Below are 72,089 nucleotides of genomic sequence, written 5' to 3'. Positions count from 1 at the left end.
ACATCTGTGGTACTGCTTTAGTTGGAGTACAGTTTATTTATAGAATTCTCAAAGATATTTTGAGGTGTTTTTCATAGGAAGTTGTTATCTTTTGATTTATAAAAGACAAGAGTTTCTGTTATAGAATTTAAACCACATGATCATGTTTTTCTAGCTAACTAGTAGATGCCAAATTTTTGTAAACTATCAGAATATGTTGTAAGGTTTTCACTATTTCATTTTAATCCCCCTTGACCAGTGAGTCTGGGCTCCCTAAGGATAATCTTTTTTAATTTCTAGTGGCAACAACTTGATTCTGAATCTCTGAGAAACCATTTCATGTCTGTAACCAGAATCTATATGATGTATCCATTTATTTGTTGCTTCTTTCTTGATGTATTCTAGGTTGAGTTCATATGAATATTACCCATAGGAGGCCTTTTGATTCCATTTCTGGATTCATTATTTCATAGGCTGCTATCAGACATAAAACCCTTTCCATTAGATATGACAAATTCAGTGACATATGCCTTTTGTCTCCTTTCATGTTGCTTTGTGAAGTGAGGTTTGTTTGTTCCAAAAGTACTTATAGTACATTTTAACCTGTTTATTGCCTGCTTTAAGACCATCTATCTCTCTTCTTATTGATGGGGAAGTGTTATTTTCTTCTTCTATAGCTGCTTTAAGATATGTTACTTATCTTTCATTAATATTGTATAGATTTTTGTATTGTAATAATACTTTATATTAATTATTAATTAATGAACAATCCTGTAATTAATATTATATAGATTTTTCAAATATTTTTTGGATCAGGCATTCTTAAGCTGGGGTCCATGGATAGATTGCAAGGGGTTCCTGATCTTAAGTGTGAAAAACTTCATTTTTACTTTTATTAACCTCTACTTAAAATTTAACATTTCCTTAAATTATGAATTAAAGAAAAACATTATTCTGAGAAAAGTTCCATAGGCCTTATCAGACTGCCACAAGAATGCATGACCCAAAAAAGAGTTAAGAATCCTTTGTTGTACATTTCATGATGATTAAAGGATATGTTAAGAATGGTATTAGTTAAGAGTTAGTTGTTCTAAGTGTGTTCTCCCATTACATTTTGACTTCAGGGTGTAAGTCAGTCTCTTAACAAACACATTTAATATTCTTCAGAACCATTTTAGAATTAGGTTTTAAAAAAATGAATAAAAGTATTAGGATATTTTCATTTTGGAAATCAGCTTATGGAAAGCATCCACAGAATGGCCTCAATATCATCAAGATGACAGAAATAATAAGTCTATTCTATTCCTACATGATTTCAATTTCTCCCATTATGTGCCTGTGATCATCATTGTCATTTTCTTCTTCTTCTTCTTCATCATCATCATCATCATCTTGTTATCTGGTATCTTGGTGCCATTGCTAGCTTGATAGTCTTATGTACCTTGCTTGAAAAATAAAACAAAAAACAAAACCAAGATTCTTGTGTATTTCTTTTTTTTTTCATCCATTAGTCCAATTTGACCTTAAAAAGCGCACCACCTTCAATTTTTATTTTTTTTGGGTTGCATGTTACAAATTTTGCAATTATTGAGTAAAATTGGTATTTCAATGTCATTGGGGGAAATTTCTATGTGATGAAATAACTATTTAAGATGTTTTTCAGTGGAGCAATATAACTTGTCATCTCAGTTCAGCAAATGATTAATACAATGTTTTTAATATGACTCATTTGATTTAAAAGTTGTGTTCAGTTCTATTCTGGAGTGATGATGATAGTTTTAAGGTTAGGGAGAGCTGTAATGGACTTATACTATCTCCCTTGGAAATGCCACATTCTATATAAATCATTCCAAATATTATTTTGTTGCTGGTGTTTTAAATATAGAAAAATGTTCCATGTGGACATCAAATTCTCTAGTGTTCTAACCCAGGGCATCTTAAACTTTTTCCATTCATGATCCCTTTTTCTCCTGTGAAATTTTTATGTGACCTTGGGTATATAGATATATAGAACAGATATATATGTCAAACATTTACTGATAACAAATCATAATTGTGTAACTTCCACATTCATGAAAGGAAACGTGAAATATGTCAAATTAGAGAAGCTGCCCCAAATGTTCATATGGACTATTTGTGTCCAACTGTGGCAGAGCATCCTGAGCTCCTATCGGTCTTATCAGCCACAGTCGGATATACTGTAACTCAATTCTAACATAGTGATATCATTTTGGTCCACTTCAGAAATGAAGAACAACTCTAATACCCCATAAAGGAGTTGTGAACCATAGCTTAAGAAACTGGGTTCTAACCTTTTGGTTTTGTTTAATTCTGTTTTATGTATTTTCGAGTATATGACAAAGATGTATATAGAATTGAGTCAAAGACTTTGCTGTAATCAAAAAAAGTGGAATAAGTGTTAGAGCATTTTGGGGGAAGTGTGTTCAATAGCTACCAAATTGTTAGTGACTTAATAGGGCTTTCCCCCCATCTTTCTCTATGTATGTGTGCCTACACACATAATTTTATTTTTTCTTGTCATTTTAATCATCTACAAACACAAACATTTTAACATACAAAGAAAACCAGAAAAGAGGATTGTATAGGAAGCTAAATTTGTTACAAACAAAGCAACACATTTATTGATCATATTTGAGAATGTATGGATCCTATGATCCAAGGGTATTTAACCTGTGGTGTTGAAACTTTTAATTTTTTTATTTTTATAATTGTATTTCATTTAATTTGACATCCTTTGTAGTCCTATGAATTTTATTTTATGCATTTAAAAATGTTGTTCTGTTAGAAGAAATTCATAGATGTCACTAGACTGCCAAAGAAGTCCATGACACAAAAACAGTTAAAACTCTTGTGTTAGCCTATTATCTCCGATGTAAACAAGGGAAAGGTATGTTTTTATCAGTGGTCCTTTGAAATCATGATTAGTTGTTCCTTTAGTCAGAACTCCTGACACTTTTTGGCACATCCCTTTTGCTTTTCAGCCAATATATTGGAGTGGGCTTTTTTTTTTTTTTTTTGGTTGTTGTTCAAATGTTTGTAGCTGTTTTAAGCATTGCAAGCTGTGAATGTTTTGTAAAAAAGAATATAAACATATAACTTGTCTATATTTGGAGAGGTCACTGGTATTCTTATCTTTTGGTGATAAATATGTGATGCCTTCTGTTAAAAAATATGGGACTAGAGAGCAAGCTGGTGAAGTACTTTGCTAGTAATTTATGCACTAGTGTGAAGCTTTTAAGCCAATAATTATGGATCTTATTCAGATCTGCCACTTTCTAAGCATGCAGAGGAACTTGAGTTTTAGTCAACTTTCTTGATATAACCATTGTCATTTATTATGTTAACAGTGAATAAGCTTTCTGTTTCATATTAGATCCAAAGTGTATGTGTATGTCTGTGTGTGTGTGTGTGTGTGTGTGTGTGTGTGTGTGTGTATGTGTGTGTTTTCTGGTTTTCTTGTGACTATGTAGACGACAACAAATTTTCCAAATCATTCATTCAGGATTTTCCTTTTTCTCTAATTTATTTGCTACTCAGATTTCTTTTTTATTGATGTTGAATTACTTATTTTATTCTTTGTGCTCCTTTTATTCCCTGTATCACCCTAGTTTTTTGTCATTTAATTTCAGGTATTTATTAGCGATATCAAATACTTCTGATATAGTTTCATTTTTTGGACTCCAATTCATGTTTCCCTTTTACTTGGGTGATATGCTGTTCAAGTTTTCTCTTGTACGTGCTAGCCAAATGTTGATGTATTTCTCTAATATTTTCTATAAATCATTCATTTTTTTTTCTGTTGCTTTTGCCATGGTGATATTTGATGCCTGTCTTTGGGAATATTCCCAGTTAGCATTACCTTTTCTTCTACCTTCCTCACTATGGCAGTGGTCTCAGAACAACTAGGCACAGTTCTTCAAATGTTTTTATACTTGTCCTATAATGTGAGAGAATATGTTCATGATGACTAAAGCATATATCAACTTTTTAAAAAATTACTGTTTTGGTTTATAGTTGGATTGCTGAATGTATTTGTGTTAATTAAAATTCCATCCTAAATATGCCACTTTCTCTTTAAAATCTTTCTAGATATTGCCATTATTTTATTTTTATTTTGTTTTTACATGAACTTTACAAATGCTCACAGTTATATTTCCTTATATAAAGAAGACAAAAGAGCATGTGACATTGGGAATTTCTTTGACATATGACTTTTTTCTTAAAGTGTTTTTTACATTTATCTAGTTATTTCCAACACTGCCATATTGTCTGTGTCCTTTATGAATTTCCTACTGCTTCTTCTGTCATTCCTTTTTTGTTTTGTTTCAGTGTCACTGTATTCTCTTTCTTCTTTTCCTCAACCCTCTCTCTAAAATTAAAACTCTCTTTTTAAACAGATAGTATAATCAAGCTAACTTGTTCTGTATATTGATTGGTCTCTGTAAAGCTAGTCTGTTACTTTTTAGCCAGAAGCTGAAAACATGATTCATCATCAGACCTCTGGTATCTTTTTTGGTTATTACATTGATTATAGTTTTCAAGCTATTTATAGTTATTTTCCTTGGAAATATTGAAGTAAATATGTGAAATCATTCTCTTTGCTTCCTATTAATTAAATCAGATCCTCCCAAGTTGAATCTGTCATTTTTATTATTTCTTAGAGCAATGATATTTCATTATATTATTATACCACAATTTGCTCAGTCATTCCCAATTGATAGGGATTCATTTTGCTTCCAGTTCTTTGCTATCATAAAAGTCCTAATATAAGTATTTTTTCTACATACATGGGTCCTTTCCTTCTACTTTTAGGGTTTTAAAAATTTTTTTACCTGGGTTAACAGATATGTATAGTTTAGTGATTTCCAGAATGATTGGATTAATTTGCAAAAGAGGCACCTATTTTTAGCATGATAGATGCTAACTCTTGGTTTTAGATAGATACTTCTTGTCATATTGAAAGATACCTTATTTATCCCTATGTTTTAAAATGTGGTGTTTTTTTACATGAAAAGATGTTTTATATAGAGATTAGAGTATTTGGTATGGTTGCATCTATTAAAATATTGAAATACTGAAATAAGTACCATTTACCTGGATATGCATTTAGACTGATCTTATGGATTTTTCATTGTTGATTATCTGGGACAGTTTTTCCTTTTTGCCCCCATGGCTAGCCAATGTATGCTCAAGGAATGCAGAATCATTTTGATATTAGTGTAATCCTTGTATCAGAGACTTTTTCTCTGGAATGAAGTGTTTGAGTACACTTTGGGGAATTCTTAATTCTTTGCTTCATTGACCCCATCTAGAAAATCTGGAAAAGTAACTATATTATGGACACCATCTAGAATGTTGTCAAAACTTCCCTTGTAAGAATATTGTTCATAAGGCTCAAAGAATGAATAAGTTTATTTTCATATAAAAAATAAAAAAAACAAATAAGACTCATTTAGAACTTTTGAGAAAGAGCAACCCTTCTCTGATGCCTGCATATTCTCAGTCACTTATTTATATTTATGCCTTTGGTTTACTTCAGAGTGGATATAACTTCTGTTGGGGAATTTCTACCCAGGAGGATTTATAGATAATAATTGAAGTTTGAGCTACTCATTTTAAATTACATATGTTCTGGCTAATGTAGAACTATATTTTGCATGACTTTACATGTATAATGGGTATAATAATACTTGCCTTTTCAATGGGTTGAGGAGAAGCTGGAGAGAGGAAGAGAATTTGGAATTCAAAATTTAAAAAATGAAAATTAAAAATTATATTCAAAAAGTACTTAACTACATTACTTTCCTTAATATTTCCAGATTCCAGGCTGAAAGCTGGAATGGATGAATTCATCCAATTCCCTTATAATCACTTGGATTTCAGTTTTCCCTCTTTTCAGCATAGTTCTAGTGAACAGATAACATATTGTTTAAATGCATTCATTATAGTTAAAAAATGCAAATCATAAAGAGACGCAAGCAGTCTGAAGAGCAATTGGGCATAACTGCTCCTGGTCAAGTTGAATTTTCAGTTTCTCACATCTTATCTTTTGCAGTTTGTCCCTCATGTTATCCTAGGAACAGATGTACCCAAAAGTCATTTGGTGAGGAGTGCTAGTAAACATTCTTAATTTCAGAGGTCATAATGGAGGGTGAAGGGGAAATCACCTCACCATGCTCTAGTTTACCCTATCATCTTTCACTGGTAATGATTATTGATTCCAGTTCTTTGATAACAGCCCAGACAAAACCTGCTGTCTGATATCTAAGCTAGCTGGCCCTAGGAAGTCCTTGAGGATAGTCATATGGTTAGCTTCTTAAAAAAAAAACAACAAACCCACAAATCAAGTTTTTAAAAAATGCCTTTTGTTTTAGCATCATAGGCATTTCAACACACATCCAGACTGAATTCTATTTTCTGACAATTAATTAAGCAGAAACATTTAATATAGTAGCTACATCTTGACAATATATTCAAATTTTGACCTACTATTCTCCCTCCCTGTCACTGTGTTTTATGAGTTATTATTTGCCTTTTGAAGCTTTTAGTGTTTTTTAAATTAGAGTTAGTTATTTTTAAGAGATTTTTTCATTTATGTTGTCAGTCACATGATATGTGTGTGTGTGTGTGTGTGTGTGTGTGTGTGTGTGTGTGTGTGTGTGTATTGCTTGTTTTGCTCTGCATTTGTTGATAAAACTCTCCTAGGTTTCTCTGAATGGGTTTTTAGTTTTTACTACACAATAAAATTTTTTATATTCATACACTATGGATTTTCCAGTCATATCACAATGAATGGGAACCATTTTTTGTGTTTTGTTCTTTGCTATGACCAGGTGTTCCATCATATGACTGTGTGCTCCTTGTGAGGAGGTTAATTTTTGTCTTTTTTGTATCTTCTGTGCTTAACACAGTGCTCAGTGTGTAATAGGCACTTAACAAATGCCAGTGGACTGGCTGTTGCCATAACTATTTTGGTATATATTTGATTTTTGTTTCTGACTTTGACTTCGTATATATGCAGTAGTGAGATTGTTTGGTCAAAGGATGTGGACAGTCTAGTCATTTTTTTTCTTGCACAATGCCAAAGTGAAATGGAAGAATAGTTAGCTTCTTTACCTGCATCCCCTGCCACTGTCACACCTGGTCCTCAAAGTTTGAGACAATCAGCCAATAATTTTGCCCTTTTAAAAGACATACCAGAGAGCTCCTTAGGGCAGTCCCAAGGGGATTAGGCAGCTGGCTCTATACTTCTCTTTCTCTTTGTCCAAAGATCTTGAAAATTCAGGGCAAAACCAGAGACAGGCAGAAGCAGAAATCTGCACTTCACAAAGGGTTGCGTGTCTCCTACTCAATACCACTCCTACTCAGGTTATGTTTGCAGTCCCAGTTGGATTCTTATGTCGATTCCTTTTTTTGGATGGTCTTCACAATTTCTTTGACCATCTGTCTTTGCAAATCTCCTCTCAGCCTGCATTTGGCTGTGGCTTCCTAGCACAGGCGGCAGATGATCCCTGTTTTCCTGAGATTTTGTGCAAAGCAGTTGTCCCTGAGGCTCTCCAGCAGGTGGCATCAGTATTTTGCCAAATATTCAGTGTATGAGCGCCTTTGCATCATTCCTCTTGAAGGTCTTAATTTTTAGCAGATGACACTAGTGTTTGCTTCCTGTTGTTGATTTGCTGACCTTCATTGTCCTATGGAGTTCATTGGTCTTTCTGCAGCTCTAGGTATAGCTCATTAAATGGGACATCAATTATCCCCATTCCTGAAAAATCAGCTTTATATCATGGTCCTTATGAATTCCTTGAGAGACTGCATTATAGCTAAAACTACAGCACTAGATCAAGATGCCTCCAATATGAAGCCATTCAGAGAGTCACTCTTCTTGGTCTTGTAGCAGGAAACTACAATCTTCCTTATCAACAGTTTCTGTGATTACACTACTGCTACCTTTCATCTTTCTTTCTTTCATATGTCTCACATATCCCACCATAGTCTTAAAAAAGTCTGTCTATTCATTTCCATTCCTTCCACCTTCACTCCAAGGGCTGATCTTTTAGTTTCTCCTCTTCCCAAATGGAAAGAATCCAAATTCCAAAGCTATTCCTTTTCTTTCCTTCTCATTTCCTGCTTCCTTTTGCATGTTGTTTCCTCCCACTGGATTATAAACTCTTTGAGGGCAGGGACTGTTATTCTTTTTATTAATTGTATCTCCAGTGCTTAGCAACAGTACCTGATATATAGTAGGTGTTAATAAACATTTATTGGATTGGATTGGTTTTTGCGGCTAACCAACCCCTTGCCAGGAATGGTTGTATTTTTCTTCAATACCACTTCCTTGACCCATCAAATTTCTACCAGGCACTGGACATTTTCCTTCTGGCTAGATGTTGATTTCCCCCAAGCCCACTATAGTTTGGAGAATAGAACCATGCTCTATTCTAAGTCCCAGGACCACTGTCCCCTTCTCAATAATCATTAGTTGGGGATATGACTGTTCCCCATGGCTTGGATTAGTAGTAAACCACTAACTGCAATGTTTGTGGTAAATGGTAGACCACTGGATCTTACCATTTTTTCCTAAGACTGCTTCCCAAGATCTGAGCTTTACTGTCTGTTATGATATAATGTTCTATAGATATAGTGTCATTGGTATATGATCTGTTTTTGCTCCTGAAAGACATTTGTCAACTACCCTTCAGATAAACCATTCTATATCTGTTTTCTCCCTTAATTAAAATGTGAACCCTTTGAGAATAGGGACTGCTTTTTATTATGACCAATTAGCACAGTGCTTAGCACATAGCAAGTGGTTTCATTCCACTCCTGACATCTGCATTTCTTTAGACCCTTACCAAGGTTTTGAAGGTTTAGCAAAGCTGCTTTATTTCCATTCCTCCTTATTATCCTTTCAGGTCATGGGAATACTTATGGAACCATTTTCGTGGGGTTAATCGATCAATGAGCATATATCTACTATGTGCCAATATTATGCTACATAGTAAGAATACAAATGCAAAAAATGAAACAATTTCTATTCTCAATGAAGAGTATAAATGTAACACAATGCTGTGTCAGGGTGTTCTTCAACCCAGAGGTCATAAGATCCTTCTGGAGAGTAATTCTTGCTATCTTGGTCCATTTGGTTGAAGTTCAAGAAATCAGAAGACAAAGTTACATGATTTAAAAATTTAATTAGCAGCAACTGAATGACAGTTGTCAGGGCATTGACAAGGGACAAAACATAAACTGAGTGTCTCTTTATAACCCCATAATTCTATTTCGTTACTTTTTCTGGGAAGAAATTGCTTTCCCCAAACACAGTCTACTTTTGAAGCTGTATCTTGAAGGGAAAAAAAGATTTCATGAGGCAGGGCTATGGAGGAGTGCCTTCCAGGCATAGATATGATGATGGGAGATGCGAGATGGAAAATAACATAATGAGGAAGAAAAAGAAAGCCAGTTTGGCTGAATTGCAGAGTGCAGAAGGGGAAATAACATTCAATGAAGTTGAAAGGATAGATTAAGACCAGGATGGGAAGGACTTTAGAAGTTTAACAGAGGAGCTTTTATTTTGTGGTAGAAGTGATAAGGAGCTCTTGGAGTTGATTGAGTAGAAGAGAGACAAAGTTAGACCTATGCTTAGGGGAGATCACTTTGGCAATGATAGAATGGATTTGAGGGGAGAGACTTAAGGAAAATGTTGCAGTAATTTAGGCAAGAAATTACAAAAGCCTAACTTAGTGACTGAGTGAATAGAAAAAATAGATTGGATGGGAGATATTTTTTTGAAGTAGAAATTGAATTGTTTGGTAATTGACTGGGGCAACAGAAAGTGAAGAGTCAACCAGCAAGCATTTATTAAGTGCTCATTATGTTTGAGACCCTGTTCTAAACACTGGGTATACAAAGTAAGGCAAAAATCCTGTCCCTGCTCACATTCTAATGGGAGAGATCACATGGAAATAATTAAATACAAAAGATATACACTATATAAGTGGAAGATAATTTCAGAGGGAAAATATTAGCATTGATTGATTGATAGTATATAAAGATTGAGTCTAGGTTGACTCTGAGATTGATTATATGCTTGGATATGGAAGATACAGAAGATATGGAAGACCTCAAAAATAGATAAGTTTTGTAAAAGGTTGGATTTGAATGTGGGGAGGTGAGCCTTCAGTTCAGAAATATAATGAGTTTCATTTAGGTCATTTTGAATTTGAGATGTCTAACAGGAAGCTGATAATGTGGAATTGAAGTTAGATATAGAGATTTGGGATTCATTTCATAGAGATGATAATTGAATGTTTGGAAATTGATGAGATAGATCATTGAGAAAAAGTATATCTATGGAGAAGATATGAACAGGATTTTGGGATATAATCATACTTAGTGGATAGGAAAAAGATGATAAGTCAAGAGGAGACTAATAAATAAATTCTGAGCAGATAGGTCAGAGGAAAACCAAAAGAGAACAGATTTATACAGGAGTGAGAAGTTAGGAGTGGCCATGAATGTCAAAAACTGTAGAAGTCTAATAGAGAGAAAAAGTCATTAGATTTAGCTACTTTTTGGGTAACTCTGGAAAGCACAGTTTCATGTACGTGAACTGGTGCAAGTACAAGGCTAAAGCAGATTAACTTTTCAGAGTCTGAGAGGTGGTGAGGACAGGAGATTGGGAGTGAGGGAATGGAAGAATCCATTTATTAAGCACTTTATGTTAGGATTGTGCTAAATGTAGATCATACTTTTTAGTTTAGTCATGAAAAGAAAGGATAATAGAATGATTACTTTAGGAGAAGTGCAGGGTCGTATGAAGGTTAGGAAATCAATGGATAAGGAGACACTAAAGAATAAGAAGGAGGAAAAGAGAAAAAAAGAAAAAGAGAGAAATTGTTGACAGGGCAAGTCCCCTCACTTCATTTGAAGTAAAGATAAAATCTTTTAGAGAGTTGGCAAATTTTCAGAGTTTACATGCCAAGTTTTTGTCTATTGATTCCCTTCATAGGGTGATAGATTTTTAAAGTATAGCGGGACCTCAGAGATCATCTAGTCCAGGGGTCCTCAAACTTTTTAAATAGGGGGCCAGTTCACTGTCCCTCAGACTGCTGGAGGGCCGGACTATAGTAAAAACAAAAACTTTGTTTTGTGGGCCTTTAAATAAAGAAACTTCATAGCCCTGGATGAGGGGGATAAACGTCCTCAGCTGCTACATCTGGCCCGCGGGCCATAGTTTGAGGACTCCTGGTCTAGTCTAACCTCTATCTAAATCATAAATTCCTATCATAATCTCATACAATTAGTTATGTAGTCATTGCTTGAACACCAGCTCATTCACTTGTGTGTTTGTGTAAATCTGTATCTATATTTATATTTATATCTATCTATCCTGAATCACACTGTGAAGGGGAAGGAGTTAGACTTAGAAGTTTGTATATGCCCCAGAAATGCTGGTGTGACATACTATGGTCAGTAGAAGTCAGAAACAAAGGAAGGCTTGTCTTTAAAAATGTTAGTTTACCTAGAATTCAAGGACTAATGGTGGTAATATTATGCTGAAAGTTTCCTAGTAGAAATTTATTGTCTACCAGCTGAGCATAAGAATGGAATGGGAGAAAGGTTCCAGGATAGAGGGAAAAGAAGGTATAATGTTGGCAAAACCATAATTAATTCTTTTCACAATTTTGTTTAGGGCTATCTCAGATAATAACATTCCCACCTATGTAACCCTCCACTGTAGGCACCTGTACCATAGGTTTCTCTCATTTAGAATATTCCTTCAAAAACCTGTCATTTACACCTTTTGCAGCACTCAAGTTTTTAGTAAAAGGATGATCTAAGATTGAGAGAACTGGTGATAAATTCTATTAGCTACATTCTCTCCCTGCAGGAGTTGACACATCTGATGGAGACTGGAATTAGGCCAAACCTGCTCTCAGCTAAGTGACAACTCTGGTGCAACCTGGGACTGGAGACAGGAATAATTAATGGGGCCTATGTTCCTCTTTGTTATGCACACTGGAGATATTAGTCCATGCTAATAACATGGTTTTTGAAGCATTAGATAGTGGTGGGCCTGGGGTCAGGAAAAGTCATTTTCCTGAATTTAAATCCTCTCACTAGTTGTGTGACCCTGGGCAAATCACTTAACTTGGCTGCAACTTCTTCATCTTTAAAATAAGCAGGAGAAAGAAATGGCAAACTACTCCAATAGCTTTGCCAAGAAAACTCCAATGGGGCCACAAAGAGTTGGACATAAATAAAATGATAAATAAATCTGTAGTTATAACTGTCTGCCAGTAAGTGGTGGTCTATTCTCTGCTTGAAGACCTCTAAGTAGAGAGAACTCACCATCTCCTATGATAGTCCATTCTATTTGTAAATAGCTCCAGCAATTAGGAAAATTTTCTTAATATCAAGCCCAAATTTTCTCCTTGATGACTTCTATTCAGTGTTTTTGGTTCTGCCTTCTGGGAACAAATAATAAAAGTGTTCCTTTCTGCACATGACAGCCCTTCAATTTTTTGAACACCAATGGACATCAGTGTCCATTGAGTCTTCTCTTTTCCAAGGCTAAATGTGCCCATTTCCTTCAATTGATTCTTATGTGGCTTTTCACTGTCCCAGCTGTCCTTTAGATTCTCTACAACTTATTAACATCCTTCTTAAGTGATGATGCCTAGAACTGAAGACAGTTTTCCAATGAGGTTTGAAAAATGCAAAGTACAGTGTGACTATCACTTCCCTATTCTTGGAAGCTCCATCTCTGCTAATGCAGACCACAATCACATTAACTTTTTATTTTTTGCTGCCCAAACACATTTTTGATTAACTGAGTCCATATTTCAAGCCACTGACTCCATCTCTCATGCCCATATCTTTTTGAAACCAAGTGATTGTATATGTGATGTTGATTTTTTTGTACCCAAGTATAAAATTTATTCCTGTTGATTTTCATTTTGTTTGATTCAGCTTAATGCTCTAGCCTGTAAAGATCCTTTTGGAACCTTACTCATTTTGTATGTGGGCTCTCTCTCCTTAGTTTTGAGTTATCAGCAAATGTGACGAGCCTGCCAACTATGCTTTTATCAAAGAATATTTTAAGAGCCCTGATAGGGTTAAAGCCAGTTCTCTGGGATACTCTGCTGGAGACTTCATGCTGTAGTGACATTGAAAAATTAAGCAGATTTGTTTTTGTTTGGCCATCCAACCAATTCTTAATTTGATTTTTTTTAACAATCTAAATAGGACTCTGTTATGCCTGATCTTTTTTTCCCTGTCAAGTATAGTATCCGGAAGCTGTTCATAATCTTCCTAGATCCTTTTTAAAAAGGTTGCTGACAATAAACACCATTTGCTTCCTGAGGGTGTGTCACGAATTAAAATTTTGTAATACTCTATATAATGTATAAAAGTAGGATAACAATAACATCTTATGTTCAGAGAAGTAATATTTTAGTTTTTATAGGATCATTGCTCTGGAAAGGATCTCACTAAGATCACAGATTTAAAATCAGAAAGGACCTTAGGAAATCATTCAATCCAAAAACCTTTTCTCACAAAAAGGGAAACTGAGACCCTAGTGCCTTGTCTAAGTACACACAGTAACAGCTGGGATTCACACCTGGGTTTTTTAAATTCCAAATCTAGTTCTGAGTTTTTCTACAAGTGTTGATTTAACTAATTTAAGTGCATAGTTCTTTTATGTGTATATATGTGTGTGTGTGTGTGTGTGGTTATATAAGTGTGTGCATGTGTGCTCCTTTCCTTCATAACCTTCCTTGGTTTCCCAAGACTGAGCATTTTTGTCTGTTAACTTTCACAATGAGGTCTTCCATTTGTTACTTTTTTTTAGGGGAATGATCTCTTTTGTTTCATCAATGATGTGTCTGGAATCAGCAGTCTTTGAAAAATGCTGTGCCAAAGTTATGTCCCCCTTCCTTCTGATGTACTGGCAGTGTGGGTGGTGAACATGTGCAATATACATTGACTTATAGTGGAACAAGAGTGGTGATGGGGACAAGGATGGCAGTCACAACCAACTCCCATAATGATGGAGATCTGTCTCCATATCATTTTTGGCATATCTGCTGTATATTGCCAATGTCTAATTTATGTGAAAATGACTTCTCTAATCTGGTGTAAACCTGATTAGTAACAAATCAGGGCTGAATTTATTTGTTTATTTTTTCAGGAATTTTTTAAAATTAAAGCTTTTTATTTACAAAATATATGCATGGGTAATTTTTTTCAATATTGACCCTTGTAAAACCTTTTGTTCCAAATTTCCCTTCCTTCTCCCCATCCCCTCCTCTAGCTAGCAGGTAGCTGAATTTATTTGTTTGAAAAAATGATTAACTTGGGTTCAAAGTTAGGAATACCATTCCTGCAAAGTAAGGAATACCATTTTTTGTCACCAATATGCCTACTTAAAATTCTACTTCTTTTTTTAATAGAAAAAAGATTTTCCAGACAAAAAGAAGAAAAGAAGTTATGAGTCACATAATAAATGTGATACTAGTATTGTGCCATGTTGCTTTTTAGAGTATTACATTTTAGTGTTTAATTATCTATTTGCTATAAAAGCTGGCAGGGTTGGCTTATTCTATAATGTAAACAAAACAATATCGTGTAATTCCTTTGCTGCTCAGTGCATCTTTAGCAGAAATTTTAAAATGATCTGTTGGCTAGCTCAGTTTCCAATTATATAGATTTTGGAAAGTAATAACTTAGAGTTAGTTCCCTCCCCCCACCCCAGCTGAGTAAGCTTTCCTTTTATTATGAAACTCAGGGAATAAATGACTGTTATTTTTGAATTATAAGTTATTTGAGAGTAGAGACTGTTTAATTTTTGTTTTTTCTTTTTTAATCTGCAGTGCCTGGCACAATACTTGGCATGTAATATGCTTATTGAATTGAATTGAAGCTTTATCTTTGAATTCTTGCTTGCTCTGTCAGTATGGCAGAGACCTTGTAATGCACAAATGGACTTTAATTCAAATGAAAGTTCTTTTTCAATTCTGCAAGTATTTTTTGAGTGTCTTGTGTTCAGAATTTTACTAATTATAAAAACAATAATATTCATAAGATCATAGAGTTAGAGCCGGAACAAACTTTAGAGGTCATCTAGTCCATCATTTCATAAATGAGATAGATGCTTAGAAAAAGTGAAGTGATTTGTAAGGAGCATTCTGGGATTTGAATCCAGGCTTTCTAAATTTAAAGTCAGTGTTATATGAGTCCTTTTCTGGATGAGGATTGAGAAGAGACCTTTTAGATTTGACAACTAATAGATCCTTGTGATTGGTGACCTTGAAGAGATCAATTTTTTATAGCATGGAATAGGAGGAAAATGAGAATTGGAGAGGAAAGGGAAATAGAGAGCTCCAGAGTGATAAAATATGGAGGTAGCAGAAATAGACGATTCTTTAAAAAAGTTAGGCAATTTAAAAAAAGTAAAGAAGCCAATAGGGGCAAGTAGAGGTGTTTTTTTTTTTTAATTTTAAGAATGAGGAGATAATATATTTGTAGGCAGAAATGAAGAAAAAAAGAGAATTAGAGGTATTTATTGATGAAACAAAGGAGATACAGGAACCAAAAAGTAAACAAGAGGAGAAGGGATCAAAAGCAACAATTAGAAGAAATTAATTTGGGTAAGGATGAAGTCCATCTCAGTATTTGAAAGTGGAAGGAAGAAAAAAAATATGTTTAATTCAGGGAAGTTTTGAGGCATAGAGAAATTTGTTACTCAAGATTATCTGATGAAAGAGGAGTGGTATGAAAATGGGGTTATGTGATTAAAGAGAGAGAATACTTAAAACAGCTACTTCAGTGAGTGTGATGGAAATCAATAAAAATGACCACAAACAAGTTGAGAAGAGAGAGAAGGAATTTGTCATAGTGCCAGTCAGCAAGGCTTTTGTGCCTTCTTTCTGCAAATGTTCAAATGGAGAAGGTAAATGGAAATTTATCCAGAATTTTAGGCTTAGCAAAATGATGGTTCCATCTAAATATAACTTTTATTTTCTAGGATAAACAAAGTAATAGATTTAATGCTATTCTGTGGATAATGACAAAGTCATGTTCCATTTAACCTGCAATAATTTTAAATTTTTTGGTAAAAGATTGTGTTTATTTCTTTAAAATTGAGATTCAGTAAGATTATATCAGTTTTCCTCTTTCAACTACTGCTACTAAAATGATTAAAGCTTTAAAAAACATATCAATAGCTCATATTTATATACAATACTTTCAGGCTTATAAAACACTTTGCATTATAAATCTGTGAAGTGGGTAGTATTGTTAACTCTGTTTTCTAGCTGAGCAAATTGATGAGCAGAGGATTAATGAATTTGCTTATAGTATTAATCTCAAACGTGGATGTTATGACTTAAGTCCACTGCTCCATCAATTCACTAAACTCATTATCAGTGAATGTGTTACATAGATTCACAAAGCACTGTCATGTTTGCTATTGAGTATTCCTCATAACATCCCTTTGAAATACTTGAGATGAGATAGTATTCTTCTTAGATTACATATGACAACTCTAAAGATTAGAGATTGTTACATGCTCAAGATCCCAAAGCTAGCTAATGTTGAGTAGACACTATTTTACTGTACCTTACTCTCTCTCTTTCCCCCTCTCCCCCCTCTCCACTCCTATTGGAGTTAAGCAACATTTTGCTTCTTTAGCATTGTTTTCAAATCTGTGAATTTAAATTTTCTTCTCCTTTGAGAGTTCATTTGATAGATTTCTGGAAAAATTCTGCATTCATAAACAGAAATAAGACACCTTTCCTAATGATAGGAATGACCAAACCCTCCTTAAAGATTCTGTAGCACTCAAAAACATCTCTGACTGGGGAAACAATGGGAAGTGTTTGAGTGTGAAATTGTGCTTTGATGTAGGTACATGAACTTTATTCCCCTCAAACTGATCCTTTAAAGAGAAGTAATTGTTTTTGACTATTTCTACATCTTACTTTCCTGCTAACAAAGAGGGTTTGGACTATAGAGTGCACTTCGCAGTCTGCTGACCATTGTGTTACGTGGATCAGATTTGGTCCACTGGTCAGCTGAACAGTGCAGAAATTCGAGCCTGGGCCTGATTTAGGCTTTGAGGTTGCTTACATAAAGGAGTTGTCATTGGGGAGTGCTCTATTTTACAAAAGTCAGCCCTTTGCTGAATCTGCGCAGTGCCTGGACAAATACAACAATGCCGCCGTTTGCTTCCTTTGATACCTCCCCAGTGGCCGTCCTCTCTCCAGAGCCCCTCCCCATATTGGGAAGAAGCGCTGAGCTTCGAATTCTCTGTGCTTTGGGGCTCAGGTCCGTCTCTTCCTAGCTCGCCCACTCTCCGAGGTGCTGGAAGTAGCGGCGGAGCCAGGCTGGGCATGTGTTAATCAAGACATGTATGAGCTCATTGAATGAACTGCCTCTAGGCTCGCTGGTGCTGGGATTGTGGGCGGGAGCAGCAACCCTCTCCTCTCGCTCCCTCCCTCCCTCCCCATCCCCCAGCCCTCTTCCATCCCTCGGCTGTGCTGTCTCTGCACTGCAGATGTCTTCCGGCCTCCGCACGCGAAGCTCCCGCAGCACCTCCCGGTTCTTCGTCATGGCCTCTAGACCGGCTCTCCTACCCTGAATCGCCTCTTTCTCCGAAGGGAACCTCCCGGCAGCGCTGAGCCACAGCCGCTCTCTCTCCCCGGCAAAGGGCTGGCTGCTCGCCTTCCTTGTCGCCAGGGCCTGAGCAACTGCAGGGCGAGCCAGCAGCGGGGAGAGGAGTGCATGGTAGCCTCCTCGGAGCCCAAGGCGGTTCCCGATGAGGCAGGACAAGCTGACCGGCTCTCTGAGACGAGGTGGGAGATGCCTCAAACGGCAGAGCGGGGGAGGCGTAGGCAACATTCTCAGCAATGTGCTCAAGAAACGGAGCTGTATATCCCGGACCGCACCTCGGCTGCTCTGCACCCTGGAGCCGGGTGAGGATCCCGGACTTCTCGTGTCCCTCACGTGCCCGGCTCCCCTTTCCTTTCTCAGCTAGAGCCTCCAACACTCCAATCCCCTTATCCCTCCGCATCCCCTAACACACCAGGAGCCCCAAGCTCTCTCTTTTTGCTTCTCAGATGAAAAGCACTCCTGTATCTGTTTAGTGCCCCCGGCCTCTACATCTCTGGATTTGAAAGTGGCGCTGCGTGGTTGAGGGTAGGGTGATACCTACCGGTCTTTGGCCTTTCCTTTGGCTTCACCTGTAGCCTGGAAGGAAAGGAGGAGAACTGGGTGGGAGAGTTTAGGATGGTGGGGCTCTGGAGCCACTGAATCCCAGTCTTGGGGACGGAAGTCCAGGGCTTGTTCAGGGTGGGTTATGGGTGATGAGTTGGAGGTAAGGGTAGTGGCAGGGTGGGAGGAAGAGGAGAAAGAGAGACAGTGCACAAAGGCCTGGGCAGGAATGCCTAGCTAGGTAATCTGCCAGCTTCATGGGATGGAAAGATGGGTGCTTACCATAGATAGATTCCTGACTGGGCTGCTGTTTCTGGTCGTGCTCTTCCCTGAATGTTGGGCACAGGAATGGGCTGGGTTTCCTCCTTTGCCTCCTCTCTTTCCCCTACCTGATTACCCTGGTGTTGTGCATGTTTAGTCTTTGTAGAAACAAGGAACACTTGATTTGTTGCTAAGCTAAGAAGCCCAAGGCTCTAATTTGCTCCTTCTGCTTAACAGACACTTGGAGTCCCAAGGGAACAGCAACTGAGGGAGAGGGTCCATCCATCTTGGGGAAAGAAAGAGAGAGGGAGATTTAGGCTCTGTTTTGGTGTAAAGAGACAGGTAGGAAGAAAATCTTTGGGAAAATGACAGGAATATTTTCCTAAGACTTGTAGATACATGACTGTCTGATCAGACTGTTTTGTCCTCTTTTCCCATTCAGGCAGCTCCTTTATTTGGGCAAGAAATCCTTTGTATGGGGTCTTGGGAAGTTCAACAGGGATTGCAGAGCTATTCTAATTACATTCTAGCTAAGCCCTTTCCTCAAGCTGGGCGTGTATGTAAACAATGTGCACATAATATGTGCTTCCCGGAGATACACAATTCAGGGTGGTGGAGGCTCCTCCTATAAAACACCCAATCTACCTTGGGCTGAGCTCATGGTAGGCTGTGGGTGGCAGGTGGACACCAGAAGGTGAATTTCAAAGCTCACCTGCCCCTGGAGACCAAACTCATTAAGCTATTGTTCCTTGAAACATACCATTATGTTTCTCCTGAATCCCAGAGAATCCTTGCTTAAGAGCACTTTCCAAGCTACAGACATAGTGTTAAATCCAATAATAAATACAGAGTGATATAAACTATATGTCTGAAATACAGTGATGGGAAAAGGATCTCTTTCTAAATCGTGTGGTTTCTTTGTTTCTCTTTCCAAGCATATGGGTGTGTGAACTTTCCCATATTTATTTAATCTTTAAACTTTCTTCTTAATTAAAAGTAAACATTTTGTTTTTCCCAGGAGGAAACAACAGAGATTACCAAGTGGAATGCAAATATTTTCTTCTTCTATGAGGTGGGAAAAAAGGTGAAAGTGACCTGATTTAGGCACTTGGTGCAGACTGCAAACTATAGCTTTTGAGTTAAACCCTCTCTGACCCATTTTTCCCTTTTTTTTGGCATGGGAGAAAAATGTTTGGGCTTTAGTTGTAGTGACTTTTTATTCCCCCACTGGATTTCAGCAAAAAAGGAAATTAGCTTTTCCACCCCCTGCCAAAAGTACATCTATCTAGCAATGCCACTGTTGCTTCTCCAAAATATTAGGACAACATATGTCAGTGGAACAAAAAGGAATCTGTGTCTCAATGAAGTTAGTTAAAGGAGCAGTTTGAGGTTCTTTTATTTCTTCATCTTCATTATAAGCTTGGAGACTGGTGAAATGAATGACTGAAGCATTTACTTTTCCATTCAGCACTTAGGGTTTGGACAGCACCAATATTGCGCCTTGAAATTCTATTTAGGAAGGATTTTGGGAAGACAGCAGAATCAAATTGTAGCCATTCATAAAAGATTAGAAGCCATCCAACTAGAACAAAAAAATATTCTTTAAAGAAGAAAATTTCATAATCTTCTTTGGTATAGTATCCACTGAATCTTTCAGAGTTGATTTGTAATAATAGAAAAATATACTTTTTTGGACCTGAAAAGTACTCAAGTGAGACCACTTAGTACAGTTCTCTCATTTTATAAATGTGATGTAAGAAAGGTTGAATAAGATTCCCAGGGTTACACAGGGAGTGAGGGGAGGCAATGTTGTATAATAAAAAGAGAACTGGTTATGGAAACAGGTTCAAATCTGTTGTAAAAACCTTTGTGACAGTGGATAAATTAGTGATTCTATGTGGGCTTCAGTTTATTTAATGTAAATTGATGGGATTGGACTGAATGATCACTGACGTCCCTTTTATTTATATATTTATAATCTTATAAGTGAGGTGTGTGTGTGTGTGTGTGTGTGCGCGTGCGCGTGTGTGTGTGTTTTGATCTAATCTAAGTTTCCTGATTCTAAATTCTGTGCCAATTTCTCCTTATATGAGGCAAGAGTCCTTAACTTTTTTTTTTTTGTATCATGGACCTCCTTAGCAATTGGGTGAAGTTTATGGACCCCTTCTCAGAATAATGTTTTTAAATACATAAAATAAAACAAGTAGAGTTACAAAGGGAAATAATTATATTGAAATGAAGTTATCAAATTAAAACAAAAAGACCAGTTTATGGATGCCAGATTGAGAATCTCTACCCTGGCCTATTGCATGATTAGCAAAGGTACCTTGAAAAATTCTGTACAATTCTGCATGAACTACTTGAGAAAAATCTTAGTGAAAAGTTGAAATTTGATCTTGATATAAAACAAAACTTCTCAACAATTAAAATTATCCAAAAGTGGAATAGTTTTCCTCAGAGGGCAGTTCATTGTCCTTTATTAGAAGCCTTTAAATAAAAGCTGGATATTTGTGAGACATATTGAAGACATTTTTGTTCAGATGTGGGTGGGATCAAATGGCCTTTCAGAATGCTTCCAATTTTATGATTCTCTTACCTATAAACACAAATATCCCAAAATTATACATGGAAGTACACTGGATGGTACAAATCTGATGTGTTTTTTTCTTCTTATTTACCTACGTAAATTTTTTTTAAGGCAGGCCACCAAACTTGTTTAACAAATTAAAAATGCCATACTTAGCCACAGATTACTCAATATAATGTGGAAAGTTGTTGAAACGTTCTTCTGAAGTTATACCTGAAAATTCATGACAATCAATAGCTTAGAAATTTAAAATGTCACCAATTAATTGTTTTGCAATTTGTTCAATGAATATTACTGCTATGAATATTACTGATAACATTAAATGATTAGATCAATATACCTTTCTCCATTTTATCTTCACATTCCCAAATGAAGTATCTTTTTAAAAAACTGATTAAAATGAAGCAGAATTGATTTTACATTTAGAAGTAAATGAACTTTAAAACAATTCTGGTTTGATAGTATATTTTAATAAGCTTTTCCTTAGGTTGTGTTTTAGAAATTAATTTCAATCACAATAATATATGCTTTAGTATAGGATTTGCACATTCAAAACCCTAAACAAATATAAATTTAACTTCCACATCTTCCTCCATTGTATTATCTCTTTCCCTGAGTTATAGAAACTTAGCTAGAGAGATGTATTAAAGCTCATCCATAAGCTCAAATTAAAAATCACTTCTTTGAGTTTTTTAATGGGCTACAATTATCTAATTATCTGAAAAGATAGCATCAATGCAGTTATTATTTTTTAGAATGTTAGAATAACATGATATAATGGAACATTTTACAGAGGGAAGGATATTATCATCACTGCAGTTTTTCACAATTCAGGTAGTTTGTTCATTTGTTGTTTTATTCAAGGCTTTAAGAATTATATAGGTTAAGCCTGTGAATCCTGTTTTAACCATCAAAATTGTTCTCTTTCTCTCTCTCTTTTTTTACTTTTAACACTAGGTACTTTCAGTTGACACTGATGAGTATAATTTAGACAAAAATGATATCATTACTTGCTCATTTGGCAATTATTCTCTGGCATGAGTTTAATTTCTATTTGAAATCTTTTCATTGAGCTTTGATGTCTCTTTCCATAAATAATAAAGCATGTATTTTTCTTCTAGGGGTTGACACAAAATTGAAGTTCACTCTTGAGCCATCTTTAGGTCAAAATGGTTTTCAGCAGGTAATATTATAAAATGTTTATAAAGTGTTATAATTTTATTTTCAGGGTATCTGAAATTTATAAACATGGGTCTCTCAAAATTAGACTTTTAGTTGCTACTTACATGTACAGGAATCTTAAAAATCTTGTGGAGTTTCAAGCTGCAATAGTCTTATTGCCTAGAACTTCACTAAAAATTTTGAGACACTCTATATGTGTGTATACATACAAACAGCCTATTTTTTATTTTTTAAAAATATTTTTAATTTTTTGTTTTAATTTGTTTTAAATTTATTTTAAATATTTGCGCTCTCTCTTTGTTGTCTTTTTTCTGTCTCTATCATTCTTTCTGTTTCTCTCTGTTTCTCTCCCTCTCTTTGTGTATGTATGCCAATATTTCATTTTTTAGTAAAGTTGAAATGACCAGATGAATATATACAAAACCAGTTTTTATGTTTATAAATTTTTCTATCTTTATGTCCTTCTTATAATTGATCTGTTGTGAAATTCTTCATATTTCTTATTTCAAATTCTTCATATTTCCTTGCATATAACATAAACACATATATATCTATATACATACATACATACATATGTTTCTATGGTGCATCCATGTTGATCTAATCTTCCCTGTTTCCAGTGGTATGATGCTCTAAAGGCTGTAGCCAGACTTTCAACTGGAATACCAAAGGAATGGAGGAGAAAGGTATGTGGAGGTTTTTAAAAAAATTATCACTGTTTCTATTTTTGAAGAGGATTTTGAAATTCCTATTATGTTCAAAAATAAATTCTAGCTTGGTACCTTAAAACTTGCTCTTTTGTATATTTATGCTAATGTGGGTTCTGATAGTAATAATTGAAAAGATTCTTTTGGAGCCTTTTTAAAAAAAAATACATCCAAAACAAAATCATTTATTGAAATGTCACCATTAAAAAAATAGAAATAAAACATTTCTGCTATAAGCCTGGGACACATGCTATCACAAATACAGTATTAGCAGGAGGAGTGGACTCAAACAATATATACTCACAGTGAGATACACGCATGGCCAACCAAGGCAACTCATGTCCCTAGCATAATGACCTTTATCTTATTTTGGTATCTTGTTTCAACTCCCAATTTCTAGGGCTAACTCTCTTTGGAGTCTGTAGTTGACCTTTTTCTTTGTTGCCAGAAAGCACACTTTAGAGTTGCCAAACTACATTTTTTTAGAACATTTTACATTGATTGATTCATGATTTTACTGATGGTGGATATTTATTATACTTTATGATCCTCAATCTCATGTTTAGCTTTTCTTCTTGTTTGATTCTTTTTCTTATCCTTTTATATATCCTCAAAGGGAATCTATACATCTGCTTAGAAACTTTCCTCTAAGTCTTTTAATATTCTGTAGATACCAGTGTAATATTTGGGCTATCCGTTTATTATCCTTCCTTCTCACTATATGACTGGATTGTCTCCTCTATGAACCTTTTATGTCCTTGATGATGTCATTCATGCTATTTCTGGCATATGTCAATACTGGTAATTTGTTGTTACCAGCTCATACTCACCATGTGGAGCATCAGCTTGTTATAAATTTTAACTTTAATACTTACAATTTGAATATGTAGAAGAGTTTAGAGAAAAATAAAAAATTCAATTGTTCAAGGAGTCTAAGAGGGAAGAAATCTAGTACTGTCTTTTTAGCTGTTGTTGTGAGAGATAGTGGCAAGGATAAGGTGGATAAAAAAGTATGGATTTAGAATATGAGTTCTAGCCCTACTAGAGCTACTTCCAAACTCACTTTGCCTTTTGGACATTGCTTATACATTATCATCCTCAGTTTTTTCATCTGTAAGGAGGGGCTTGCGATCACTAAGGTTCCTTCCAACTCCAATGTTTTATGATTTTAACAGGTGTATATATTGTTATGGTCCAAACATAGAAAACGTTCCATTTAAGTTAGAATGACTTCTCTGGGAATAAATCTTCAACACATAATCTTTGATTCAGTGACATTGGCTTCCTTCCTTTGTTGTTCCCCAAATAAGACATTCCATCTCTGGGCTCTGGGCTTCTCTTTATCTGTCCCTTGGGTCTGGAATACTCCCTCCTTGTCTCTGTCTACTGACTTCCCTGGCTTCCTTGAAGTTCCAGATAAAATTCCATTTTTCTGCAAGAAATCTTTCCCAGTACTTTTGAATTGTAATGCCTTCCTTCTTTTATTTCCATAATCCTACATATAGTTTGTTTGTATATTTATTTGCTTGTTTTCTTCCCCATTATATTGTAATATTTTATTGAGGGTAGAAACCGTTATTTTTATAATAGTTTTTTTATTTTTAAAATACATGCAAAGATAATTTGCAACATGGAACCTTGTGTTCCAAATTTCTCCCTTCCTCCCCTACATAGGAAGTAATCCAATATAGTTAAATATGTATAATTCTTCTAAACATATTTTCACATTTATCATGCTGCACAAGAAAAATCAAATCAAAAAGGAAAAAATATGAGAAAGAAAAAAAATAAGCAAGCAAACAACAACAAAAAACAACAAAGGTAAAAATACTGTTATGATCTACATTCATTTCTCATGTTCTCTGGACGCAGGTGGCTCTTGCCATCACAAGTCAATTAGAACTGCCCTGTCTCACCTCCTTGTTGAAAAAAGACAAGTCCATCACAGTTGATTATCATATAATATTCTTTTTGCTGTCTAGAGTATTCTCTTAGTCCTACTCACTTTATTTACCATCAGTTCATATAGGCCTCTCCAGATCTTTCTGAAATTATCCTGGTGATCATTTCTTTTTTTTTAAATTTTAAATTTTTAAATTTTTAACCCATGCCAGGGTAATTTTTTACAGCATTATCCCATGCACTCACTTCTGTTCCGATTTTCCCCCTCCTTCCCTCTACCCCCTCCCTCAGATGGCAAGCAGTCCTTTACATGTTAAATAGGTTACAGTGTATCCTAGATACAATCTATGGGTGCAGAACCAAACAGTTCTCTTGTTGCACAGGGAGAATTGGATTCAGAAAGTATAAATAACCTGGGAAGAAAAACAAAAATGCAAGCAGTTTATATTCATTTCCCAGTGTTCTTTCTTTGGGTGTAGTTGCTTCTGTCCATCCTTGATCAATTGAAACTGAATTTTAGCTCTCTTTATCGAAGAAATCTACTTCCATCAGAATACATCCTCAAACAGTATCATTGTTGAGGTATATAATGATCTCCTGGTTCTGCTCATTTCACTTAGCATCAGTTCATGTAAGTCTCGCCAGTCCTTTCTGTATTCATCCTGCTGGTTATTTCTTACAGAACAATAATATTCCATAACGTTCATATCTGGTGATCATTTCTTATAGAACAATAATATTCCATTACATTCATATACCATAACTTGTTCAGCCATTCTCCAACTGATGGGCATCTACTCAGTTTCCAGTACCTTGCCATTACAAAAAGGGCTGCTACAAACATTTTTGTATGTTTTTTGTGATCTCTTTGGGATTCAGACTCAACAGACACACTGCCTTATCAAAGGGTATGCACAGTTTGATAGCTCTTTGAACATACCTCTAAATGGTTATATCAGTTCACTACTCCACTAACAATGCATTAATATTAGTGTCAAATCAGTGTTAAAATCAACATACTTTGAAAGAATTATGATAATATTACAGGTTTCAAGTTACATATAACCTCTCTAAGTAGGAGAAACAAAATGATGAAATTAGTAGAAAGTTTTTGTATGATATTCAGTAGTAAAAGTAGAAACTGCTTATTTTATTTGGGTGTATTGCATTTTTTCTAGGTTTGGTTGACTTTAGCAGACCACTATTTGCACAGTATAGCCATCGATTGGGATAAAACCATGCGCTTTACTTTCAATGAAAGAAGTAACCCAGATGATGATTCCATGGGAATTCAGATAGTAAAGGTAACTGGCCTAATATGCTACTAACTGTCATAATGGTGGCTGCAAAAGAAATGACTGAACTTTTGCCTGAACAGATTCAATGACTTTGTGGCAAATGCTCTGTTTTTTGCTCTCTCATTTTATGAGTTACTTCTTCATTTCTACATAGTCCAAAGATTTCTGTTTCCAACATCTCTTATGTAAAACACTGGCTGTTCCTATTCTTTGAAAATGCTACCATTAATAGGAAGTTCTTATGGAATATGACCAACTTATAATGAAATTATTTTTTTTTTTCTGGAGAAGAGGATGGTTTTTTTTTTTTGATGATCCTTTATGCTCACACTATTTTCACCAAGTGGACTTGATAGATGAGCAAGAAGGTTGTTGGTGAGTAGATTAGCACATATCTAACTATGTATTTACTGAGGAAAAAAAATTCAAGTTATTTTCTTCAGGAGCAGTTAGGGAGTTCATATGTAGCTTTAGATACTAGCTGTGTGACCCTGGACAAGTCACTTAACTGCTTATCTCAGTTTCCTCATTTGTAAAATGAGATGGAGAAGGAAATGACAAACCATTCAAATACTTTTGCCAAGAAAAACTCAAACAGTCATGAAGAGTCAGACACAAATGAAACACAACAAATATTCTCTTCTGATAATTGATAGGACAAAAGCAAAACTTCACATATGAAGAGCAGGGTATAAAAATTGTAAGAATTAGGTCATGTGAATTCAAGATTCGGTTGTAATTAATATTTATATTTTTGTTGGGATCTTTTGGCTCTAGAAGTTGAATAGAGCTTTGATATACACACACACATGCACACATGCATACTTATGTGCTTTTTCATAAGTAGGCAGTACCAGTGGAAATAAATCTACTACTCTTTGACTTAACATTTGTCGGCACACTTTTGTCTAGAGGACTATTTGTTCTGTGTCAAACAGAATCCTAAATTAATCATTGATGACATTTACATTGAATTGTGTGATTAAAAAAGAATCCTATACATTATGCATGATTCAACTGTGCTTTGAAGCTTGAAAGCTTGCTGGACAGAGATAAGCTGCTTTCTTTTTGCTTGACTTATAAAGTTAAAGTATTACTCACTTTACAAAAAAATTTTGGTGCTAGAATGTATGCAGACTCAGCACTCTGTCAACTGCACCATTAAAAAACTGTCCCAGTTTAAAATAATTTCATGAAAACACACTCTCTACTTAGAAACAATCATAGATATTACCTTTGTTAAAAATTAAAAGTGAAGCAAATATTTTTTCCATCTATACTTAAGTGGTAATGAAAATAATGCTCTTTTCTCCCCAAGAGGGGACCTTACATGAAAATTCCATTTTCCATCCTATTATGATGACCTTTTAAAAAAAGTACTTATTTGGAGGACTGGTACCTAACTTTAGTATACATTTAGTAGAAAGGAAAAAATGTTAATATCCATCCTATTCAATTTCCCCCCCTATAGCATAGCTGCAAAAATATATGGATCAATATCTATATCAAAGACTACTTACTCTGCTTTCATCCTGACTATCCTCCTTTTATATCCATTCTTCAGAAAGTAGCAATTGCTATAAAATTGGGGCTTAACATTTTGGCCATTACCACCACCACTACCATCACCACCGCCCATCAGCCAACTGCCAGTGACTGGCAGGCAATCCAAAGAGCCTTAATCATAGCAATACTCTTCAGATCTTTGGTCTTTTTTCAACCTAGTCCTCAAATCCATTAATTAAGAGAGGAATTTTTGTAGATACTGACCTGGCAACAGTCTCTGTAGGGCTACTGCTCCCTCTGATCAATCAATCAATCACCAAAGATTTTTAAGTGCCTACTGTATGTTAGGTCTGCCCAAGTAGCAGAAAAGAAAACTCCTGCTCCCAAACTCCTTGACATGCTTCAAGATTAGAAAGAGATAGGATTTTATGTACATTATTCTTCATTTTGCTGCTGTACCATCAGAGCCACTGGGCCTTTCCAGATGACTTACAGCCTAAGCCTTCTATATATTGTTTTCAAGAATATGAACTCTTGGTATCATCTTCATTTTCTATTTGTATGTCTAGTATTTAGAAAAGTGCTTTGCACATAGTTCTTAACAAATACTTTTTCATTCATTTGTTCTTCTAATTCTTATCATAGTAATACTGAAGGAAGGGAACCAGAAACCTGAAAACCCTTTGAATTGGGATATACCCGAGGAGCAGCAAGTAATTTGGGCATGAAATCATAAGAAACTCATCCCTTACCTGCCTGAGCAACAGTCAGGGACAGTGTTAGCCTTCATAGATCAGAATAAAGTAGCACCTGCATCTGAACATTCTGAATAGTTACTGTTGGTTCTAGCCTATTTCTAGTGTTACTGAATTAAGATGAGGGTCTGAAACAGATATGCTTTGATTGACGTTAAAAAAGAAACTCACAGGGTAGCAATCATGATCTCAGGCAAACTAACAGTTACAGTAGATCTTGTTAAAAGAGAAAAGAAGAAAAAAAAGAGAAAATAAGAGAAAATACATTATACTTAAAGGCATCTTGAATAATTAAATAGTATGCATTTTTAATAAATACAAACCAATGGCATACCATTTGTCAGTTTGGAGGAAAACTTAATGAATTAAAGGAAGAAATAAACAGAAAATTATTGCAGATGTCAATGTATATTATTCAGAATGAGAGAAATCCAATAATAACAACTTAACGAGAAACAAGTGAATAGAATTTTAGACAAGTTGTTTAATTAAGGGGAATAGAAAGAGGTATGGATATTTGACAGCTGTTAATAGGATTTTTATAAAAACTGACCTGATTTCTAATAAATGAAATCCCTCTAAACAAATACAGAAATGTTAAATACCTCCTTTACTGACACCACAACAAATTTAAAATTATAAGTAATAAAAAAGCATTTGAAGAGAAGATTCAAGTTTAAGTGAAGACCAAACAATTTGATATGAAAGATGATGTGGGGATCAAGGAATATGTCATAGAAAGAACAGATGATTCTATTAAAAATGATGCATCCAATGTGTAGATTTGATTTGCTTGAATATGCCTATTAGTTCCAAGGAGGACTTTTATTTGTTGGTGATGAAAGAAAAAACATAGGCAAAAAGAAGTACAATGGAGGGATGATGACAGTAGTAGCCAACCCCTCCAAAAAAAAATCCCCAAAATTCAGAAGAAAAGATCATCAATGAATAATATTTTAAAATAAACTGGAGGAAAAGGAGGTTCAGAAGGGGACATGGATAAATAGGCAGTGCAGCTACTATCATATTAAATTTATTGCTCACTTAAAAATAAAATCAAACTATTCCTAAGAATCATGGTTTTACATTCAGTTTTCTAGTTCTGTTCTTTGTAATGGAAATGTTCGTGTTAACATCAATCAAACTCATTTTTTTAATTAAGGGGAAAAGTCACTAATTCTAATGTGTAAAAATTCATGTATAAATACATATGCCAAAAGAAATTAGATAATGCCTGAATGAAATCAGACTATTAAAGTGAAATAGAGCCCATAGCCCACAGTAACCTCACTTTTTTATATGAAGTATCTATCTATCTGTCTGTCTGTCTGTCTGTCTCATTGCTGAAATCCTGCTAAATGTGGAAGTAGTAGATCACAGTTGAATAGTTTGGTAAACATTTTGACAAACAACTTTTGGGAAAACTTTCTATACGATTATATTAAATTGTCTATCCTGTTTTCTCCTTCCTACTTTTCCTTCCCTCTTTTAGGATCTTCACCGAACAGGCTGCAGCTCATACTGTGGCCAAGAGGCAGAGCAAGATAGAGTTGTGTTAAAGAGAGTTCTGCTGGCCTATGCCCGATGGAACAAGTCTGTTGGATATTGCCAAGGTTTTAACATCCTGGCTGCTCTCATCCTAGAAGTAATGGAAGGCAATGAAGGGGATGCATTGAAAGTGAGTCTATCTACCTCTGGGGAAATTCATCCTTGAGAGACTAGAAGAATAATCAATGACAAAATCCAGTTGAATTTTGTAGAACCTTTTATGTGATTTTTTTTCCCCTCTTCCCAGATGGGGCAAAAGGGTTGAGTTTGTCTACAAAATGTCTTGGAAATGAATTCTTGTATTTTATGTAGAGAAGAAAAATCTTGCAACTTTAAAAACTTTTTTTTAATTATCGAAAACCAAATATATTTATTCGAGAGAACACTGGGAAGATTTTGAGAAGTTCTTTGATAACAGCAAAGAAGTTAACTTTTGTATTTAGGTGTGTTGATGTTTAATATTTTGTTTTCAGTGTAGTTTGTTCATGAAAAGTGAAATACTTTAGATGTAGAGATGGCTGTTATCTGATTTATTTATTTATTTATTTGTTCATTTGTTTAGTTATTGATTCATCTATTTGTTTATACTCTGTGGGTTTGCTAATGAATATTCAAATCTTTTAAGAGTCTTCAAATTTTAACATTTGCTTTTTATTAGATGAGGGGTGCTTATTCAAGAAGTATAGTTACTGAGAAATAATAGCCCAATTCTATAGAAGCTAATAGCTTAGTGATCTTTTCAGTTATAATTATTATTCAATCACACATATTCCTGCTAGCATCATGCATGGCATATTAGTGTTAACAACTGACTGTATAATATTTAAGCCTGTATTCAGGTCTTGTGAGTAAAACATTTTGTTTTCTCTACTCAAGGAAAGAACCTAGAAGTAATTTACTTAACTTATTTAAAAAATGGAACAGTGACAAGTCAGATTTTTCAAATTTAAAACATTTTAATTTAGAAGCAGTTTATGCTTATTCCCATCCTCTTTTGTTTATCAACATTAACCAGTTTATGGCTACATTTCTGTGCCTGCAAAATGAGAGTTGCCTTTTTAAAGGATTAAGATAAGAGATCTAGAACAAGGCAAAATGGCATATCTCAGGGTAGGAGAAAGCAGAAAATAAGTTGCAATGGGGAAAAAATATAAGAAACTGTGTTTCAATCAGAAGTGTGCTAGAGCTTACTCAAATTGGAAAGAACTGTTAAATTTTCAGTGTGGCCATTTATACCTTGGAAATCTGCAAAGGCAATAAATTGGAACTAGACTTACTGTTTTGTTGATTGTTTAGGTAAAGGAAAAAATGTTAATGATACTGATTAAACTTAAAAGTGTGTCACAAGTATTTGTGTATTTTTTCAGAGAACCTATTGTTGAACCAACACATTTCTGGTTCCAATAATTTTATGAACTATTGGTGCAGGTGGGAAAATGTCAGAATGGAATCAGAGCACCTGAGTTCATAGACTAGCTATAAGCCTTTGCAAAATTCACTTAATTTTGCTGTGATTTAGCTTCCTTATTTGTAAAAAGAGGAGGTTGAATTAATTGACCACTAAGATTCTTTATAGTTCTAAACTTGTGATTCTGTGATGTGAAGAACAAAATTCACCGATGTAGAGATGAACTTGTTAAGTTTGAGAAACTGAATATATTGTTATTTTTTTCCCCCGAAGGAAATATATGACACACATTAAAAAAAAGTGTTTAAAGTAAGTCCTTAAGTCTATATGAACCTTGTGATTAGAGATTTAATATATAATTTGGAAATTATTCTTGCAATAACACTTCTGAAGGGAAAAAATAGATGACTTTAGATTTTTTACAAATGCTAATTTGCCTTTAAAATGTTTATTATCTTCTTTTAACAGTTTCCAGGTAAAGGTAACTTTATTGGTTGAGTGTCAATTTTTTTTTTCCAGCTGCTGGTGCAAGAATTCAGCTTTGTGATACTGTTTATTTTTGGCATAACTGCTAGGAACAATTGAGATCAATTTCCTTCATAAAAATCTTCATCTAACATTGATATCTCAGTACATATATTAAGACTTTCAGGTTTGGTATGACAGTTAAGTATGCTAACTAAATATGGTACTTCTAAAGTTGTCATCATTTTGTACCTTAAGATATTTAAATAAGAAATTCCATTTTATTATGAGTTAGAAAAGTCAAATTGGTAAACAGAATAATACCTTAAATTTCATATATGTATCTGTACATGCACATATACACTATATGTCTACACACACACATATATATGTTTTGGTTATAAACTAGATCTGTGAGTCATTGGTAAAAGGAATTCTTGATAAGGAAACTCTCTCTCTCTTTACCAGTGCAATTCAGCATCTCCTTTGAGACTTAATGGGCATAGACTCACTAAATTCTGTGACTGAAGTGCCTTGTCCAAGGTAACACAACTGGTTTGTGTTTGAGGAGGTGAAACTTGAACTCAAGTCTTTTTTTTTCCTATAAAGTATAAATCTAAGCCCACACAGACTCAGCACTTAGCATGGAAGGTGCTGTTTAGAATGCAGAAAGACTGAAAGGAAATGTGAAATAATAAATATAAAAAAAATCATATTATAATTGGTCTTGAAACCATCATTTTCAATTGTGTCTGATTTTTTTGTAACCCCATTTCGAGTTTTCTTGGCAAAGATACTGGAGGGGTTTGCTATTTTCTTCTCATTTTACAGCTGAGGAAACTGAGGCAAATAGGATTATGTGACTTGCCTGGGGTCACACAGCTAGTAAGTGTCTGAAGTCCCCTTTTAACTCAGAAAGATGAGTCTTCCTGAAACCAGGGAGATCTCAGTTAAAATCCTACCTCTAAAAGGAAACCTTGATCTCAGGCCAATTATTTAATCTCTCTAATTCTCAGTTTTCTCATCTGTAAAATGAGATGATTGGACTAGATTATCTCTAAGATCCATTCAGCTCTAAACTGATGATTCTGTAAGTTCTATGTATTAAAAAGTTTTTTGTAATGTTCAGGAATGATGCTAGTCAATGTTTATCTGCCTCATCCAATGGCTTCCACGGAGTCCCATCAATTGGGTCTCATTGATAAGGTACTTCCAGAAAGCTACTTTGTTAATAATCTCCGGGTCTTCTTGTCCTCCCATCCTTCTTCCCATTCTAGATTCTAGATTCCCTGCAGGATGACCTCACTTTAGGCTAGTTTTCCTTCAAGTCATTCTAGGTTTAATCCAGCTAGCCACAGCTTTTTACTGCCATCTTTCCTCTGCTGAAATTTACTTTTCCATTATTTCATATCATTAGAGACATGTGTTCTTATCTCTTTCAGGGTGACAGTAACTTTCTATAATGGCTTACTCTGTTCTAATAGAAAATGCTAAATTTCTTTTCCAATGTCTGTTTTTCTATTTCCAAGGATATATGTACATTTTACTATGCCACTTCTCTTTCCCACTTGCTATATTAAAAATAGTCACTCCAAGTAAGAATTTAGTCTCTTGACAGTTAGGTGGTGTGGTAGATAAAGTACCAGTCTTGGAGTCAAATATGATCTCAAAATACTAACTGTATGACCCTGGGCTTAACAATCCTTTTTGCCTTGTATATGAGTTTTTTCCTTTGTCAAATGAATTAATGAAGGAAAAGGTAAATTTAGATGCTATAAGAGAAAACAAAGGTACTTTTGTAAAGAATTTTGATTTCTGTCTTTTGTGATATACTGAAAACTTTGAAACATATTTTATGTTTATTGTTAATTCAAAGTAAAGATAATATCACTTATAAAAAAAAAGAATTTAGTCTCTTGGCAAGTTGGTGTATCCATTTGTTTTTAAGTGAAAACAGAATTGTGTGAAACCTTATGTCTCATAACATAAAATACACAGCATGAAGTTTGTTTCTCTGAACCTGTTTCCTTATCTGCACATACCTGTAGAATTTTCAAAAGGTTATGAGGATCAAATGTGATAATAAATGGAAAGCTCTTTGTGACATCCTTTTTTTTTTAAAAAAAACCCTCATTCTATATTTTTATATTTGATAAATCATAATGTATAGATAAGCATCTACTTTCCCTAATGTAGGAACAGCCTTGGTGATTTTTTTTTCTAACTCTGAAACTGAGGCAGCTTCTTAAAGAGCTGATCTCATGCTTCCGCAATGAAGCAAAGGAAACAATAAGTGACAGAAAAGGCAAAATTATATGGTACTAAGGGTTTCTGCTAGGGCTTGCTGGAAATTGCTTATATCTTGGAAAATATAATGGAGAGTGTTTAAAAAGAAGTTAAGGCTGAAATTATTCATGTGAGAAGTCTGTATCTTGTCTTGATAAAGTTCAGATTTAAAAAAAAAGACATTCAGAAAGTCTGTTCACTTTGACTAAACCCTAGAAATACCAAATTGTTTACCTACAAAGGTAAAGCCCTGTTTCATACTATATCAAGAGGAGAAATAGCTATGCATAATGGCACTAAAATTCAGAGTTTCTTATAAAATGGGTATGTAAATCTTGAAATCCTGTTTTGATAGATAGCATCAGAAAAAACTGAACTTTCTTCAAAGGCTAGTGGAGGAGAAGATGTGATTCTTTCCTTTGGTCAAAGGGGAGCACAAGATTTTTTAATTTGTAGCTAATTTTCATGTGTTCAGATTCAGTGGCCTGTATAAAAAGCTGAGAGAGCAGCACACTAGTTTGATTTTAATTATCTGAATAATTTTGTTCATCTCTAGTTATTGCATATGTAAATCATCCTCAGAAAATGTGGAGCATTTGGAGTTGAAGTATCATCCACAGAGGGATATATAACTTTGGCTAGTGTTACTATTGCCACCTGGAATATTTTCATTTCTTCCTAGCAGGAAAAGAGGCTAGGATATTATATAATCAGATTCTTTTTTTTTATTTGTTCTTCAGATCATGATTTACCTCATTGATAAGGTGCTTCCAGAAAGCTACTTTGTTAATAATCTCCGGGCATTGTCTGTGGATATGGCAGTCTTTAGAGATCTCTTGAGAATGAAACTTCCTGAATTATCTCAGCACCTTGATACTCTACAGAGAGCTTCAAACAGGGAAGGAGGAGGTAAAGGTCAATATCATGATGTGCAAAATGACTTGTCCCTCTGATTAAATTGGCTAGGTTTATTAGAATGACTGCCCTTCCTGAACCTTTGGTGGGAATGCCGGGGGGAGGGAGGGACAAATTTCACTCTAACCTTAAATTATCCTTTATTTGTTATTTATCTATATATTGCATTTCCCAGTAGAATGTAAACTCCTTGAGGGTAAGTACTATTTTTATTTTTTTCTGTGTACCCTAATGCCTGGTGCAATAGTAGGTATTTAATGATATTGTTGAATGAATTTTAAATAACAAACTCACAAATGGAGATGAAATGGTGTAGATGATTCAGTGCAACACATTTTCAGTGTTAGGAAAAAAAACAAAGCAACAAATCTGAGAAATAATGGTTTTCATCAACCTCACCATTTCAATGATATGTCTATTAAATTCATCTTTTATTAATTGTGAAACTTTTTCTTGGTGTACAAATTGACACCAGACTTGGAGTAGTTTTTATTGATTTTCATTCAATATGAACTGCTGTTTTGTATGTGAGGGAGGTAAATAGTTCAGTGGATAGAACTCTGGTCCTGGAGTTGAGAAGACTGAGTTCAAATATGACCTCAGACACTTGCTAGCTGTAGGACTCTGGGCAAATCCATGAGGTCATGAAGAATTAGACACAACTGAAGAAAAAAAAACAATGTGAAAAAAAAAAACAAAAGCTGAAGAGATAACAATTTATTTTTCTATCAAGTTACAGTGGAAATGGCTTGGAATTGAAATACCTCTTTCTCTTAACTGCACAGGTAATCATTCATGCTATATTTATTTTCATTTAATTGTGGATCTTGGAACCAACCTTGATTTGAAAGAGACTTTCTGATTTCTCTTTTAGTCAGAAACAAGACAATTTGTGAAGGAAGTCCATCAAGCAAAGATAGATTATTTTAATTTGAAAAGCAGCACTATCTAGCCTTCACCAACAATTCATGATACAAGTGCCAACAGCAAAATCAGTTATCTGCCAGGAGAGTTGGCAACTAGCATGCATGTCTGCACTCACAAATCCTTCAACACACTGATAGCCCTGCCTTTATGCCACAGGATGCCAAAAGGAAGAGAGTTGGAATTTTAAAACAGCAATAACTACTTAAACTTTGCTCATTTTAGAATGATTAAAAACAGGATATCTGTGCTTTAGATTAAAATCTGGAGGAAAATTTAAGAATTAAAAAATAATTCCAAGTGATATATGCACACATGTATTTATTTATATACACATATATAGACATATACATATACAGAGACATATATATTCACTGAACAATCTTGATGGTTATTTGGTATCACTTAAACTTTTGCTTCTGGGTCATTTGATTCTCCATTTTGATTTGGAGGGAATTTGGTAAAAGAAACTTAGTTTTTTAGGCTGCAATTGAGAAAGGTTTCATACATAAAATAGGAAATATTTTCCATGATGTTATGATTTCATTTTAGAAATTTGGAAGAAGCAAGAAAATTGACAACTTTAGAAGGAGACAGAGATATGGAAAGTACATATGTCTGGATATTCTTTAAATCATCCAACCAAAAGAGACTCAATGTGTATTTGTTTTCTTCCAGGTGGATATGAGCCCCCACTTACAAATGTCTTCACTATGCAATGGTTCTTGACTCTCTTTGCCACATGCCTGCCTAATCATACAGTTTTAAAGATATGGGATTCTGTGTTCTTTGAAGGTTCTGAAATCATACTGAGAGTATCCCTGGCAATTTGGGCAAAATTAGGAGAGTAAGTACTTTTTGTGTTTTGTTTTGCTTTGTAATAGAGATTAAGAGATTTAAATCATACTTATGCTATAATTTGTCAGTGAGAGGTAGACACATGAAATATGAAAGAAGGTCTGTACCTATTCATTGGCCTTAACCCTCAGAAATCCTAGATGCAGTCAATTGATTATTCAGAACTGATTATATTTTAAATAGATTATGAGGGTCTCCAGAATTCTCCTCTCTCAGCTAGCTTTTGATAGATTCTGATTCTCAATAATCTACATTATGGAAAAGTAGAGGAAGGGTAATTTTTGGATAATATGGCATTTTAGGTTCAATGTAAACATATTACTCATTTGGCAAAATTAAGATAAGACACAGTCCCTGATATCATTTGTAAAATGAGTATTTTGGATTAGATTATCTCTAACGTTCCTTCTAGATTTGATATTCTATTCCTATCTCTGATTTCCATTCTTATATGATCAAGAATTGACAAATATTGACATTTAAGACTAAGCAGCACTGAGGAGGAAATAGACTTTTGTAGTCAACAATAATTTCTTATAATGCTATAATACTCCATTACATTCATGTGCTAAGATTTGTTTAGTCATCTACTTTGTTTCTAATTCTTTGCTACCACAAATATTGCTTTGAATATTTGATGAGACTTTTCTTTCTGTCTTTGACACTTCTATAGGTACAATCTTAACAGTGAGATCTCTGAGACAAAGGGCATAGAAATCTTAGACATGTAAACATTTTAATAATAACTAGCATTTAGATATCACTTTAAAGTTTTCAAAGTTCTTTCCACATATTGTTTCATTTGATTCTCTCAACAACTCAATGAGGTAGATGCTATTATTAGCCTATTTTACAAATGAATACAATAACTTCCTAGGTAAAAATGACTTACGACTTGCTAGTAAGTATCTCAGGCAAAAATTGAACTCTTGGTTTACCAATTCCAGTTCACCAACTGCAATTCCAGTATTCTCACCATTTAGTTACTTAGTTGTTCAAAACATCTTTCCACATTATTTTCCAGAATAGTTGGACTATTTCATAATTCTACCTATAATGTATTCATGTGCTTATTTCACTCTAGTGTTGATTAGTGCCTACTTTTATCATCCTTGCTAATTAACTGGGTGTCAAATGAAACCCTATGTTGTCTTGATTTGCCTTTCTCTAATTATTAGTAATTTGAAGCAGTCTTTAATATGGTAATTCAAAGTTTGTTATCTTTATATTCTTCAAGGAATGGTTCTTGGTCTTATTTATTTATGTTAGCTCCCTGCACATTTTGGTTATTAGATCTTTATCAGAAATATCTGATGCAAATATTTTCCTCTTCAATCCACAGCTTTTCTACTTGTTCTAGTTTAGTTGTTTTTGAAAAAGCTTTTCAATTTTGTGTAACCAAAATGTTTGATTTATCTTTTATGATCACCCTTTTCACTTGTATCGTTAAGAATTTTCCCCTTAGATATAGCTATGAAAGAGATCCAATCTGATTATCTTCTCATTTTATGTGCCCACTTATTCTTTGATTAAAAATAAAAAATGATACAAGACTTCCTAATGCATCATGCATCACTTTGTTGTACATCAGTTAAGATTGTGGAAATTCTGTCTGAACACCAATTAGACATACTTGTTAGATGTTAGATGTTAGATATTGTCAATATGTTGGTTGATTTTGCTAAATTGTCTATCTAAGCCTTTTTCCTTACTATATTTGGAACATTATTTGTGGGGAAGGGGCAAGAAAAGACATCAACTATCATTTACCAATTCAGGATTTTATGGTGCAAACAGCATTGTACTAGAAGTCAGCATATCTGTCATCTCATCCTCCTCTCTCCTCTTCCCCATAGCTGCTGAGCTTGCAGAAGCCATTTACTTCTTATTTCATCTATAAAGAAATAATATTTTATGTACCTGAAAGCAGAAGGTGGGTCAAATACTCACCTGATATTTCTTCTATATACTTGAATTTCTTGTTTTACACTTTAAAAAAGCCCGATTTTCCTGTTGCCTTTGTTTCAGAATATACATTTCTTTCAGCTGAGTGTATTGGCTCACCCATATGAGATTTAGCAGTGGTATTAATTTACTTTTTCATTTTCTCCTAATATGTACCCTTTCTCCAATTATATACTTCTCCAGCCAAATGATCCTCAATGAGGCTGAAATAATTGAATATAAGCCTAAACCTCAGAGGTATTTTAAGTTGAAATAAGATAGTTCTGTTAACCTCTTAGTCCAATGTATTTTTTTTTCCATATTTATTTGAATCATGAGAGAGATAGTATACTATTGAGGATAGAAGACAAGTGTTGGAGTCAGAAAGACCTAAGTTCAAATATTATCTTTGATATATCCTGGCTATATGACCTTGGATAAGTCACTTAACCTCGCAGTCCCCATTCCCAGGCAACTTTCTGAATGTATAAATTACAGAACAGCTAAAATTTATTTTGGTAGAGAAAATTTTCCTCTCTGAAAGTTCCCTATACCAATGAAATCTCAAGTCTAAATCCCTTACTTTTTCCTGACATTGCATGGCCAACAATGGAGCCCGACTATCTACCTCTTATCCCCTGTTCTCCTCATGTGCTCATTCATTTTCTCTATTTACCTAGCATACAGTTCCTTGATGATAGCTCTTGGCCCTGTCTTTGGTCTTCTGAATTGGTTGTATGTTGCAAACTGTTCACCAGTACCTCTTGCTTTTCCATTGCCTTTTGTATAGTATTAACTTGATTCTTGGAAGGTAGTTGCATTCTGTGTTAGAATTTTGGGGTTGAAGAGATGAGCCATTGTTTTTATGAAGAACTTGGAGGTCATTAAAGGAGCTTTGCAATTTCCCTAATACATTCTAGCCCATGCACTTGTCCATCTATACTGTCTGGCCCCAATTTAAATGGCATGGGATATTTTTTTTTCCTAGGGATGCTCTCTACTTTGATTTACCTACATCAATTTTACCTATGTTAATAAGACAAGGATTTGCAGAGGAGGTAGCCATAACTCAGGGTTCTAAGTGATAATCTTAATGTGAGGGAATCTACATAAACCATTATACATGGCTGTAGCTCCTGATCCCTGTGTTCTTTTCGTTTAAACAAATGATAGTATCATTTAGTCAAACTGGCACCATTAGTTATGAGATTTTAAAAGGCAAAAATAAAAAATAATCATAAAAAATAGTCCACCCATAAACATAGGTCATATTCTCTCAAGTGCCTATAGTATCTATGGAGAGGAGTGGGCCTACAGAGTGAGCTAGGTAGAAATCTAGCATGAATAGGGAAACTCCTGTATCTAACATAAATAATAGCTCTGTATTATAATACTCAATGGTCCTTGATTTCCTTATATAATAGCCTATGCCAACAACCTAGCAAGTGCTGGGTAGAGTTATTCCTCTTCTGTATCTTTTTGCTCTCTTAGGACTTTGAAACAGTTCTAAGCTCTTTTAGTGAAAGCAAAGATCTTAAATCTAGGGATTTCAAAGCTTTTAAGATCTTTCCCTTGGCAAGGCTCTGAAGTCAATAAGACAAGTCAGTAAGCATTTATCAAGTACCTACTCTGTCCCAGGATGTGAAGCCATGAGGGATATAAAGAAAGACAAAAAACAAAACAATTCTAGTCTTCACTCTTTCAACAAAACCCTTCTCATAAATCTACCATCCTCAGATCTTTTCAAGTCTACTCACTGGGCCCTCAAGGGACTTATGCCATAGGAGGCAATAAAGAGTCAGACAGCTTTGCCTGTAGTTTCTCCAGCCAACATTTAGGACAACAGGATACCTTTTTTCTACAATCAAACCTTTTGAACAGTGAAATTATCTTCCAAACAGATCAGTTTTCAGCACTGTTTTCCTCCCCTTTGCTAGTCTCTATTATTGAAGACTCTTCTCTTTTCTTTTTTCTATTTCTGCCTTCTTCCTATTTTCTTGACTTCTATTTCTTTGATCCCTGATGGACTCTTGCCCTAAAGCAAGATTTACTTGTGTGTGATGACTCAACTTGACCTTAAGGTGAGAAACCAAAATTCACATTTCTGTTGGATTGTCCTTGATAGAATTCTTTAGTTGCCAAAAGGTTCTAGTTATCAAGGATTCCTAATTATCATCCTCAAGATCCATATGACAGTCACATGCAAATAAGTTACTGGGAAGTAAAATATTTCAACCACATTTATCTTTCAGATTAGTACTTTCTAAGTATCAGCTCTCAAGCTCTCAGTATTTTGCACTGAGAGATTGTTTTCTCTCAAGTCTTCCATTATTCACAAATAAGATATTCCACATTCAGAAGGGGGAAATGCTTTATATCTATATTACTGCAATAGCTTGCTGGCTGGCAATCCTGCCTCAAGTTTCTCCTAACTCCAATCTGTCTTTCCTCCTCTTTTTCCTCTTCATTACATGGGGGTACTATGTCTAAAGGAATATACATTTTGATTGGTTTATAGTTCACAAAGATTCTTAGTTTTTTTCTTTTTCTTACCTACTTATTTATTCTATCACCTTTCTCCCTGAACAATTGGAACAATTAACTCTTTCCTTTTATATAGTTTTCATTTATGATATCCTGAAATATTGCTTTGGAAAACCAGACCCATTATGATTTAAATGGAGCCCTTAGGCTATGCCTTTAAATCCCAAACTCTCTAGCTTTCATTGATTGGCCAATAATAGAGCCTAGCCCAAACCTCACTTGCTCATTGTTCTGAGCCATCAGAGCCCAAACAGCTTCTCCAGGAGGCATTGTAATGTTCTGGGGCTTGATGCTATCAGCATAATATAATGTTGCAAAGAGAAGCACCTGGAATGTCTCCTTGTCCACAGAGAAGCTCTCCCTTTTTCTTGGAGAATATACATTTCTGAATATTATGCTTTCCCATGTTTGGCAGAGGATCCTTAAACTGGATTTTTTATCGTTACATCTTCCAAAGAAACTTGAATGACTGATAATTTGTTGTAAAATCTCTTTTAGAGCAGCATTTTGTTCTGTTCAATTAAGTGCTTTTTCACAAGTAACAATAAGCATAACAGGATTCCATATCCTACACATTTTAGTTGATTATGCAATCCATTGTTGAATATTCCTTGTGAAAGCCTATTTTTTCCCTATTAATAACTTAATGAAAGATGTTCTCCATTTATGAAAATATAAGTTTCCTAGAGGTTGTATATAGATGGGAGAGTGCCATAAGTTGGTATTTATTTATGTTCTATCACTTTTTTTTTTTTTTTGCGTTAATAAGGTCTATTTTTGTCCATATGTTTGGTATCTATGCCTCCTTTAAATAACTTGTATATTGGTCGTCCAATGACTTCATAATTATGTTGCCTCTAGCACAGCTCTTTTCTCTTTATAAACTTAATCTAATATAGTTTTTCCTCAGTTTTGGTCCCATTAGTGCCATTTCTGCCTTATCTAATTAAGGAATCTAATACTGTTATGTTAGGGTCTAATTGTGGTGGTTATAGTGTCCTTGATGGAGAAAATAGTTATAATGATTTTTGCAATTTTGAAATTTTTATTCAGTTTTTATTCCTCCTTCCATTTTTACCCTTAAATATTCTTGGGACATCTTTATTTATTTGGATATCTTGCCAAGCTTTCTTTATAGTGTGACTTTACACACCATTGTTTCTCATTTCTTTATGAAACAATATTGCTTATAATTGCTCATCATCCTTCTTTGTCAGATTTCACAAATAAGTTTTTTAACCCAGTGTTCTCTGGCAGTTGTCTTTTTATTTGCACATAATTCAGAGTTTTCTGACAAAGTTGCTTTAGTGTCCTTTTGTGGCAATTCAGTTCCATTGATTAAACTTTTGGATAAAATAATTATAATTAGTGTCGTGTGATTTGCGTAGTTCCTATTTAAAAATTTTTCAGTTAATTTCCAATTGCCTGAATAAATATAAATGCAAAGTAGTATATAATATCTGCACTTAAAAGCATAACTCAAAGTACTTTGTGATGTCCTGCAAAGTGGGTGGAGAATGGCCATTGCTACCTAGTTGGGGGAGGGACTCGGGGAAGGTTTCATGGAGAATGTAGCATTTGATTTGGATTTTCAAAAATGAATAGAAAGGGATTAAATACCTAGAAAATAATGTAAGCAAATACAAGAAAGCAGGGAAACAGCATTTGTTTAGGAGGTACAAAGTAGTCTAGTTTATCTGGTGGGTAAAATTTGTGGGAAGGAATAGATAAAATAAAATTGGAAAGGTAGAGGAGTAGTTTATGAAGGACATTGAATACCAGGTAGAGAATTTTGAAACAATGAAAAGCTAGTAAAATTATTTGATTAGAAGAGCGACAAGAGGGGAGATGGTAAAGAAGGTAGCGTAGAATAGAAAGGGAATAGAAAAGGAAGATATGGATTAGAGAAAAATTATAGAAGATCCATAGTTTGGAGGTAACTCTGAGCGAAAGGAAAAAGAGAGAACTCCAAAGTTTCAAACTTAGTAGGCTAAATGAATGGTAATATCACTAATAAATGAATAAAAAAAGTCACAAAGATAAGATGGACTACTTTGGCCTTGGTGAGTTTGAGGTTGTGGCTGATATGGTGGCAGAAGTATCCTATATAGATAGCTGAAAATGTGAGTCTGAATTTGAGGCTGAGAAGAGAGATCAGGATTGTATATATAGATGTTAGTCTTTAAGATAGAAATTGAAGCTCTAGGAATGAGATTTCTCAGGAAGAAAGTATAGAGAAAAGTGAAAAAAGCTTAATACAGAAGCTAGGAAAACATTCCATATTAAAATATCAGGAGATAAAAAAATACCAAAGGGGACAAAGGAAGGGATTAAGAGAACAAAAAGAATTTTAAATCAAAGGAAGAAAGATTTTCGAATATGAGGAGATTATTGACCATGTGAAAAGTTGCAGAGAGTGGGTGAGGAGAGGAGGCCTGAAAAATTATATTTGACATTTAGAGGGATTTTTTGGTGATCTTTCAGAGAATAGTTTCTATAGCATGGGAGAGATGCAGAGATTTAATAAGAAAAGTTTAAGGAGATTGTAACTGATAAGGAAACAAAAACATTTCTTAAGGACAATTTTATTTTTCCCCCCAAGAAATTCTCCCAAGGAGTAGTAGATAGAAGGGTTGGAAGGATTAAGGGTAGGTTTTTTAAGTATTGGAAACCTGAAGTAGTTTTAAATATATGGAAAGGGAGAAAGTTAGAGGAAAGACTGAAAATATTTAAGGAAGGGGGCATGATTTTTGGAGCAAGTTCTAGAGGAGGAAAGAGAAAAGAAATGGATTAATGGTTTTGAATTAGCCTTAAAAAAGGATAGACTCATCTCTTCCTCTTTGATTAGAAGAAAGAAGGAAAATAACAAATGAGGTTTAAAAATTGGGGCAAGTCATCTAGGGAAGAGGGTGGGGAAAGGGGGGAAATTGGAATACAAGATTTTCCAGGGATCAATGTTGAAAAATTATCTATGCATATGTTTTGAAAATAAAAAAGCTTTAATTTAAAAATAAAAAAAATTGGGGGGAGAGTAGTGAAGGGTAGTTGAAAGAGTACAACTGGATGATCTCAAGATTCTTAGTGGAGTATTAGGCTAAATCATCTATTCTAAATCCCAGTGAGGGCATATTTGATGATTTGAGGAGAATGAAAAGTTTGCAACAGTTGTAAGGCTCCTGGTATGAAGAGCCAGTAAAGTAGGGTATAAGGAATGCTGTATAAACTTAGTTTAATTTTGTGGCTTTCTTAAGTGACATTTAGTGCTGTAGGAGCAGAATTAGAGAAATCAGATGTGGATGGCCACTAAAGCACAATCAGCCAAAATAGAAAGTGAAGGATCCTAGAATAGTAGATAGTGAATCACCAAAATGGATTTAGAATCAATAATGGATATGGAAGTAAGTGAAGCCAGAACAGGAAAGATTGATTTGGACAATAGGAAGGGGACTAAAAGTCTCAATGATAGAAAAAACTGCTTTAGTATGAGTGAGAGAGGTACAGGATATAAGATTATGATTAGACAGTGGCATTCGGAAATGGGGATTTTTCATTGGGGACTATTTCATGATATTGTAAGGTTTCAGTACATGACTAAAACGAGGTGGAGAATAACGTCATTGTAATTGAGGAACTATATATAATTGGGGGGTGGTCATCAACATGAATGATCAGGTCTACTAGGGTATTATCCAGGAATGAGATAGAGAGAAAGCCTATTGGTAAAGTCATTGAGAAAGTTGGAAGAGTGACCTGGAGGAGTGAATAAATAGATTGCAAGAATTTTAAGACAAAAGAGATCTTTCTGAGAAATAGTGGTTTATGACTGCTCTGGAAGCAGCATTGGGGAGAAAAAAATAGGCTAATCCTTCTTCCTGGCCCACCAAGAGAATCAGGCAGTTAAGTGTGTTTGTTAGATGTCTATTATATGCCAGGTACTGTGGTAGGTGCTGTTTGGGGTAGGAAAAGGAATGAACTCCAGTGGAGAGGTTATAGGGAATTAAAATAGCAAACCAGAATAGAATACGTTTAATCATTCATGCTTGCTTATGTATTCAGATGTTAATGATAGAAGAGGAAAAAAAAAGAGGCAAAATATAAATTTTATTCCAACTGTCATTCAAGATAAGATCTCATATAAGTACTTAATTTAGGCATAACTCATTGTTAAATGCTATTAAGCCTGAAATGTCTATAAAGAATATAAATTATTATATATATATTATTGATATAGATATAATAGAAGGGCTGCTTATGAGCATTACTATAAAGTTCAAGAGATGTAACTGCAGCTACAAAGTAATATATATTTTAAATATTTTGTATATTTTTATTAAATTTATATCCCTCTAACTTGCAACTCACTAGAAGGATAAACTTGGCAAATCTACAAAGGGTCTATTTTCTTCATCACACTTTTTTTCCCTGCCTGTCTTGAAAAGATGTGTTGTTGGTCATAAGGAGTTTGAATAAGAATATATATAGATGACTTAAGGGAAACAATAAAATTGCCCCTAAAAATACATGTGCTGATAATGGTACATGAGTAATTCTATCTTCTACTAAAGAGATCTACTAAAATCATTAATCTAGCTTTTAGAAATAGAAATACCTTTGAGATCTTCTTATTTTTGGAATTCTCTTCTTTTTGGAAGAAGGAGAAGATTTTAAACTTCACTAGAATCTAGTGCCTTCTTTGAGGAGAATGAAATTTTTTTACTTTTAATGAGGCCCTACCAAGTTATAGACAACCACAAAAATACAACTGATCCCAAAAGTCTTGTACAGTTTTAAGCTATGAAAGTTTAAGTATCAATTATAACTGCATCAAAGACTTTTGTGATCCCTTATGTATGCCATTGGAACAGTGAGTTTTCATTTTTCTCTTCTATGTTTTAATTCCTACATTCTCATGGATTTGAATACCATCTTTGACTCTTAGTAACCAATCAAGCTCATCAAACTTCAGTTTCCTCACCTGCAAAGTGGGGATAATAATTCTTCTAGATATACTTACTTCACAGGACTGTTGTGAAGATCTAATGAGATCGGGTTTATAATGCATTTTACAAACCTGACATAAAATGTCAGTTCTCATAATTTACAATGCGTCAAAAGGGAACAAGAGAAATTGCAGGCCAGTATTTTTGTTCATTTCATATATTATTGCAGTTTGTTGGCTCTCATGGAGAACAGTGACATGATGTGTATTTCATGGTAATGTTTATTTACCTGCATGACAAGAACTTCAGAAAGAGCTTTTTTTTTTTTCAATACAGACAGATAGAATGCTGTGAAACAGCTGATGAATTCTACAGTACAATGGGAAGACTGACTCAGGAGATGCTGGAGGACAATCTAATTGAAAGCAATGAACTCATGCAGGTGAGTAAGCTGAGAAGGGGAGGAGAGAACAGCAGATTTGTTTCAGTGAATGTTTTTCTTTTGTGCTTTATAGAGAGCTTTTTTTAAAAAGTAGAATCCTAAATAGAAACAAATTCTCAAAAAATACAAATGCATGCTTATATAGAAATTGTTATAGTTGAAATACACAACTGATTGAGATATGGTGACTACATTTTAAACTTTTTCATTTTGCCAGATTAGTATTTCATCTCCCACTTGTGTATCTCTGCAAAGACTGTTTCCATAGCTGGAGCACAGCCCTTCCTTATATTCATCTTCTAGAGTTGTTAGCCTTATTTAACAAGCAGCTCATGTACCATCTCCAAAAGGGACTGTTTCTTGATCTTTCCAGTTGTATTGTATGACTGTAACAGTGGAATTGCCAGTTATGTTGGACTGGAGAGTGGAGGAAGGTAGGTTGGAGCCAAGTAGGTACCAGACAAATGAGTTTATATTTTCTCCTGGAGGCAAACAGTAAGCCACTGGAATCTGTGCATCTATATCTATCTATCTATCTATCTAATTAATATTTACTATTTTATTTTTCCTCAATTGCATGTAAAATAATTTTTAACATTTCTTTAAAAAGTTTTTTAAGCTCCAAATTTCTCCTTCTCTCTCAACCCTTCCTCTTACCTTATTGTTATATATGTGAAGTCAGGAAAAACATTATATATTTCCACATTAATCATGTTGTAAAAAATGCAAACAAAAACTCAAGAAAAATAAAGAAAAATATGTTTTGATCTATACTTAGACTTCAACAGTTCTTTCTCTGAAAATGAATAACATTTTTCATTATAAATTCTTCAGAATTATCATGAATTATTGTATTGCTGAGAAGATCTAAGTCATTCACAGTTGATCATTGTACAATATTGCTGTGACTACATGAATGTTCTCTTGGTTCCACTCATTTCACTTTGTATAAGTTCATGTAAGTTTTTCTAGGTTTTTCTTAGAGCATTCTGCTTGTAATTTTTTTGTAGCACAATAGTTTCCCATTGCATCAAATATATAAAAACTTGTTCAGTCATTCCCCAATTGATGACATTCTATTAATTTCCAGTTCTTTGTCATCACTAAAAGAACTGCTATAAATATTTTTGTACACATAGATCCTTTGCCTTTTTGTTTTAAATTTCTTTGGCATATAGACTTGGTACTTATACCTACTGATGTTAAGGAAGGGTAACATGATCAGACTGTGCTTTAGGAAAATTACTTTGGTGAGTGTAGGGAGAATGGATTAGAGCAGGAGAAATTTGAAGTAGGAAAACCAATTAAGGAGTGATTGCAATAGTCCAAGTGAGAAGGGATGAAAACTTATGCAAATGTGGTGGCTATGTGAGTAAAGAGAAGGAATCCGATGTGAAGGATGTGGAAGTAATGTGAAGGTAATGGACACAACTGGATAACTGGACAGTTGCTTAGATATGTGGCAGGAGGCAGAGGAAGGAGTCCAGAACAACACTGAGATTGTGGAAGGTCATAAGAATGTTTTTGCCTTTAATGGTAATGGGGAAACTTGGAATGGGAGTAATTTTGGTGGGGGAAGAATATTGTGTACTTACTAGGAGGTGTTGAGTCTGAGATATCTTAGGGAGATAATAATGTATTTTTGTGAAACTTGTTAATTGCATTTGATGGAATATACTTGTGTTACTGATTATTTGTGTATATGAATGACATAAGTGAGTGACCATATGGCATGATGATAATAATAATAATAGCTGACATTTTTATAGTGCCTCCTTTGTGCCAGGCACTGTTCTAAATACTTTACAATCATTATCTCACTTGATCCTTACAGCAACCCTGGGAGACAGGTGCTATTATTATTATTATTTTATTTATTTAATTTTTTTGCTGAGTCAATTGGAGTCAAGTGACTTGTCCAGGGTCACACAGCTAGGAAGTGTTAAGTATCTGAGAGCAGATTTGAACTCAGGTCCTCTTGATTTCAGGGCTGGTACTCTGACAGGTGCTATTATTACTGTTTTCACTATACAGATGAGGAAAATGAGGTAAGCAGAGTTTGTCACTTTCCTGTATAATTGCTACAAAATCAGCCTCAGAGTTAAGAAGACTGTGATACATGGTGGATATATTAAAATGGGCAAGTTGCTTAGCCTTTCAGTGTCCCAAACAATTCTTTAATTTTTTTGTGAGGCTATTAGGGTTAAGTGACATGCTCACAGCCATACAGCTAATGTCAAGTGTCTAAGGCAGTGTTTGAACTCGCATTCTTCTGACTTTAGGATTGGCGCTTTATCCACTGTACCACCCAGCTATGCTCCCAAGCAATTCTTTAAATTGCAGAACAGTTGCTGATCTGCTTTGGTAGAGAGAATTTCTTTTATGGGAACACCCTATACAAATGAAATCGAAGAACCAGTCCAAATAGAAATAGAATCTTCTAATTCAGGGAGGGAATTGTCATTCTGTACAAGTGATGTTTGAACCATACCAGGAATATTACATAAAATTCTTTGAGCCATATTTTAGAGAGATATTAACATGCTACAGAACAACTTAAGGAGAGCACTAATGTGAAGGGGTCTCAAATTCATATGAGGAGTTGTCAAGGGAATTGATGATGTTTTGTCTGGAAGAGAGAGAATTTCTAGGCACACAGATTGTGGCTTCAGATATCTGAAAGGCTGGAATGTGAGAAAATAGAATTGGATTTGTCTTTAGTCTCAGAGGGCAGAATTCCAAATAATAGAAGAAAATTTCAGGAGGCAGGTTTTGGTTCAATAAAATGAAACAAGTTGTCTAACAAGAGAACAGGATGCTTTACAACGCAGAGAGTTCTCCTTCATCAAAATATTGAAATAGAGACAGGCTAGGCATTTATCAGTGATGCTTTGTTGGAAATCTCTGCATCAGGAGTTAAATTGGACGAGGCAGCCTCTGAGATAGTCCCATCCTGAGATTCAGTAATGCTTTGGCTCTGAGATCTTTGGTAAAATCTAGAATACATTACATTTACAATCTAGTACCAATCCACAAGAAATAATTGACACAGTCATCAAAATGCCAGGATTTGATCCTTTTTTCTTTTAAAATGAAGATATAAAAGAACTCACTTCCTTTAGGGAGGAGAATGTTTTACAAATTGGGAAGCATTTAGCAGATTTTTATTCTTCTTTTTTTTTCCCCCCAAAGCCATCTGCCTTTTGGCTGTTGGGCTATACCAAAGAATATTTAAATATCATACAGATACTGTTCAGCCTTAAACAAACATGAAAGAAATGAGAGTGTTCAGAGTAAATAATATGACATATCACGGATTGGAGAAGACATATGGTATAATGGAAAAATACTGGGTTAGGAAGCAAGAGATCCAGCCTCTCCTCCTGGATATGCCCATGGGCAAACTATTTAAGATTTTTCTGTATCTCATTTTCTTGGGGATAATAGTTCTAAAGAGAAAATGAGGTAACATATTTGAATTGCTTGAAAAATACAAAATACTATAAATATTCTAGTTACGATTATTTTTGGCTCTATTTCTGTATTATACTTTGTTTTCTCATGTAGCCCATGTAAGTTCTGAGCATCCTTATCCCATTTTCCAGTGTAAGAATTTGAGTCTCAGGTTCCTAAGCAAGGCTTTATTTTTCTCACAGAATTGTGTGGATAACCTTGAGAAATCAGAAGTAATTCTATAAATTTATAATTACATAACATTGCCCCACTGGTATGTTTATCTTCAAGATTATCAGTTGAGAATCTGGATTGTTCTCTCCCCTGGCTTGCCACTTTTTGGAACTCCCCAGTTCTATGCTTTTATGTGTATTTCAGAGACTTGTAGGAAATTCCTTGGTCATTTGGAATGGACTTCCTGTCTGGCATAATTTTCTTTCATTAAATGCCTTGCAAAGACTTTTCATACTTAATCTATGGCCTATGAGTGGTATTTTTTGGCCATCTTGTCATTTAAGTGAAATAAAATGATAAACCAATTAATTCCACCCTGACTTGAAAGTTTAAGAGATCAAGAAGCCAAAAGGTATGACTGATTAAAAAGGAAAGCTACCCAGAGCTGGCTCTTTTCAAGTCTTTTAGATGCCTTTGGTTGAGTTGTCCTGCATGGGAATTGGGAGAATTATCTGGAAAGAATTTGTGTCCTTTGGGTTTAGAAAAGTTATGTCATGTGCCAAGGGACTTGGTAGATGCAGTTTTGTAGCCATGTTTAATTTTTTGGTTAGATTTAAAGCAATAAATTATAGAGCATCACAATTCCCTGATGGCCACATCCCTTGCATTCTCTTCATATTAGCCCTCAGTGTTCTAATTCTTGCCATCTACCCTACAGCTTCTAGTTATTTCCTTCCCCTCTTATTGACAAAGATCAGCATAATATTGACTTACTCTACCCTCCAGGCATAGATGTATCCAGTGAAATCACAAGGACTTTGTAAAAGTCAAATGACATACATGCAGAAATGCTCTTAAACAATAAAACAATATACAATTTAAGGTAAAATTATTATAACACTCTTTTTTTCTCCTTGAAATCCTTTTTGACTTCTAATTAGAAGGTTGCTGACTTTGATACAGATTCAATGGGAGAAAACCAAAATAGGGAAGGAATTTGAGTCCATGTACTATGAGAATTTATTGAAAGTGGTTTGTACAAAGAGTACTTAAAAGTACTTGAAAGGTTTGAAAAGTACTTGAAATGATGTGGAAGCTTTCCCCCATGATTTGTTCCTTTTGGCCTCAAAGGGCAGAAGTAGAAGCAATTGATGAAAATTGTGAAGAGGGAGATTTAAGTTTTGCTACAAAGTTTTCCTTGTAATCTAGGTAGATTTTCTGAAGCCTTAGAGATATTTGATATCGTTAGGCAGAAGCTTCAAAGGCTAGTTTGGGCATTAATATGTTTGAGTCACTTTGCTGAATAAATTCCCGGAGAAGCTGAGGGAAGAAGCATCATCATAGATTTACCAAATATTAGTAGTTGTCTCAGAAAAGAAAAATAAACAAATACAATTAAAAGTTGAGATTGATTAGAACAATGATCTCTAAACTTTGTGCAATATATCAATATAAATAAAAATTTCTGGAGCATGTTCTTCTCTCTCTTTGATTGTGTGTGTGTGTGTGTGTGTGTATGTATATATATATGTATATATATGCATATATGTGTATGTTTTCACATACATTTACTGTATTACTATATTAATGTATGTCATAAAAGATATACAAAATAACTTTTAGAAACTGAAATAGGATGAAATAAATAGTTAAACTTGATTTATTAACAATATAAAAAACCTTTTGGTTGCCACTAAAATAATTATCAACACTTTTTGGCAAAAGCAATGATTGAATATACTTCATTAATTTTGAAAATATTCATTTGACCCTTTTGTGTTAATACAGGGATTTTTGAAAGTTGGATTCTGAATTTGCCTTATTTTATTTGATATTTGTTTTTAATGATCATCATTGCTGAAATAGGTACATAGATCCCAATGGAAAAATATATCATTGACTGTATTTACTAGATATCAACTTTTTTTTTTCATTTTTTCAATCTCATCTAGCTCCCACTTGAACTCTTTCTTTCAGTGATGTTGAATTCAGTACTCTGGGGCGGGGGAAATCACAAATGACTTTTTAAAATATATATTTAGACATTTCACTAACAGCTCATGGTTTCTACCTTTTTTTGTTTCTCACACTTTTTTGTTCTCTGAAATGAGCAATTAACAACTTCCCTCAAAACTCATTCACAACCTTGGGAAAAGGTGATATGTATAGGGAAAAAAATCCCTGCATTTATTCAATCACAAGGTCATCCACCTGATTTAATGTTTACCAAAAACTCTGATCTTGGATGGCTATTTTTAGTCGCTCTCCCCCCACCCCCCACTCTTCTCTTTTGACTAAATTAGAGAAAAGCAGGGAATGCCACCTTTTATGTGGTGGGGATGCCTGGGCACTATTGATGGCTTTGTGTTTTTCATCAGCATAATGTAATGGAAAGAACACTGGGGTCCAGAAGATAGGTTTGAATTCTGATTGAGTCCAGAGCTCCTGGCTCTAAATCTATGAAAATGCCTGTCCTATGAAAAATGACTGAGTACCTAAGAAAAATGACTACTTACCCATGCAAAAAAGAACAATGAAAAGACTGCTTACCTCTGAAAATATAAGATTTCCTCACCACCCTTCACATGAGAAGAACTGTCCCTTTTTGCAAAGCATATTCAACAACTCTGTAGGATCAATGAACAGCCACTTAAAGCTAACATTGCCAAACTAACATTTCTCTTTTTTCAGACTGTTTATTCCATGGCCCAGTTTCCTTTTCCTCAATTGGCAGAGCTAAGGGAGAAATACACCTACAATATTACTCCGTTCCCAGTCAAACCCACTTCAGTTTCTGGGTAAGTGTGTGTTTTTTAAAGGACTGAAGATGCTATTGCCTTCATTTAGAATTTAGAATTCACTTCATTGAAGTGGAGAACTTAGTTTTTTATCTTTGTGTTTATAGTGACTGATATGCATATTATCAGCACTTAGTAAATCTGTGTTGAACTGAATTGAATGTTACTAATGAAACATCGATTTATGACAATATTATAGGAATAACATCCCATAGAGAATCAGAAGCCCCCTTCCTTTTTTGTAGACTTTCCATGTAATTTTAAGAGAGAATCTCAGAGCAAATTGTGATGGTTTGATGTTGTTTCCAAACATGATTTGTAGGGGGAAATTGGCAACCAGTTACAAGCATGTTCTTTAAGAGGCTTCTGGATGGCACTGTGGATAGAATTCCAGTTCTGAAGTCAGGAAGACTTGAGTTCAAGTGCAGCCTCAGACATTTAACACTTACTAGCAGTGTGACCCTGGGCAAGTCACTTAACCCTAATTGCCTTAGCAAAAACAAAACAAAACAACAAAAAACCAAAGAAGGTTAAAATTTGCAAGTTTGAGACATAAATGACAAGCAAAATGGATAGGAATGGGATTCTGATGGACAGGAGGGGAAGACAGATATATATGGAATCCATTCTGAGCCAAGATCTAAGTAGGCATATAGAATTAGTTTGCTATTTGCTTATTTTTTAATTACTTTCCAGAGAGAACATAGGACTTTAAAATCAAAATAAAGCTCATTAATTTTATCATTGTTTGCCACATTATTATATCTATCATGTTTTTATGTCAGTATGTTCTTTAAAAAATCAATCATACTCTTAACATTTTTTAAAAATCTCTCCCAGACGGCTTGGCAGGAACAGAGACAGCGATGAAGAAAATGATTTAGATGAGGAGGATGCTATTGTCAATGCAGTTGGATGTCTTGGACCTTTCAGTGGATTTCTGGCCCCAGAACTACAAAAGTATCAGAAGCAAGTTAAAGGTAGACAGAATCTCATTTTAATGTGTTTTATATTATTATAATGTTCTGAGTCAATTGAATGAGCCAATATTAAAGACAGCTCAAAATAACAACTGAGAGCCAATTATGTTAAATTTTCAGTGTGAACATTTGCATCTTGCTAAATGGTACCAATCACAGCTTAACTTATTATTTTGTTGATTGTCTAGACTTAAGAAAATAATAGAGAAAATGCTAATGTTAGATGTACTTCAAAAGTATGTTCTGTGTACAGTTTTTTCCCGAGAGTTGGTTGTTATGGGTGGGTTTCCTATAATTGGTCCATTTTGCTGGTCTAGTTGCTACCTGAAAAAAGCTTTCTAAAAATATCTTCATTTGGTCCCCAATAATGTAAGAGCCAATGTCCACAAAGAAGATATTATCTATTTTGATGAAATGTAAAATAATAAGATTTGATAAAAATTACATTTTCTTATATTTAGGGGGTATGTGGTAGGAAGTAGCAGACAAAAGGGTTAAAATTTGCAAGCTTGGAACATAAAAAAGTAGAAAAGTGGATAGGGATAGGGTTGATTTGGACAAGAGGGGAAGATAGGTGTAAATGAAATCCCTTCTGAGCTAAGATCTAGATAGGTATACATAATTAATTTCCTATTTGCTTATTATTTAGTTTGTTAGTTTCCAAAGAGAATATAGGAATTTATAATCAAAATAAAATTCATTAATTTATATTCAGTTTGCAACATTATTACATTTACCACATTTTTATATCAATATTAAATATTCTGGGCATAGATTTAAAAAGTGAATGGAAATACTTTGCTTTTAATCATGTAATATTTTATTATCTCTTTGCATTGTAAATAATAGGAATGCCAAATAAAAATTTATTTAATAGTTTCATGGAATCTTATTTATTTATTTTTGCTGAGCTATTTGGGCTAACTGACTTGCTCAGAGTCACACAGCTAGAAAGTATTAAGTGTCTGAGGCCAAATTTGATTTCAGGTACTCCTGACTTCAGTGCTGGTGCTCTATCCACTGAACTATTCCTCATGGAATCTTGAGGCTAGAAGGGAGATTTGAACTTATCTAGTTGAGCCTTTTCTCAATGGAAAAAATATGTTTTTCTACGCCATCTCTGATGGATGATTAACTAGCCCTCATTGAAATCCTTTCAATGACTGGGAGTTCAGCACTTTAAGAATTCTTTCCTCTTCAAGAAACTCAGATTTTTCCTTCTTTATACAGCTTATCTATTTGTTGTTCAGTCATGTCTGACTCTTCATGACTCCATTTGAGGTTTTCTTGGCAAAGATACTGGAGTGGTTTTCCACTTCCTTCTCAAGTTCACTTTACAGATGAGGAAATTGAAGTAAACAGTTAAGTGACTTGCTCAGGGTCACTCACCTCATATGTATCTGAGGCTAGATTTGAACTCATCGAGTTGGGGTTTGACTGATTCCAAGCCCAGTGCTCTATACAATATGGTGCTACTTAACTAGTAATGCTACAAATTGTCTATTAGGTTCTTCCTAAATGTTTGTTACAATATTCCTTATTTACAAACAGCCTGCTACCATGCCCTTCAAGCAGATAAGCTGTACATAGGTTAAAGAAACTTTTTGTCTTTACAAGTCAGCATTTATGATTTTCCTCCCCTTTTTCTTCCCTGTTTTTCTCTACTGCTTTCTGCTGTTACCCCCATACACCTCCATGTTATAAGTGCTTCTTATCTTTCATTAGGTCTGGTAAAAGCAAGATTTCAGTGGCAGGCAGGAGAATGGAGGGACAAATCCTGTTCATCTTCTTTCCCTTCCTCCCACTGCTTCATTTCTCTCAGGCCTGCTATAATGAGTCATCATACTTGTTCTATGTTCTGGTATCTTTAGGTTCTTGTCTCCTCTTCACCTCAGAGATTCATTCTCTCAATTTTCTGTGATGAAATGCCCAGGATAAGCCCAAATTTGGTTTTCCTCTGAAATATGGGTGAATCTTGCTTCAGGCCTTTGTGCACTCAAGAATTTCTCAGTAGCATCTATATTCAATTCAATTCAAGTTTTTATTAAGCCTCCACTATGTGCAAGACATATATCAATAAATACTTATTAATGGAAACACTCTTTTCAAGACACTGTGCTAAGCAAAAGAGATATATAGCAAAGCTTCTTAAATTGTGGATCAATGTGGGGGATCACAAAATTATGACTCACTATCAGTAAATATTAGATTTGTATATATTTTTATATACCTATGTATCTGGAGCCATATAAAAATTTCTCAGGTCAAAAGGGGCCACAAGTGGAAAAATTTTAGAAGTCCTGAAAGATTACAAAGGATCTGGTCCTACTTTCAAGGAGTTTGCTTTCTATAAGGGAATGGTAGTGGTGGGTTAAAAACCTACATGCAAATAAATAAATAAAAAGCACATGAAAATGTAATTCAATACAATTTTAAGAGGCAGGGAGAAGTATTAATAATAGGATTAGTAAAAGTTATAGCTGAGCTATGAAGGAAGGAGAAACTCCTATAAGTAAGGTGAGAGGAGGAGATAACATATTCTGAACTAAGGGGACCACTTGTACGAAGACATTGAGCCAGGAGGAGTGTTATGTGCTAGAAGCAGCTGGCCAGGTCAGTTTGACTGGAACAGAGAGTATCTTGAATTTTTTGTAATTCTGTAAATAAAAAATTATAATTTTGCCTCTTTTTATCAGGCCAGCATAGAACAAAAAAAAAAAGGAAGTATAATAGGAAACTCAGAAAGGAGACTTAGTTTCTTATGACAAGCATGAAAAACCTTGGAAAACTTAGACTGTGTTTCTTTTTTTCAGCGACAGAACAATTGATCAATTTCTGAGATAGTATTCATTTTCAAAGTGGGTCAGAAAGAAGATAAAAAGTAGCTAGGTGGTGTAGTGGATAGAAGGCTGAATTTGGAATCAGAAATCTTGAGTTCAAATCTTATTTCAAGTTCTTCTTATCTGTGTGGAACTGGGAAAGTCATTTAATGCCCCCTTTTCAGTTTCTTCATTTGTACCTCTTACCTCACTTTCCTAGGTGCAGGTCCCCTCCTCAATCTGCATGGAATCTCCAACCTAGCCCTAGGTAGAGCTGCCAGGGTTTTATCTTTGTACAAAGTCAGGCTAATCTGTACCAAATTTGTGGCCCCTTCTTGCCCTTGTTCACTAAATCAAGGAGACCAACTCTTGTTTGATTCCTGTGTTAGAAAGCTCAGAGAGTCTATCTCCATTGTCCACAGTCCTCTCTGTCTGTTTCTCTAGATATATGGGCTGAAAAAATGATCCCCAATGATTTTATTTTTGATTTCTTGATTAAGACTTGGTCTGAAGCATTTTCAAGATCTTTGTGGAGCAGTTGTGGGTAACGACATGGCTGTATTTCTTTTTGCTTTTCCATCACCTTTGCTGGTCTTTCTCTTTCACCCCCTTTCATATAGAGGACATCATCTATTACTGATTTTATTCATTTAATTATTATATTACTTATTTATTACTGATTACTGATATTTACTCAGTTTTTGATGAAGAGGTGACCCTTCTCCTTGTCAAAGCCAAAACTTCTGCAAAAGAGCTGGATCTTACTTCCTCTGTCTTTTACTACATATTTTATCTTCAATCATCCTCTTTCTCAATTTTCAACCTCTCTATCTCACCTAGTTCCTTCCTTCTTACCCTCAAAAATGCCTGAATGTTCCTATCTTTAAAAAACCTTCACTGGACCCTATCATCTCCTCAAATTATTACCTTAAACCTCTCTGCCCATTTTTAGCCAAATTCCTTACAAAGTTGTCTGCATTTGCTATTTCTATTTCCTCTTTTCTCTTTACTCCTTCTATTCATAATCCTGGTACCTCCAACAAAATCCTTGGGTTTAGAATTGGAATGGCTTTTAGCTATCATTTAGGTTTCTTTTAAGTCACTGAAAAAAATATTTATTCATATAGCTCCAAGGACAAGACATTCCTTTAGAGACCTTCCTCCAGAGAGTTACAGTTTCATTAAGATCAGAGATCCATGGATAACCATAGATTTAGAACTGAAATGGAGCTTATAGGTCATCTTGCTCAGCCCTCTCCTTTTTTGTTTTTGTTTTCCAGTGATGTAATGAACATTGAGCACATTTGAGACAGGGTGAAATTAACAAGTGGCCCTCTGCCATGATTTTTAATTTAATTGCTATTAAACTAATTATCGAGTATGATATGCTTTATAATATCCAATTATCACTATACATTTTATCAACTTATCAATTATCACTATGTTTTCCTTGTGAAGTGTTTTTCTGGTATTATTTTCTCTGTATCTCTCTCATTTCCATCATCCCATTCCCCAATACAACCCTTTCTTTAACAAGTAAAAATAATTAAAATTGGCCATGTCTAAAAATGTATGCTGAGAAGCAAGAGGTAAACTTCCCCATCAATCTTCTGAAGTCATGAGTGATTTCTGCAATGAATAGATCATTGTGTAAAATATGGTTTTTTTGCATCCTCTATCCTACATCAATTCATACATATTTCCCCAAGTTTCTATGAATTCTTTGTATTCATTATTTCTTACAGTACAGTATCATTATGTTCATACACTTCAATTTATTCATTCATTAATTTAAGAGGACCTATTTTCCAGTTCTTTGTCCCATCCCAGATATAGACACACAAATATTAGCTCTCTATATGTATACACACACACACACACACACACACACACACAGGTGTTTGTGCAGTATATGATCTCCCTAAAATCTTAGTGCAACTTAAAACTGCACTAAGATTTTTGGTTCACACTGTATGCAACACACACATACATACATACACTCTTATATTTATATGTTTGTATATATGAAACATTTCCCAATGTCCATGTGCCCCTTGGGGTATATTTCTAATAGCAGTATTTTTTGGGCCTAAGATTGTGAATAATTTAGAGATTTATTATCATAATCCCACATTGTTTTACAGAATGATTGCACCAGTTCACAGTCCTGTCATCAGTTTATTTGTATTCCTCTATGCTTAGCATTTTTATATGTCCTTATGTTGGCTGAGCCTATGGATTAGTATAGTTAAGTGAAACCTCAATTACTTCAATTTACATTTATCTTATGATCAGTTATTTGGAACATTATTTCATATTATTTTTGATAGCTTACATTTATTCTTTTGAAATTACCTGCCCCCAGTTTAACAGAAGTAAGACTCATGGATCTCCAGGGGGAGATAGAAATGGTTCCCCCAGGTTCAAGATAATTTATGGATTTTCATATCATAAAACCATAGTTCATAAGTCTATGCTTAAGTATTAAGTATAAATGATCAGCCAGAGTACCATGAATAGTTTAAAGCAAACAAATTTAATAAATTCGCACGATTAAAAAAAAGCTTCCACCAATAAATTCTCCCATAATCTGGATATATTTCCCCACAAATACATAGTAGGAAAAATGGACATATGCAGGAACATGTGGTATAGTAGTGACATTGTACTGCCCCCTGGTGGTTTCATAGTTTGTTCAGTGCTACTCAGACATGGCTCCATTGGTTGTCGTCCTGTTGGACACATATCCATCAGTCGCTGGTTGGGTGCCGAATCAAAGGATGCTGCCTCAAACTTCTGGCTCAGCTGAAATTCTCCACTATTTCTTCCTTTAGGGAATAAAAAACAATGCTATGCTATTAGTTTGGGAAAACGCTGAAACCTTTCCCTGGAACCAGCCAAAACTTCCTTTTATATTATCCTGTCTGGTTCCCTCAGTCTTGGCTCCCCAAGTAGAGATTCTCAGCCACAGATACCAGACTCTTTATTTTTTTATTCATTATTTAGATTCAATTTTATTTTTAGGTCTATATTTTCACTTTCTCACTTCCTCCTCTTCTCATTAAGAAATCCAGAAAAATAAAACTGTTACAAGTATGAGATACCAAGCTCTAATTCTTGCAGTTATATAATATTCTTGAGCTTAATTTTTTTCGTTCACTCTACTTTCTATGGCCAGCAATACTGTGCTTGGAAATCTCTGTGGGAAACCCTACTATTTCTTATGGTTAGCATGCCATACACTGCCCAATTTTAATTCCTCAACTATAGACTCAACTGTAAACCAGGTGATGGTTATTTGCTCAGTAACAACTAAAATGTTTTAGAGCTACACAAAGGCTCTTCTGTTCTCTTTTGTAGATAAGTAGCTGGTGGGGGAAAGGCACATTAACAAAGCAAACTCAGGGGATAGTTTAAACTCTCTTGGATATTTTGTTGTCTAAAGCACTGAAAATTCATCCATCACCACTAGGACCCGCATTTCTCCATCTTATCTATAAGGACATCATAGAAGACTTTGACATGTACTTTGCAGAAGTCCAGATACTATCTTTGCCATTTACCCAGTATAACAATCAAATAATTACAGTAGACAAGGAAATGAGGTTAGCCTGAGTTGGACTTATTCTTTGTGAAATCAGGTTGCTCTTAGCAGCAATTCTAGTATTCTGTCTATATAGTATGAAAGGAGGGAAACTCACTGAAGTGCAAAGATTGAAAAAGAACACAAGTGGTGTGGAACATGTTGGAGCCTCCTGAGGATTGTAGGTGAGGTGGGGGCTGCTTGTCTCAGCTCTTTTGCCCAGGGCTGCAGCTGGCCAGTCCTATAAAAGTATCATTCAAAAGAAATGGAGCTGACACATCCTCATTCAAACAGTGGAAAGATCATGAGGGGAGAATGGAGGAGTACACTCCAGGTACAGCTTAGAAGGGCAAGAGTGAGGAACCTGGCATTCTCCCATAGGTCTCTTGATAGGAGGTTTATTCCTGGGAATCTCTGTTCAGAGAAGTTTGTCATCTTCAGAGATCAGATATAGCATACTCTAGAACAAGGAAGATGCTGAGTAAAGATGAAGGACATTTCTCAGGGTTTCTGAGCATAATTAGAGAAAATAATGAAAGTGAACTGATTAAAAATGCATAAAAATACATAACCCCAGCTGGGCCCTCTTTGCTGCTCAGTGATATTTCTATCCTGCTATTCTTTGATCCTATCTCATTCTTTGAGGTGTTTTTAAGACTTTTTAAAATTATTTTTTTCTTAAACACAAAAAAGTAGAACAGAAAAAGATTTTATGTGTAAACATAGATTGATTACATTTAACTTGCTTTATTAAAAAGATATATAATGAATTCAACCTGTTACTTTCAAAATGGTCTGATTTACAATAACCATTCTCCACAGTGACTTTTGCAAATGATTCTTCTTTCTACCATCAACACTTATTTGTATCTGTCCTCTTAGAAAAATTAAATGACTTCTTGTCTAGGGTTATATAGTTTCTAAGTGTCTGAAGTAGAATTTGAACTCAGTCCTCCTGACTTTGAGTCCAACACTTTAACTTCTGAATTTGTTTAAATCTCCTTAATCTAAAAAAGGGAAGTTTTTCTTTAACCCTCCTATTAGGGGTAGGTTGGTAAGAGTATAATGATTGGCTCTCCAAGAGAAAAAAAGGACATACACCAACTTTTAAATTTAATCAGTATTATTTATATTTTTTCCATTATTTTCTTAAGTCTCGATAATTAATAAAGTAATGTATCAGGCCTGATTTGTAGCATTTGTTAATTTCTGATTTTCAAATGCTCCCACTGAAAAATATAATAAGCAGTTCCTGTGCCATTTAGCTCTAGCACATATTTCTGCTTCTAATCTACCTAGGAATCATTTCATCTTTCTCTCCACCTTTACTAAACTTAAAAAAAATGTGGAATAAAACAAGCATTACCATGACATAGTACAATAAAAAACATGATTGCTCATAAAACTTCAAAGCTACTATGTACAACTTTCTATTACTTTCAAATCTACAAAAGATATTATCATGTAAATTTTTTTTCTTTTTCTTCTTCTTGCCCTCCTCCCTTGCCCTAGAGATTGTTACCATTAGATATAAATAGGCATATGTACATATAATTATTCTATACATATATTTATCAGTTCTTTCTCAAGATGCAGTTAGCTTCTTTCTTCATATGGCCTTTATAATAGCCAAAATAACTTATTTGTTCAAAGTTGTTCTTAAAAACAATATTATTATTATCATATACGATGTTCTTGGTTCTGCTCATTTTGCTCTTCATTATTTTATGCAAGTCTTTCTGTGTTTTTCTAAAATCATTGAGCTCATCATTTTTTATAGCAGAGTGGTATTCATCACATTCATAACATTTTTTAGCTATTCTCCAATTGATGCACATCCCTGCAATTTCCAATTCTTTGCTTAAAACATTTTAGAACATTGAATTCTTTTTCTTTTTCCCTTATCATTTTTGGAAACAGACCAAGTAGTATTGCTGGGTCAAAGAGTATAAACCTCAATTACATGTAAAAACAATTAACAATTATTAAAAAAAATTTTTTTTGATTTCCAAATTCTTTCCCTTCCTTTCCTCCTCTCTTAATTGAAAAGGAAAGTAATCTGATATAGATTACAGATGTGTAACCACAAAAAACACATATCTCTGTTAGTCATATTGTGAGAGAAAACAAAGACAGAAAATAAAAGAAAAATAAAGAAATAAAAGTATACTTGCAGACTCCATCATTTCTTTTTTCTGAAGATGGATAGCATTTTACATTGTAAGTCCTTCAGAATTTTCTTGGATCATTGTATTACTGAGAATAGATAAAACACTCAAAGATATTTAGTGCAAAATATTGCTGTTACTATGTACAATTGTAATGTTCTCCTTGGTTTGATTTCCTTGGGGTCTCTGAGAGCAGCCTTTGTTTCAGTTCAGTAATCATCAGAAGAGTTAGCCAGGGGTTAAAGTCCAAATCCTTTATTATCTCTTTGCTTGGGGCAGGGGTCAGATTTCTTGAGGTCCTCCAGAATGTGTCTTTTTTCTGTGGGGGAGGCAGGAGGACCACCACCATGGTCTCTGTCTTCCCTAGTTCCGTCTCTCCCTAAGTTTGTCCGAGCTTATATGCTCTCTTATTATAGGTGTGAATCTTGTGGAACTATAATAAGTACTAAGTACATGTACTGAACTAGAGAACTTATTAAGCACCATGCTAAATAACCACTGTCGTTATTAATTCTATTGAGTTAGCACCTTGTAAGAATCCTTGTTTCAAATTCAGAGTTGTGGCCCACAACATACAATGTTCTACTTGTTCTCTCACTTCACTTTGTTTCAGTTCACATAAATCTTTCCAGGTTTTTCTGAAAGCATCCTTCTTGTCATTTCTTATAGCACAATTAGTATTTTATCACAATCATATGTAACAACTTGTTCAGTCATTCCCCAATTGATTACATCCCTTGAATTTCTAATTCTTTGCCACCAGTAAAGAGTTGTTAAAATATTTTTGAATATGTAGGTCTTTTTCTTCTTTAAAAAAATCTCTTTGGGATATAGACCTAATAATTGTATTGCTTAGTCAAAGAGTATGCAGAGTTCAATAGCCCTTTAGGCATAGTTCCATAATTTCGTAGCTTTATAGATTTACCAACAGTGCATTAGTGTCCTAATTTATCCTCTGCAGCATTTGACATTTTGTTTTTCCTTTAAAAAAAACCTTCTCCTTTTTTTCCTCCTCCTCCTTCTTCCTTCTCCTTCTTCCCTTCCTCTTCCCTTTCTAAGGATCATAACACATTTTATTCCTAATGATCTCCAGGCTGTAGTCTCCTCCCCACATTAATTATTTTTCCTTTTTCTCTCTTTTTGTTTTCTTCTGGTTATAGATACAAATGAAGAACAGAGTCTGGGCTCTAATAACATTGCCGAGCTAAGCCCAGGAGCAATCGATTCCTGTCGAAGTGAGTACCATGCCGCCTTTAACAGCATGATGATGGAGCGCATGACGACAGACATCAATGCCCTGAAGCGACAATATTCCCGAATTAAAAAGAAGCAGCAGCAGCAGGTTCACCAGGTGTATATCAGGGCAGGTAATGTGAAGTTTTGTTTGAATCAGTTTTCCATGGTGAATACTGTGAATATGTGAAGTGAAGAGCCCTTGGTCATCTAGCTAATAACAGTACAGTTGCTGTAGTCTTGTGGAAACACCCATGCTGAGTACATCACTTTTACTTTGTTTTATCAGGCTCTAAAGAAGGAAAAGATCTTGGAGTCTTGATAAATTCCAAGGACCACTCAACTAATGGTATTTAAACATGCTTTTGATCACCAGGCTTATGGAGATGGGTTTGCTATTGATTCTGATAAGTGTAAATCTATTCCATCCTTGGACTTGAGATTATTTTTGTCCTTTACTTTTTAGGTGTATTACACCTGAAAATCAAATATGGAAATCAGCAGTAGTAGATGAAATCACATACAAGTCATTTATGTAACAAACTCACTATTAAACTTTCCATCAAACTTGAACCCTTTAAAAAGATGTACCCTGACATTGAGAAAATAAAATACTGTGGAGTCCAGTAAGCTCTCATGATTAGAGCATGTCTTATGGATGTCAAAGTCTATGTCCATGACCTCAGTTTGTCTTTTTCCCATCCTACTACTCTGGGAACTGGGTGAGAATGAGTGGATAGTTCAGCATAAAATCATCACCACTACTGGAAAAAACATTCAAAGATATGTGTTCTATTTATGATAGATTTATAAAGGGTGACTTGTTTCTGGTGCAATTTTGTGACACTCTTTTCCAAGGATTGGAATGTTCTTTTGATTTTTAATAATCCAATCACCACAAGGTTGAAGGCATAATAAAAGCTGTTAGCTGTTGGAATGATTCTGCTCAAATTGCCTACTGGAAATTATATTTTCTCCAAACTAAACCAAGACATGCACTTAAGCATATTAGAGACTGTGACTGATTTTGAACAGAAATTGAAATTTTTTGGCTTAAGGTAGAAGAATGATGAGAAACAACATGAAAGCTTAAATTCAATTTTAAATCATCAGCAAGTAAAAAACAGGGTACTTAGATTTCTGGGATATTTCTGCTAGTTAAGAAGTAGCTTATTGGTGCTTGTTCTTTATCCTAGAGAATTAAGTACCTCCATGGATTTAGAGATGGAAGAGAACTTAAAATCATCTAGTCTTCTTTTATAGAAAACTGGTTTGCTTCAAGGTATTTTGATACTAAGTAGAAAAGAAATGGATTCTGCATTTTCTTCTTTGCATCACATTTAGAAACAAAAATTTCATGGAAGCAGTTGATACAACTTGTATTTAAACTAACCCAGAAATGGATATTCTTAATCCCTTCGGCTTCCATTACCCCATTAGGATTTTTGTCATTGCCATATTAAAGAGAGTTGTGGCTATTGCAGTAAGTACCTCTCCTCCTGTCCACCCCCATTCACCACCAGATGCTTCCTATTGGGAATTGTGCCATATTCACAACTTTACGGTTTACATGAGCAATGGATAGGAGAGCATCAGATCCATGGCGTGTATGGAATTTATCTTTTAATAAAGCTGCTAGTTATTGGGTTGGTTCTAGTTGAATAGCCTAATGATTTTGTTTTCAGTCATATTCTTTTACTTTTAGTAGAGGGATGTATGGACTCTCACACAATGTCTCTTTGGTGTGGATAACTCTCCCCTCTGAGATGAAGATGTTTTCCTGTGTTTTTAGCACATTTCACATTCACTTTTAACATTTCTTTCAGATAAAGGGTTAGTGACCAGTCTCCTCCCGTCTCAGGTAAATCATTCTCCAGTAATAAACCACCTTCTTTTGGGAAAGAAACTGAAAACAAGTAACAGAGCGACCAAAAATGCGGTCATCCATATTCCTGGTCACACAGGAGGCAAACTGTCTCCTGTTCCTCATGAAGACCTTAAGACCAAGCTCAACTCTCCTTGGCGTACTCACATTCGTGTTCACAGAAAGAACATAACCAGGACCAAGAGCCAGCTGGGTTGTGGGGACACCATTGGACTGATTGAAGAGCAGAATGAAGGCTGCAAGACTACCAATCTGGGGGCAGCAGAGGAAATACCCTCCACTGCTGCAGGGAAGGCTGGAGGAAATGGGGGCAGCTCTGAAGACAGCACGAATAGGACAATTGATGGGCAGTCTCCTGAGCCTGTATTTAGAGATGCCAATGCAAATGTGGCAGAGGTCCAGCTGAAGCTAGAAACCTTGGAGCTTAATGAAAAGAGCACTGCTGAAATGGAACCCAGGGCTAGCCAGACCTGCCACCAGTATGGACCCGAGCCTCGGATCCCTGTCAAGCCTCCCCAAGCCAGCTGTACAAAAGCACATGTCTTTAGCCCCTTCCCTAGCGTCAAGCCACTTCGGAAATCAACCGCAGCCAGAAATTTGGGGTTATATGGCCCAACAGAAAGAACCCCAACTGTCCATTTCCCCCAGATGAGCAGAAGCTTCAACAAATCTTCTAGTGGTAACAGTGGCACTAAAAAGCGATGACATCCTGTTAGGACTCTATAGTCTGAATCAGTCTCTTTTTTTTTTAAAAAAATAGTGTTGTGGGTGTTCACCCTCACAACCTCCAAAAGAATTTTTATTTTCCAGATTTAAAAAAAAAGCAAAAGGATGGGCAGAGTGCAAAAACCAGCATTACGAGAATTGTGGTTCTCACAACAGGAACTAGATAGGAGAGTTGTAGAGGGACAGAGAGTAACCACGTCCACTCGGGAAACAAATGGAGTAAAGAAGATGTTGTGAAACAGTAAACTTGTGTGGTTTTGGTGTGAAGTGTGTTCCTACTTTTTCATTGTGAGCTGTTTAGAAAGGCTTATCTTTCTCCAGAAATTCTTCCTATGTTGTGGGCCTCTAAGAGACCCAGTGATGACGCCAGTTTGAGTGTTTTATCAGCACTCATACACAGGTACACATTTGCTCGCTATGACAAGAACTGTGGAATATAAGATTTCTCATCAGCTTCACCAGCTTCCTTTTTCTGTGTGTATGTGTATATATATGTGTGTATGTACATATGTGCATATGAAGGCATGTTTTCCCTTTAGTAGTTTCTTTTAGTTAGTGTCAAATTTTCATTTTATTCTCATGTTCAAAGTCCTGGGAGGAAATCTAGATAGCTATCCTATATTTCTGAATTTTTGCCTTGTTACCTACTGAATGCAAAACAATTTTGTTTGTGAAAGCTCAGTGTCTGGCTCATGATTATACTTGCAATTTATGATGCACAGAACACAGTTGGGTCATGCATTAATATAGCACTTGGTCTGTATGCTTTTTTCCCACTGAACAATTCCCAAGTTTGCTAAATTTGATTTTTTATAAATTTCTTCTAACTTACAAATGTTTTTTGGTTGTCAGTGATATTTATGACTCAGTAGTTGATGATTTAATTTGTTAAGATGTTTTCAGTGTGTTATAAGAGTGTACAGATACCATGATGATCATAACACTCAAGGTGTGTTCATCTTCAAAAGCCAAGACAAACATGTTGCTGAAACTTGGGCTCTTATGGAGAAAACACTTTATTACTGGAATATGGTTTTATTTCAAAGGAGGGCAACTGTGCTCTTAATATTTTCCTTGTACATCCTTGTACAAATATTTTCCTTGTACATCCATCACTAGGGCCCTCGGTAAGCAAGACCACAACTGTTATCTCCTCTCTACAGATGGAAACTATACACACATGTACAAAGCAATATGCCAATGAGTCAAGATAAACACCCTCTGTTGATCATTTTGACATAGACCTATTTCCTTCAATTGATCAGCAGGTACACTGGCCACAACCATGTCAACACCACACTGAAAAGCCATTTGCCATGACTGTGTAAGTGACTCCAAATTGGATGGAATCCTGCCTCGGAGTACCAGGAAACCACCTCAGATTTTTTGAGCCTTAAGAGAGAGCTCATTCTTCACACAGCTGTCTTCTAGCAAAACAGAAGGTCCATTTCTCCCTCAAACTCTTAAAGGAAACAGATTAAGCCTCTTTCAAAAAGAGGCTGTTTCAAAAAAACAGGCAGAAATGCTTTTAGAAATGAAAGAAACATAAATCCAATTGCACTTGTATTACTAATGCTGTAACTAAATTTTTATAATGGTCTTTTTACGATGAAAAGGATGCGATTCATATGAGGGTTAGGTGAAGATTAAAAAGTAAAGGAAAAAGAATACTTATTTTATTTTCCTCTTTCTCCCCTCCCCCAAGAACTAAAAATTGAAAAATATGACAAATACTTCATTATACTTTTTATCTTTAGTTTCATGACATCCAAAGGCAACTTCTCAGGAAAAGTAGAATGGAGGCCTACTTGATTTAATATCTCCTACCTCCCACAACCCCAAGGAGAACACTTTTTCCAAAGTAAAATTGGAGTTTTTCTTCTATTAGTTAGATTTTAAGGATAAGAATAGCATTACCTAAAGCCTTTTTCATCCTCCAATCTCTCCCCACTCATCTAAATGAATCATAACCCCCTTAACTGCATCTTTAACTATTTCTGCCTCCATTTCAGTATGTGTCTCAATCCTTTCTTCTTTTGGATGAATTCATTACCAGCCTAAAACATGAAGCAGTGTTTCTGAAACAGTAGCCTGAAAATTTTTTTAATTGATTAATTGCATTTCAAAATATTTGGTTTCCTTTGTATTTTGCTTTGTGTTTTTAAAAATATGATTCTGAAAAAAAGGATTCATAGTCTTCACAAGATTTTCCAAAGGGGTCCACAATGCAAAAAAAAGTTAAAAACTGGCATAGGAGGAAGATAGAAGAAAGCTATGAGCAGCTTTCTCCCTTAAGGAGAAATCTGAATATGACTCTCAACTCTTTGGCTCTTTAAAGGTTTCCTTTGATCTTTTTGCAGGCATAGTCTGCCTAGTTGGTAAGAAGGAAGCCCATTATTTCGGTGCCTCATTCACTATGAAAATTTCTCTATATCAAGATGGACCCAGATTAAAAAAAACAGGTCCAGATATTGGAAAAAAATTAGATTGATAGATTCTTCTTAAAGAAGACTTTTGTATCATCCACACTCTCATTTAACTCGGCTTGTTATATGCAAGGCACTGTGGAAAGAATGACCTAAAACTTTCTATATTCCAGGTAATTACAATTTTGTGAGTCAATTAGATTAGGCCCCCTTTCCTGCTTTATAGACTAAAACATGTCTGTGTAGGATTATACAATATATATGTAGAAAGACTTTTTCTTAGGCACTGTTAAACCTTTTGACACATTGGGATTGGTATGCAGACAGCAGAAGTAATTAAAGGTCTCTTTATTTCCAGCTTTACTGATATTATATTCTCAAGCATTTACCTTGGGATTTGATTCATTTAGATGTTTCTACACTCCTTCCTCCTTTTATATCAGTCTTTGGAATACTGAATCTAATTGTTTGTGCATGTTCACAGCATTTTATTGCTTCTAACTTTCATCCCCTTTTTGTGGAAAGCTATATGGATTACAGAAATGTATACAAAGTACTTCTGACCATGGCATTTAGATATATTGATATCCTTTCATAATTCCAAACAGACATAGAGCAGTTCATGTCCCTTCCACCCATTCACCTAGACTCAGAAAAAACTGTAAGAAATATCTGCTTGCTTCCCTGGCCCAAATAAAGCACGGACAATATAGGTTTGCCCATTGTCTTGTCAAAGGATGAATTTTGATGGCAACTTAGAGCCCTTTTTAACTTGGGGGCTTGAGTTGGGAAGTGATCTTTAAGGGACAGGATTTTGCCTTTAGCCCCAATTAGGATGGTGATATAAGAATTTCAGTGAAGGAGATGTATCTGAACTGAACACAACTTGGAATTGTGGGACCTAAAGGAAATGATAATTGGACTTTTCCTTCTAGGGTGTATGTGTGAATATAAATGAATGAGTGTGTGTGTGTGTGTGTGTGTGTGTGTGTGTGTGTGTGTGTGTGTGTGTGTATGTATGAGTGTATGAGAGAGAGAGGGAGAGAGAGAGAGAATTCTTTTGAAAATTATTATATTGGATGCCTTCTGCATAGCAAGTAGTCCAGATAAAACTTGGAATTGGTAGGTGGGTGAATGGAAAGAATGGAAGTGGGCATTTATGTGCATAAGAGATACATTGAATGTCACTTTTAAAATGATCTGATGTTTTCATAGTGTATAGTCCACCTATTTGAAGTCTGTGCTTTTTACTGTGCATCTCACTGGAATATTTTGTGACTGATATTTTCTTGTCTTTTGTCAGGCCTTTGTGGAAAAATCAAAACTTTTTTTCTGTCTAAAATGAATGATAATGATTAATAAAACTGTGAATTTTTAATTGTACTGAGTAGTGGTATTTTACCCAGAAATAGAACTGTGCAAAGATGAGAACCTAACCTATGATACCCATGAACTATTTAGTACTCTTTATTAATCTTTTAAAATAAAAAAAATTTCTCCAAATAGGAGTCAACTTATACAACTATTTATATAGGCAGTTAGGAGTCCTTTCCATGGCAGAATGTAGTATCAAGGAGGTTGACTGAATAGTATAGGGATGTGAGTGAAAATCAAGGCTGTTGTGATTTCCCCTAATTTCAAAGCAGAAGAATTTCTTTTGCCCAACTGCCCATGAGTTAGATGCAATGACCTTTACACAAACTCTACTTGTACCTTTTGCTATATATTAATGGGAATCCAATATGGAAGATACCTAGTACCAACACAAACTCTACTTGTACCTTTTGTTATATATTAATGGGAATCCAACATGGAAGATACCTAGTACCAACACAAACTCTACTTGTACCTTTTGCTATATAATAATGGGAATCCAACATGGAAGATACCTAGTACCAACACAAACATGATCATATGTGTTCCCATAAACAGATAATGGAGGAAATCATTGTATAACCTAGTTATTCCTTAATAACATTTACTTCAAATATTAGGATATTTTATACCAAAATTAGTCAATCATTGAGTTGCCTGAATTACTTCAATTCTGGATCTTATTATTAACTGATATATGAGACACTGAATTAAGGGCTGGAGGAGTGGTGGGATTCACTCCTTTTCTGGAGTATGATATTTATAAAGTCACTTCTCATTGACCTAGGAAGGTTTGGGTACTATTCTGCTTGAAAAGCAAGAAAGACAACTTTTTCAGGGCACTTTAGAATTCCATATTTTCAGTGTCACTGTTCTTACTTGTCAAACCCTGTACTTTATAAGATGATGCATCCTATAGTGGATATTATACATTAACAGTAATTTTGATCTGTTAAGTTTCAGGTGATAAAGGAGAAAATTTGGGGGGCAATTTAGGTAATATCACTCTTGATTTCAGCTAATGGTAGAATTTTAAGTTCCAAAGTCCTTGTGAAAAATTTGTAAAACCTCAGTTGCCACTATAAGTCTCATTGCTTGGGCATGTTTTTTTCCTTTTGGGAATGTCTAAATCCTGCAGACTCTTCTTGGACAGTTTTATGCTCCCAATAGTATATGTACATTTTATAATGCTCTCCTCATCTCCCAGTACTGCTACATGCTCATTTAGAATTCTTTGTAATTCATTGGCCCCATAACACTATTTTACCTAATGTATTCCCACAGAAACAATGAGCAATGATAAATTTTTTTCCTAGTCAAAGGGCAAAGTTTTATTAAAAGTAACATAACCCTATTACAAAGCGGACTGAATTCTAAGGGAATCCAGTAAACAAAACCAAGGAGAGTCATTTTATCCAATTTATATCATAAATATGCTAATTCTATGTGAGCAGTGATAATTAAAATGCCTATATATATTTCAATTCTGAGTCCTCCCTCTGCCACACAAAAAGAGTTGGCTGTTTCTATCTTTAAAAAATACTTGTATGGTAGCAGTAAGAGATTTCCATGGTCTTAAATAAATCTTTAGACCAAAAATAAAAGATCTGGCCACCAAATATCATCTTGGGATAGAGTTATTTCTGTGAGAATCATTTGCAGAAAAATTCACTTTGTAGACTATTCCAAGATAGAAAGTTTTCATATTCTCTTTCTTTTCAATTCCACCTTTGGAATGTGGAATTGTTCAGTAACTTCTTTCTCCTACCAGACACAACTTAC

The 72,089-nt window shown here is 34.9% G+C and overlaps 1 protein-coding gene across 3 annotated transcripts; it reads left to right on the top strand.

Moving 5' to 3' along the window:
- Window positions 1-17,815: 17,815 nt before the first annotated feature.
- Window positions 17,816-66,768, top strand: TBC1D30 (TBC1 domain family member 30). 3 transcript variants are annotated; one of them, XM_051963714.1, is made up of 13 exons: window positions 17,816-17,978; window positions 22,186-22,247; window positions 22,867-22,932; window positions 26,034-26,159; window positions 29,907-30,092; window positions 34,862-35,030; window positions 36,639-36,807; window positions 46,583-46,688; window positions 53,007-53,113; window positions 53,954-54,093; window positions 63,824-64,030; window positions 64,186-64,245; window positions 65,723-66,768. In XM_051963714.1, the coding sequence occupies exons 1-13, from the start codon at window positions 17,822-17,824 to the stop codon at window positions 66,484-66,486; spliced, it is 2,319 nt and encodes a 772-aa protein (XP_051819674.1). In that variant the 5' UTR covers window positions 17,816-17,821; the 3' UTR covers window positions 66,487-66,768. The 3 variants fall into 3 exon arrangements, with proteins under 3 accessions (XP_051819674.1, XP_051819676.1, XP_051819675.1); XM_051963716.1 differs by lacking the exon at window positions 64,186-64,245; XM_051963715.1 differs by lacking the exon at window positions 64,186-64,245 and having other exon boundaries at window positions 34,862-35,036.
- The last annotated feature ends 5,321 nt before the right edge of the window (window positions 66,769-72,089 follow it).

This window comes from Antechinus flavipes, chromosome 5 (genome assembly GCF_016432865.1).
Source record: "Antechinus flavipes isolate AdamAnt ecotype Samford, QLD, Australia chromosome 5, AdamAnt_v2, whole genome shotgun sequence".
Taxonomy (NCBI): Eukaryota; Metazoa; Chordata; class Mammalia; order Dasyuromorphia; family Dasyuridae; genus Antechinus; species Antechinus flavipes.
Note: the sequence above shows the minus strand (reverse complement) of the source record. Positions and strands in the feature narration are given on the sequence as shown.

Excerpts from the sequence above, each read along its gene's own strand:
- TBC1D30 (XM_051963714.1), top strand. The coding sequence starts at position 17,822 with ATGAGGCAGGACAAGCTGACCGGCTCTCTGAGACGAGGTGGGAGATGC. Across the intron at positions 22,248-22,866 it reads GTCAAAATGGTTTTCAGCAG|TGGTATGATGCTCTAAAGGC; the intron begins GTAATATTATAA and ends CCCTGTTTCCAG. Across the intron at positions 64,031-64,185 it reads CCAGGTGTATATCAGGGCAG|GCTCTAAAGAAGGAAAAGAT; the intron begins GTAATGTGAAGT and ends TTGTTTTATCAG.